The 65,496-nt window shown below is 37.2% G+C and overlaps 5 protein-coding genes across 6 annotated transcripts in view; 1 reads left to right on the top strand and 4 right to left on the bottom strand.

The window, feature by feature from the left end:
* Positions 1 to 7,085: 7,085 nt before the first annotated feature.
* LOC131643748 (ABC transporter G family member 28-like) lies at positions 7,086 to 12,884 on the top strand. Of its 2 annotated transcripts, XM_058914051.1 has the most exons (14): positions 7,086 to 7,373; positions 7,787 to 7,863; positions 8,144 to 8,416; positions 8,563 to 8,626; positions 8,714 to 8,860; positions 9,185 to 9,219; positions 9,337 to 9,410; positions 9,628 to 10,544; positions 10,646 to 10,942; positions 11,025 to 11,516; positions 11,626 to 11,774; positions 11,874 to 12,163; positions 12,238 to 12,371; positions 12,467 to 12,884. In XM_058914051.1, exons 1-14 carry the CDS (start codon positions 7,159 to 7,161, stop codon positions 12,621 to 12,623), a joined length of 3,321 nt encoding a protein of 1,106 aa, XP_058770034.1. In that variant the 5' UTR covers positions 7,086 to 7,158; the 3' UTR covers positions 12,624 to 12,884. The 2 variants fall into 2 exon arrangements, with proteins under 2 accessions (XP_058770034.1, XP_058770035.1); XM_058914052.1 differs by lacking the exon at positions 7,086 to 7,373 and having other exon boundaries at positions 7,829 to 7,932.
* Positions 12,885 to 15,010: 2,126 nt separating this feature from the next.
* Positions 15,011 to 17,809, bottom strand: LOC131613647 (ATPase GET3B-like). The gene is made up of 11 exons (XM_058885298.1): positions 17,478 to 17,809; positions 17,000 to 17,211; positions 16,859 to 16,921; positions 16,624 to 16,737; positions 16,357 to 16,431; positions 16,182 to 16,250; positions 16,030 to 16,095; positions 15,847 to 15,921; positions 15,667 to 15,765; positions 15,439 to 15,573; positions 15,011 to 15,319 (listed from the first exon to the last, which is right to left on the bottom strand). The coding sequence occupies exons 1-11, from the start codon at positions 17,650 to 17,652 to the stop codon at positions 15,182 to 15,184; spliced, it is 1,221 nt and encodes a 406-aa protein (XP_058741281.1). The 5' UTR covers positions 17,653 to 17,809; the 3' UTR covers positions 15,011 to 15,181.
* Positions 17,810 to 20,925: 3,116 nt separating this feature from the next.
* On the bottom strand, positions 20,926 to 22,982 carry LOC131613641 (uncharacterized). The gene is made up of 2 exons (XM_058885293.1): positions 22,823 to 22,982; positions 20,926 to 21,742 (listed from the first exon to the last, which is right to left on the bottom strand). Exons 1-2 carry the CDS (start codon positions 22,908 to 22,910, stop codon positions 21,246 to 21,248), a joined length of 585 nt encoding a protein of 194 aa, XP_058741276.1. The 5' UTR covers positions 22,911 to 22,982; the 3' UTR covers positions 20,926 to 21,245.
* Positions 22,983 to 54,532: 31,550 nt separating this feature from the next.
* LOC131643747 (lysM domain receptor-like kinase 3) lies at positions 54,533 to 56,146 on the bottom strand. Its single transcript, XM_058914050.1, has one exon. The coding sequence runs from the start codon at positions 55,886 to 55,888 to the stop codon at positions 54,650 to 54,652; it is 1,239 nt and encodes a 412-aa protein (XP_058770033.1). The 5' UTR covers positions 55,889 to 56,146; the 3' UTR covers positions 54,533 to 54,649.
* A 135-nt stretch (positions 56,147 to 56,281) lies between these two features.
* LOC131643746 (lysine-specific demethylase ELF6) overlaps positions 56,282 to 65,496 on the bottom strand; it is a 9,500-nt gene continuing 285 nt past the window's right edge. Inside the window, exons 1-7 of the mRNA XM_058914049.1 lie at positions 64,269 to 65,496; positions 62,581 to 62,659; positions 62,346 to 62,413; positions 60,759 to 60,909; positions 59,675 to 60,222; positions 58,899 to 59,090; positions 56,282 to 58,733 (exon numbers count right to left, since the gene is read on the bottom strand). The exon at positions 64,269 to 65,496 is cut by the window's right edge and continues 285 nt beyond it. Of these exons, the coding sequence (XP_058770032.1) occupies positions 56,449 to 58,733; positions 58,899 to 59,090; positions 59,675 to 60,222; positions 60,759 to 60,909; positions 62,346 to 62,413; positions 62,581 to 62,659; positions 64,269 to 65,421 (4,476 nt within the window). The 5' untranslated portion in view covers positions 65,422 to 65,496 and the 3' untranslated portion in view covers positions 56,282 to 56,448. The remainder of the gene's footprint in view (positions 58,734 to 58,898; positions 59,091 to 59,674; positions 60,223 to 60,758; positions 60,910 to 62,345; positions 62,414 to 62,580; positions 62,660 to 64,268) is intronic.

The raw sequence follows: 65,496 nt of genomic DNA, 5'->3' as shown, positions 1-65,496 counted from the left end.
AGTTGTTACCAATTCTTTCCATTGCTGCATTTCCAACACCTTGCTTCTTTGTTTGAAAATACTTTTTAGAATCCAAGAGCAGTTATCCCCAATCTGCATAGTCATAATATCTCCATTTTTCAAATAATATGCATGGACCCATCTTATCCAAAGGCTATCCTTTTTAGTACACAGATTCCAAAGTAATTTCACAAGACACGCTTTGTTCCACTCTATGATGTTAATCACATTTAGACCTCCTTGTTTCTTTGAGGCACATACTCTGCTCCACACAACTAGAATTTTTCTCGTAATGGTACCTTTTACTGTCCAAATAAAGGACCTACACATTGCCTCTAGCTTTTTAGTTACACCTTTAGGTAGTGGTATGCACAGCAGTCAGTAACTTGCAGTTCCAAAGATTACACGTTTTATCAATTGAATCCTGCCAGCATAACTCAAAATATGTGCACTTCAATGTTTAATTCTTGATACAGATATTATTGAGAATACAAATAATATGTTCCACTTGTCTATTGGAATCCATTTCTTATCCTTCTTTAATGCTCCATCAGGTATCATCTCTAGACTAGAATCATTATTTAAAATTTTTCTTTGGAGAGGTAACGAGGATGCGAGAAAGATAAATTGGATTAAATGGGATAAAGTATGTAAACTAGATGAGGGAGGGGTTGGTTTAAAGGACTTGCACGTGTTTAACAAGTCCTTACTAGGTAAGTGGATTTGGAAAATAAGAAAAGAGAGATCTGACTTTTGGTTTTAAATGGTGTTTGATAGATACGGTAGTCCCGAGGGAATTAACAGAACTTGGGATAGGAACAGTTCATTGTGGTGGAGATACATTTGCCATATAGATATAGGAGACTTATAAAATGCAGACTCATATTCAGTTAAGGAGAGCTATAATCAGTTTAGTGCGAACAGTAGGTTAGAGTGCAGTAAATCTTGGGTTGCAGTGTGGTCCATTGAGGTTCCCTTAAAAATTTGTGTCTAGCATGGAGGTTATTACACAAGAGAATTCCTACCAAAGATAATCTAGTTAGAAGAGGGGCTATATCGCAGGACAATACTCACTGCGTCAGAGGGTGTGGAGCAGTTGAATCGATATCTTATCTCTTTTTTGAGTGTCCATATTTTGCAGGTATCTGGGACGTTATTAATAGGTGGCTAGGTGTGTCAGGTGTCCTTATAAATGATAGATGGGCGCATTTAGAGCAATTTGAAGGTCTTACCCAGAGCTGTAAAATCTACGCTAGCAGAGCTCGAGTGATTTGGATGACGACCATTGGGAACATATAGAAAGCAAGAAATAACAGTATCTTTAAAAACAAGATCACTTCCACGGATCAATTGATTGAAAACGTTCAGAAACAATCTTGGAACTGGTTGAGTACCAAACACAAATCGATGAAGTGTAACGTATCACAATGGTTTCAGAATCCAAGGATGATGCTCAAGTAGGTGCAGTGCAGGTGCTGATTGTATCTGGTGTTCGTATGCAGATTAGAAGGCTGTAAATTTCTGCTGTCAAGTTGTGGTTTGCTTAGGTATGCATAATAGAGTGGATCGCCCCGCAAGCTGTTCAGCAAGATCCGACAGCGGTTGGGTCTATCACTGTGATACATCGTCAAAGGTGGAGCTGTGACATATTTTCTTTGAATAACCAGAGCGTTGCAATATTATATTTATGATTGCAGTATTGTGTCTGCTAATTTTTTAGTCATTCCGCGTCTGATCAATTCTATTACAAGTCAGTTTGCTATGCTAGATTATTTTCTATTACAGATTGTTTCAGTCTGGTATTGGTAGCTATTAAGGTTTTTATTCTGCAGAATTTAGTAATTGACAATGGTGTAGTTTTAGTATTAAGAATTTGATTGTAATTGGCAGGCCCGGCCCCAACCAGGTGCAGGCAGTGCTACTGCACTGGGCCTCACAATCCTGGGGGCCCCAATTTTCAATATTACTATTGAACAAATATATATATAAAAAAATATGAATCATTAAAAGAAATAGAAACTAAACCGGCACAACTCTCTCACCTCTTTCTATTATCTCTCTTCTTCTCAATAGTATAACAACACAACACAACAGCAACAAAAAAAAAACAGACACTAACCGCTATCAACACCATTGGTCCATCGCCGTTCGTTGAAACACCACACTATAATGAAACTCCGCACCGTAGTAAAACACCGCACTGAAATAAAACGCTCCACTATAACAGAATGCTGCACCGTAACGAAACGTGAACGCAACTCCACCGTCTTATAGGATTTTTTTTCTTTTCTTTATTTCTTTCAAAATCTGGTATGGTATTGTAAAACTAAATGACTATATAGTCATAGGATTTTGAATGTTTTGTAATTTGTTTCATAGGGTTTTAGACAAACCTTAATATGAGGTAGTTATACTGAGAAGAAGAGAAAGATTATTTTTTAGTAATTGATTTTGTTGGGTGTTTTTGTTGTTATTTTTATACTCTGTTGAGACTTGAGTGTTGTTTTAAGATTTGTTCTAATTTTCTAATAGATTTATGATTAAACTTAAGCTATTAATTCTTAATTTCCTCTATAATCTTATTAATGTAATTTATTTTTTTTACTATAATAATTTAATTTATTTTAGGAGCTCAATTTCACAACATGACTGTCAATAGACGTTTGTCGGTAAATATTACAGTTTACTGATTTAATATTTAGGCTCATTTTTAAATTTAGAACAGGGCCTCCGACTTGATTGGACCGGCCCTGATAATTGAAAATGTATATTACTGCCTATTTGTATTAGTTTTGGTGGGAGTACAAGGGGAATGTCTGGTGGTACGTTTTTGTTTTGGATTGTAACGTTATGACACTGCTTGTGCATGGTTATTTCTTTAATATACTTTTGCTTCTTTTTAAAGAAAAGGTTCCACTTGTTATCAAAGACAAAAAGATCAAAATTAAAATTGTTTCAACCATATCCTAAATCAACAATGTTACAAGATAGATCCAACCATTAACCATTCTATCTATTTAAAGTAAAATGTTAGAATTTTTAATTATAAAACTTATAAATGATTTTACAATAAAAAAGTATGATTTTACAATAAAAAAGTCAAAAGATTAATATAATTATTTTAAAGGTAATGTTAACAAAATAATTCTAATGTTAATGATACTATAATTAAAATATTTTAAGTATAATAAAAGAAAATTTCTTTGCCAACCTCCCAACCTTTTAGTTAACCTCTGGTGAAAAACCCAAACTACCCCTGACTTCGGAAATGAACTTCCGAACTGCATGAAAAAGGTGTTTTCGGAAGTTCATCTCCGAAAGCGCCTTTTTTTTTAAAAAAATTGTCTTATTCCAGAAGTTCATTTCCGAAAACACCATTTCGGAAATGAACTTCCGAAACAATGCGCGTTCTGCAGATTAAGCAGAACACTCCCCCTCCCCCATTCATTTACCCTAATCCAACATCAAACAACACCAAAGGCGAAATTTTGTTAAAAGACTTCCAAGGCAACATCAAAGGCTCCAACAAGCTTCCTATACTACATTAAAAAGCACTCCAACCTCTTCAATCGGTAAGCATTATGAGTTTTAGATCTATGCTTAAAATTGATATTAGGGTGTTTACAAATAGGAAAATATGTATTAGGTTAGGTTGGTACTGGTATTTAGGATGTTTAGAATGTGTAGACATAGGTTTAAAGTTTGATTTTGGGGTCTGCCATTGTAGGTTGCAGAAAAGCTCTGCGTAGGGGTGTTTCGGAAGTTCATTTCCGAAAACACCTCCATCCCAGTTTCGGAAATGAACTTCCGAACTGTATCAGAAGTGCATTTTTTTTTGTTTTTTCATTTGTCTCACATATTAATCGATTTCGATTGTTTACAGGAACATGTCAGGCAACCAGCCAGCACGCATCAGACAGGGCAGGGAGTCCCAGACTGCGTCGGCTAGACGCGAGCGGGCGGCGGCGCAGCTGGCGTCGACACGCGGGCGGGGCCGGGGACGCCGTGTGCACGTTCCACAGGACTTGGTGGAGAGTTCATCTGCTTCAGGCTCTAGGAGTAGGCTGGCTCGGGTATCTTCTTCCCGCCAGCGAGAGGAGGAGGATGAGGATGAGGAGGAGGAGGAGGTCATACCGGATGTTGACCCTCCAGTCGGGGAGGAGGAGGAGCAGGAGGAGCAGGAGGTGGATAGCTATCCGGGAGAGCCTTTTGACACTTCCCTGCTGATTCACTACCAGGATCACGTCGCTCGGCGGATCTAGGAGGGAGAGGTATTTTTTTTAACTTAGCCGTTTATTTGTCACCATTTTTTATAATTTTACCGTTTATTTCTCGCTTATTTGTTTTTTTTTGTAACAGGAGAGAGAGCCATTGAAAATGGTGAACCACTCCAGGAAGATTTTCGGTCTGTTTAAACCAGCAGCTCAGTGGTTTAACGACCATGTGCGAGGTTCAGGGCTTAGCGGGCTCTACATGACCGGGTACACCACCATCAGCACCGGCATGCAGGGGGCATTTGTGGAGCGCTGACACAAGGAGACGTCTTCTTTCCACTTGCCGGTGGGGGAGTTGACGATCACCTTGCATGACGTCCAGTGTCTTCTCCACCTGCCTATTAGGGGGCCGCTGTTGGACCACTCCAGGATCCAGAGGGTCGAGGCCATTGAGTGGATGATGCACTATTTGGGCCTGCCGCACGAGGTTGCTCACTTTGAGTGCGTCACGACTTGTGGGCCTCATGTCCGGTTCACTACACTGAGCATCTATTTTGAGTTCCACCTGGACGCGGCGGCCGAGGCCGAGCAGGAGGATAACGGCCTATTCAGGGAGTACCACCGCGGTTGCGCTCTCCGGTGCTGGTACATGCATGTGGTAGGCGCTGCATGCTTTGTGGACAAGAGTGCCAGGTACGTCGACGTGGCCTACCTCCGCTATTTCATGGACCTGGATACTGTTCACCAGTGGAACTGGGGGTCAGCTACTCTGGCATATCTCTACCAGAAGCTGAATGAGGCCTCCAACTGGAGGACGAGGCAGTTGGTCGGATCCTGCACACTGCTTACGGTACGTTTTATTTTAATACATTATCATATTTATTTATTTATATATGTTTCGTATTTAATTTTAATACGTTATCTTGTTTCTGTTTCAGAGCTGGATCATCTCCTACTTCTCCCGCATCCACGGCTTTCACATCGATCCTGCTTACGTGGACGCCATGCCCAGGGCCGCCAGATACGCTCTCCAGAGGGGGAACGATGCGGTGGGACCATACCGTCTGTACTTGGACCGCACGATGCACGACGACGTCACCTGGAGGCCGTTCGTCGACTACGCTCAGATTGTCCCCTTTGACGACATTGCTCTATATTCAAGCTGGTTGGCATGTGGGACCGGCATCATGGTTCGATATCTCCCTGAGCGGTGCATGCGTCAGTTCGGATTCGTGCAACGGATACCCAGGTCACCCTTTGAGGCTGCTCCCGACACTGTGACCCGAGTGCAGCTCACTGCCATATGGGAGCATTGGGAGGATCATGTGGTACCGCTGGAGTACCGTCTCACTCGGGTCACCCAGGACTGGCACAGTGAGGAGGGATACGTCACATGGTTCTACCGGGTGTCACATCCTCTTCTGAGACCCGACATTCCCGGCGCTCCTAGGCCAGCACACGAGGAGATCCTGGAGAACCAGCAGGCCGAGGATGATCACGCCATTGATCTCATGCCGATCTGCCAGCGGATATCGATGCTTGGGCGGGACGCGTTGGGTCGAGGTATCGTGGAGCGGGGCGGTCCAGAGGCAGTCGCCGTGATGGAGATGATCGTCACTGATGCGGACCGTGCGGCGACATACAGGCGGCAGAGGAGGTCTCAGGGGGAGAGGTTTAGGCACACCCAGTAGTGGTCGGGTTTATATATTTTTTGTTATCGGATTGTATCTTTAGCACACTATTTTTATTTTTTTCGGTTTGTATATATTATTTTCATCGGATTAGTATTTTTTTTTGGTTTATTTATCATATTAGTATTTTCAGTTTATCTATTGCTTATTTTATTTGGCGTTTGCGTTTAATTAAAATGCGAGACTGTTATGAAAAACATAAAAAAAAAACACAGTTTCTGCATAATTCGGAAGTTCATTTCCGAAGACACCCCCCATGAGGTGTTTTCGGAAGTTCATCTCCGAAGACACCCCCCATGGGGTGTTTTCGGAGATGCACTTCCGAATTAAGGAATTTTTTTAAAATAAAAAAGCGCTTCGGAAGTTCATTTCCGAAGCAGGGGTATTTTGGGATTTTCGCTGGGGGTGACCCCCATAGGGAGGTGGCCAAAGAAAAAACCTAATAAAATCATGTTTAAAGTTTTAAAAAATTGAATGCACGCATTCTATTAGGAAGATCCTAAAATCTCATATTGATTGGAGATAGAGCATTGAAAAAGTATATATATTGGGACACTCTTCACTTTATCAACCGGTTTTATAAGGTTGAGTTAGGTCAAACTCTAATATGGTATCAGAGCAAAAAGAAAAGAATGCTGAGCGTGAGGGGGTGTATTTGGAAGATCCTAAAGTCCCACATTAGTTGGAGATAGAGCATTGAAAGAGTATATATAGAAGAACACTCCTCACCTTACTAACCGGTTTTATAAGAATGAATTAGGTCAAACTCCAATACATTTTAAGAAAATAATTCTAATTATAGTGTTATTAAATGTGCCATAAGAAACATATTTTAGCATTTCCTTATTTTAATAATCTATATTAAATCTCAATAAAATGTTAAGGTCCCACAATCTCATTACACAACCCCTTGAAAGACGGCAACTTAAAATCAAACCAAACTAAAACACAACCATTTGTCAAAAAATTAAATTTCTTCATTTTCCAACTAATTGTCGTTGACTAATAACAACATTACCAATAACTACATAGGCAAAACTAACGAATCTCTATCCTTTTCTAACAACAAAATAACATAGTTGTCAATTAATTTATTACAAACGTGGTGTCACGATACTCTTCTAGGTGGGTCCCACTAACCCTTACTGTACTTCCCTTCTCATGGTCCCTTAAAACTTCTAACTTCAAACCCTTTTGTTCTCTAACACCCTCAAACACAACACAAGAAGCTTTTTTTTCCTTTTCTTTCAAAAATGTGTAGTTGGAGGTTGCTTCTATGGTTGATTTTCACATTGAGTTTCTTGTTTGAGAAGAAGATGCATTGTCAAGAAATGAATGATTATGACCAACTTGATAACCCTGCTGTTCTTCCCCTTATTACTCAGCTTGTTTATAGCAGGATTTCCAATTTGACTTCAATTCTCAGTCACCAGATTAGTGCAGACTCTAATTTCTGTGTCAAAGATCCGTAAGTCCATTTTTGTTTTTCTGTTTGGCTAATTAGGTAGAGTTCTGAGCTCATTTGGTATGAGCTGTTTCTATAATTGAAAATGAAAAATTAAGTCAAACTGTTTTTTTGATAAGCTGTTCTGGAACATTTTTGTTGGCATGTCATAAGCTGTTTTGTTAATGCTTGGAATGGAAAACTCATGGCTTGAATAATTAGATTCATTAAATTTGTATGTGATTAATGAACAATGCTATTGAATATGAGGTGACTTTTGTGGAATTATTCTTGTGATTTTTATGCTTATAGTGTTTCAAGATTGTGTGTTTTACTTAGGAGGCAATTGAATGTGATATGACAGTGCTTATATCTAGCAAAAGCCGTTCGGTATCGATTTTGTAATACTGATATAGATAATGATTTTATTGTTTCAGGGATTCTGATTGGAATCAAGCCTTTAATTTTTCGTCGGATTTGGGCTTTTTGTCTTCTTGCATTAAAAAGACTAAAGGTATGAAGTACGAACAATGACATGCAGAAACAAACATTACATCCTTTTGCTATTTGCTTCTTGGAAAATGTAGGAACAGATGAGACACTTTCTCTTGCTTTAGATTTTTTTTTTCCTTCTTTTTTCTAAGAAGTCCAGTAGACTTAACTTGTTCATTTTTCGATTAGAAATCTTCAGGAGCTCATATTCAATTTTACGCGCACTTCGTTTTCCATTTGATGTTATAAACGTGTCACCTGCACAACTCTTCTTATGCTTTTTTTTCTGATGAATTTGGCAGGAGATATTACAAACCGCTTGTGTACAGCTGCGGAAGTGAAGTTTTACTTAAATAGTTTAATGGATAGATCTACAAGTGCCAATTATTTAAAGCCTAATAAGAACTGCAATTTAACCTCATGGGTTCCTGGTTGCGAGCCCGGATGGGCATGTAGTGTTCCCCCAAGCGAGAAGATTGACCTTAGAGATTCAAAGGATGTGCCCGCTAGAACTTCAAATTGTCGAGCATGTTGCGAAGGCTTCTTTTGTCCTCACGGTATCACATGCATGATACGTAAGTATAACGAGAATGTGTGAAAATTGTGAATTCTCTCTTCTTTATTGGTGAAGCATAATAACACTAATTATTATAGATATGTATGCCGGAATCTGTGTCTGATGCTTTTATCTCTTTTGGTTTTGGAAATATTGTTCTTGAAGCTTGCCCTCTAGGTTCCTATTGCCCCCTTGCTACACTCAATAAAACAACTGGCGTATGTGAACCGTGAGTTATAATTCTGAACTGTTTTTTTTCCGCAAGGTATTGCGTGTATGCCATGTACTGAACTGATCTATGGATATATTCCTGCAGATATCTTTATCAACTACCTCCAATGCAGCCAAACCATAGCTGTGGAGGAGCAAATATTTGGGCTGATTTTAGTAGCAGTAGCGAAACATTTTGTTCAGCAGGATCCTTTTGTCCAACAACCACCACAAAATTTCCTTGCAGTAGTGGGTATTATTTTGTTCCAACACTTGATTTCCATTTAAACAATCAAAATTGGATCTTAGACGTAAATTATTTGCTATTTCTTCTCCGAACATCTTTATAATACAAAATAGAAGCATTCAATATCTTGGGAACATGAAAACTTTCTAAACTTCATTCAATAATTATCAAAATCATTAAGCAGAATCATAAACATTCAAGAAGCAATGTAAAATGTTTGTTTTGCTTACCTTCTTTCGAGAGTTATAAAATAATTTTTTCTATGTTTATGATACTAATTAATAGGAACTACAAAATAAATTTCTTAACATTTTCTTATCAAAATTTCAGGCATTACTGCAGGACGGGTTCCACATCTGAGAAAAGTAAGATATCATGAATGATGTATGCTTGCAGCAGTATATCTGTGTTAGATTTACTATTCAATCTTTGACTGTTTATATTCAGAGTACATATGACTATTTACTGATTGTTTCTTGTAGGATGTTTCAAGCTAAGTTCATGCAATTCAAATACAGCAACCCAAAACATGCATGCGTATGGAGTTATGCTCATTGTAAGTTGTTATAGGGAGTTATTTGCGCTTTTAGTTAGGTTTTCTTTGTAAAGAAGTTTGATTTTCCTATTTAATAAGAAATATCTTAGTTCTGATTTTAGAGACTTAAATACTTGAACTGAGAGTTGGAAATGCGTGTGCGACGCGTGCATGCACAAGCGTGCAAGGAGGGAGACCAAATTGGTAGAAAGTTAACACTCTTTAACTGCTTATGCAGGCAGCTTTGAGTACATTGCTACTCATTATTTACAACTGTTCTGACCAAGTTCTCACTACTAGGGAAAGGAGAGTAGCAAAATCAAGAGAAGCAGCAGCTAGAAGTGCAAGGAAAACTGCAAATGCAAACCAAAGATGGAAACTTGCAAAAGATGCTGCTAAGAAAGGTGCATCTGGGCTGCAAGCTCAATTATCACGGAAATTCTCTCGTAAGAAGGACGAAGAAACTCTTGAAAAGGTTAAAATTTTAAACCAAGAGACTTCTGAAACAGATGTTGAATTGTTTCCACATTCACAACCTTCTAGCATGATTGGAAGTTCTTCTTCCGTGCCAACTGAAAAGGGGGAACATCCAAGTGGGCTAATGCATATAGTACATGAAATTGAAAATGACCCGCATGTTAACCACAATCCCGATACAAGAAAAGAAACTAGATATAAAAGCGCTATAAAGGAAAAACAACCACATACTCATACACAAATTTTCAAGTATGCATATGCTCAACTTGAAAAAGAGAAGGCTCAGCAACAAGAAAATAAGAACCTTACTTTCTCAGGAGTACTAAAAATGGCTACAAATACTGAGAAAATTAAGAGGCCTTTTATTGAGATTTCTTTCCGAGATCTGACTCTCACACTGAAATCTCGAAACAAACATATATTGAGAAATGTTACTGGGAAAATCAAACCTGGCCGTATCACCGCTGTCATGGGTCCATCAGGGGCTGGCAAGACAACATTTCTTTCAGCTCTAGCTGGAAAGGCATTTGGATGCTTGGTTACTGGTTCAATTCTTATAAATGGAAGGAACGATTCAGTTCACTCGTTTAAGAAAATTATTGGCTTTGTTCCACAAGATGATGTAGTTCATGGAAACTTAACAGTGGAAGAAAATCTCTGGTTCAGTGCACAGTGCAGGTATATTATGTTTTACATTTTAACTGATGTATTTTCTAAAACTCTTGCATATAATATATGTTATCAGCTATGGTGTTAATTCAAATGAAGTTTTGTTAAAGGCTATCAGCTGATTTGTCAAAACCAGAAAAAGTTCTGGTTGTTGAAAGAGTTATTGAATTCTTGGGGCTTCAATCTGTGCGGAATTCCGTAGTTGGAACTGTGGAAAAGCGAGGGATCTCTGGAGGACAAAGGAAGCGTGTAAATGTTGGATTGGAAATGGTTATGGAACCTTCACTTTTGATGTTAGATGAGCCAACATCTGGCCTGGATAGTGCATCATCTCAGCTTCTTCTAAGAGCATTAAGACGTGAAGCTCTTGAGGGAGTGAACATTTGCATGGTGGTTCACCAACCCAGGTAAATTTTAATTCTGTGTTTGCATCATAGGGATGTTTATTGCATCATAGGGACTTATTAATGATTGAATTTTCTGCTTCAGCTATGCTTTGTTCAAGATGTTTGATGACTTGATACTTTTGGGCAAAGGTGGTCTCATGGTCTATCATGGATCTGCCAAGAGAGTTGAAGAATACTTTTCAGGTCTCGGGATCAATGTTCCGGAGCGGATTAACCCTCCGGATTACTATATTGACATTCTGGAGGGCATAGCGGCACCTGGTGAAAGTTCAGGACTCAGTTACGAGGATCTGCCAGTTAAATGGATGCTTCATAATGGATATCCAATACCTCTTGATATGAGGCAGCATGCAGCACAGTTTGATATGCCTCAAAGTGTAAATCCAGCTAATGACATAGACTCCAATGGCTCAGGTGATATTGGAAAGACGTTTGCTGGAGAATTATGGAATGATGTGAGAAATAATGTGGAAGTGCGAGGGGAAAAGATAAAACTTAACTTTTCAAAATCCAAGGATTTATCTGACCGGAAAACTCCTGGTGTATTCAAGCAATATAAGTACTTTCTTATACGGTAAGCCACCTAATGACCTTAGATTTTTGTTAATTTGAAAGTTTCATTTTCCATATAATGTGCCTGCATTTTCTTTTGTTAGTCTCACTCCAAACCAATGTTATCTCAGGGTTGGGAAGCAGCGATTGCGAGAAGCTAGGATTCAGGCAGTAGATTATCTTATTTTATTACTTGCTGGAGCCTGCTTAGGATCAATTACCAAATCGAGCGACCAAACATTTGGAGCATCCGGTTACACCTATACGGTGATTGCTGTATGTAAGTTGCATAAATAATAATAAATCATCGCAAATAATCTCCTCTATTCAGAATTCGTGTGAGCAGTTTTTCATTCATCTGTTTTATTGTTAATTTCAGCTCTTCTATGCAAAATAGCGGCATTGAGATCATTTTCTCTGGATAAATTACACTACTGGAGGGAGAGTGATTCTGGCATGAGCAGCTTGGCTTATTTTCTCTCGAAAGACACAATGGATCATTTTAATACAGTGATCAAGCCTGTGGTCTATTTATCTATGTTCTATTTCTTAACCAATCCAAGATCTACTTTTGCAGCTAATTATATCGTGTTGCTTTGTCTTGTATACTGTGTCACCGGCATAGCATACGCATTGTCCATATTTTTTGAACCTGGTGCAGCTCAGCTGGTGAGTACTTCTACAACAAACATTTACTCAGTCATGTTTTCGCTTCTCGTCTAACTCGATTCTGTATCTTGCAGTGGTCAGTACTTCTTCCAGTTGTTTTGACTCTCATTGCAACACAACCAAAAGATAGTAAAATTTTAAAGGCTATAGCTAATTTATGTTACTCTAAGTGGGCTTTACAAGCATTGGTCATTGCAAATGCTGAAAGGTAAACTAGTATATGATTAAAGCATTTTTCACTACTTCAAGTAATAGCATATCATTTTTTTTACCTCATTTTTACCTTCATTATCTACACTATAGGTATCAAGGAGTGTGGCTCATAACTCGTTGCGGATCGCTTTTAAAAAGTGGGTATAATCTTCATGATTGGAGTCTCTGCTTATCCATGCTCATTCTTATGGGTGTAATCGGTCGTGCAATAGGGTTTTTCTGTATGGTTACCTTCAAAAAGAAGTAAGGCGAAACTTCGTGCTATTGAAGTTTTACGTTTCTAGAATGAGTTGTACAAATTGGGGAGAGTAGTGTGATCAAAATTTGATAGGATTTGTAGTAAAATTTGCAGGATCTCAAGAATGTTTGATTAATTTTTTGGGGGGTGATATTGGTTGTTGAGCAGAATATGTAAGTTGTAGTTGACATCATCATATTATCATGTTAGTAGTGAGATTTTATAAAAGTAAACATTTTCTCTACTAAATCATCTTTCAAGATTCAATTATGTTATGTTTGGGAGTTTGGAGGGGAAGGGAGGGGAGGGCTTTGAAAAATAGGAAGAATTGGGTGAAAAGGGTAAAAAGATTTTGGGTAGGAGGGTTTTGGAGGGTTTGAGTTTATTCATAACAACAAAAACCCCATAAAATGGGGGAACTAAAAAATTGTATTGTAGGAGGGTTTTGGAGGGTTTTGAAGGGTTTACATAAATTTTCCAAATATGATTTAGGTTGTTATAGTATTCTGAAAATTAAAAATTTATTAATGATAATGACTTTTTTATCATTCTAAACAAAATCATTTTTTCAAAAAATGTCAAATATTTTCCTATATTTTTTAAAATTTTTATTTTTGGAAGCCTTCCCCTCCCCTCCCCTCCAAACTCCCAAACATAGCCTTAGATAATCAACTTGAACTTGGTTTATAAATCAAATAACTTCAGTTTGAGTTTAAAATTAAGCTCGTAAAGTAAATTAGTTGGATTTGAATTATGTAATAAATCAAATAACTTTGGTTTGAGTTTAAAATTAAGTTCGTAAAGTAAATGAGTTGAATTTGAATTATGCATAGTGGGTGACTTGAATGAATCAATAGGCTCTTGATATCATAATAGAATTAGAGTTTGACCTATCTTGTACAAAGTGTTATTCTATACAAACTCTTTTCGAACTCATACTTACAAAATTGACTCTAGGGATGATGAAAAATTCTTCCAAAAGTTAAGGAAACCTTTATATATAGGATTAAAATCAACGAGCCAAATCAAAAGGGAAACAGAAAGGTAGAAATCAACAGTCAGATTTTGCATTGAAAATACAAATGAACTCAAGTACACTCAAATGTCCTAGAAAAACGTGTCATGTCCTAACCTACGAGACTAAAGCCACATGTCATAGAAAAATGTGTCATGCCCTAACCTACGAGACTAAAGCCGCCTGAAAAATCTGCGAAACCTCTCAATGATAGGAAAAACATTATTGTCTTTTTTCCCCTACTCTTATAACTACTTCGCGGTCTTCTCACTTTCCTTTACGATCGAATTTGACAACGAGATACCGACCGTGACTTTGAAAAACTTTTCGGCTAAAACATCAGTTCAACTTTCCGACTAAGACAATGAGGTGCCTTTCACAACTATTCTGGGAGGCCATAGGCCCAATATGGAGGAATCCACAGGACCAGTCCAACTATACAAAGCCTAATGAAAATCACGCAAAGTCCAATGAAAACATCTAACGTATGCAAAAACACGTGAGATCCAATGTACTTCAATGTACTTTTTCGATCTCTATTTTTCATTTCACTCATTTTGAACCCCGTGACTAATTTGAGACCACCCGAAGCTACTTTATATAAGGACACGTGAGATCCAATGTACTTTTTCTGATCTATATTTTTCACTTCACTCATTTTGAACCCCGTAACTGATTTGAGTTCACCCAACTCTACCGCATCAAAGATCAATACCACTGCTTCAAGAATTCAACACCGTCTTATAATTTGGTATATATGTTATTTAATTGTTATTATCGAGAGAAATTTTCTACGTTGAAAATTTTGTATGTATGTTATTTAATTTAGTTATTATTGTACATGGAATTAGATTTCACCATCTCCTTATTTAATTACACGCGTGGAAAAAAAATCCCCTATAAAGAAACAAATTTATTTGAGTTTTTTTTTCCAACAGTCACTTCGCCTCTCCTCTCCTTAAGGTATGTTTGGATTGATGGAATACAATGAAATGGAGCAGAGTAGAATGAAATAAGATTATGTTCCATCGTTTGAATTGATTAAAAACGGATGAAATTAAGCGGTATCAATTGGACTGCATTCCATCTCATTCCATCATTTTTTGTACCCTTCGATTTAAGCGAAATGAAAAAATTGCTCTATTCCATCATAAAGTACCCAGACAATGGAATAGCGTATTTATTCCATTCCGCTCCATTCCTTCCGCTCCGCTCTTTTAATTTTTATTGTATCCAAACATAAACATAAACATAAACGTCAAGATGTCATCTACCATGTCATACTAAATGGATGATGGTGTTGTATCAGTTCAGCTTCAAAGAAGTATAACACAGATATACAGTAACAACTTACATTTCATATAAATGTAGGAATGAGAAATAAAAAAATAGTTTCAAATACATGCTATGAGTCAGTGAATATACAATAACTAGTTTCTTTTCTTTTTGAACTGTATATAGAAAATTAAAAAAATCAAAAAACTTTCTAGTTCCTTCAGCAGCTACCACTTCACTGTATATCTAATCATTTCTTGAATTGCTGTCTGATTAGTCATTTCCAGATAATGTCACCCAGAAATTTGAGAGCAGGAACACCTCTTATCTCAACATCAACAAGTGGTGCTTGGATCATCGATAAGGTCGAGAGCTCTGGATCACTCTGAATCATATCAAGAGCACGCGTTTGATCCTGAAAAGTTTGTATGCGGTAAGATTTTGCCCTTCATTTTTGGTTACATTGTTTTATTAATTGAATTATCATTCAGCTTAAAACCAGTGGAAAATTAGAATAGCAAACAGTTAAAGTACCTTTCTTTTCACGGCACAAAACTTGCAATCGGATGCGGATGGTGGAAGAATCTGATTGACAATGAGTCTCTTCACAGGAACACTTTCCTTCTTCAAGGAGGCACTCAATCTAGATGACTCACTAACTGCCATCACCTTAAGGATTAAAGACAGATTTAAGTAATTACTTAGCCAGCTCTGTCTTTCCAATACAATGAATATGAGGTTTAAGTAATTTCTAGGTCATACCGTGGGGATTGTAACAATAACAAATTCTGTTGCATCAGTGTCACGGAAAAGCTCGCGCACTTTTATCATCCTCTCTCTAAGCTTCTCCAATTTGTCAGCCTGTATCATCAAGATATGGAAAATGGTAAGCATGTTATGATGAAACTAAACGGAACAGTAACCCAATAATATGAATCTTACAGCATCTTGACGAGTATTTTCTTGCCCAAACACGGATTTAATTGCAGAAGTAGCAGAAGCTATCTTTTGTCTTAGCTGCAGCAGCATAAAGGCATTAACACAATTTGATAAAAACATATTCATAATGAATATAGATATGTGAATGTGGTTTTCATTTATTATTATTAAAATTAGCAGTGATACCTTTAGTATTTTTCCGATGGATGCATCCAAGAAATCAGGTAACGACAATAAACGTAATGTATGACCCTATTCAGGAAAATGTGTAAATGCTATTAGATAATGTCCAAAAACAAAGCAGATATGAAATATATAACTATTAGCATTTTGCTCACTGTAGGTGCCGTATCAAATACAATGCGAGTGAACATGTTATATTCCGGCGATTCAAGAAATTGCATAACCTGGCAAGAAGATTTTATTTGTTAGTAGAGCAAAAAAGGATTCATTGCACGAATAATTAGATTAGTAAATAAACAAGTCACCAGAGAGCATAAGAAAAATGCATGCCTTTGAAATCGCAATAGCTTCATCCAGTCCAGGAGGAGGTGTATCCAGTAATTCTCCCAGTTTTAGCTCTCCTAACTTTTGCAACCAAAGAATGAAACAACGCGTTTTAAGGAAGGAAGCTTATAATGAAGCAAAACGAGTTATATTCAAGTATTTCCTAATCTTGTTTTACGAGATTTCTTAAAATTTAAATACGTTAAGGTGTGCTACAGATTAGAAAAACGTTAATGTATTCTATAAGCATTCTATACATAAATAAGTTTTTACCTGGTCTACTATCATTCCAAGACCCATGCCATCCATGAAATCTTTGACTCCAGTACTTCCACCATTTTGTTTAGCTGCATCTCTGAAATCTTCCCTAGCCTTATCAGGGTTTATCTGCAAATCAAGTAAGGAACTACAAAAGTTAGAAAACACATAACAAACTGCAACATAACAATAAACGGCGCACATAATATTAAGTATAATATTGATCTATTTTACAGAAACTCGAGCTTACTTCAAGCGCAAAAAGTGGAGAATCAGGTCCATCCACTTGTACCAATGCTCCCCCTGCCAAATCCTACCAAGCACACACACAATCAGAACTTGAAGCAGGTAACAGTTAAGCAACATAAAAACTAGAAAGCATGTGATTAACCTGAGCAAAAGAATCACTCAAAGAATGTGCTGGATCGGTGGAAACTACGAGCGTAGGATGTCCATTATTTGCAAACTTAACAGCAAGTGAAGCAGCACAGCTTGTCTTCCCTACCCCTCCTTTCCCACCTAGCATGTAATACTTCCTCTCAGTACTAGCAACCATGTCATCAAACCCCGCTATTGATTCTGTAGGGGTAGCCACTGATCTCACTGACAACAAAGCAAAGTAAAAACCATAAAAATACATTGTCAAATTCTCAACAAGTACAAAAATAGCCCAAATTACTAAAGCAATGTACTCTCTGATTGAAGGTGTGTCCGACACTAACACGGCCTCGAGTACATTAAATTATTTCAATTAAGTTAGTAATGTATAAAATCAGAATAAGCATACTCATTAACATAACATAAGATAACCCCTCTTTATCGGGAAGTGAAAATTGAAGCAATATAAAGAAATAGGAAAAAGATTGAACCTTGAAGAGACTTGGTGGGTGATTTAGTGGAAGAACGCAAGGAAAGAAAGGTGAGGGATTTGTGGAAAGGGAGGACATGAAATGAGGTGGGAGGGAAAGAGAGAAGAGATTTTGTGGGTAATGGATTTGTTATGCGAAGAGAAGATGAAATAGCAGAAGCAGAGTGGCATGCCATTTTCTTCTTCAACTTCAATTCAATTCGGTTCTTGTAATCCCTTTTTTCTTTGTTTTTGTTATGGCTATTTGCTTTTCGTTTACTCTATTTTCTGAGACGGTCACCAAGTTTGCTAATTACACTGATTTCTTGGACTGGGTTGGGATGCGGCCACGGCAAAAAGAAAAAAACCCGGAAATAGATAGAGTTAAAAAATAGACCAAAAATATAATTTGCTTAAATGTATTTAAAAATTAATATAATATAATAATAATAAAGTAATATTATGCAAATGAAGTACGTAATTGGATTTAATAATTTTGTATTGTGATTACATATAATTTTTTTTAAAATTTTTAGGGTTAACATCTTGTTGAAGACTTATGACTTGAGTTCCGTTTCGAATTCTATTAGATGTTAATTATTATTTATTGAGTCGATTCATATAGAAATTTGTTCTAACTTTAAATAACCTCCACTAGTGGATTGTGACATTTGGTCTCATATATAGACACAACTTGGATGATAAGATTTATCCTTATACAAAGTTTTGTTATGGATTTAAATTGAGCCTCCAATATAGAGTTATTTTTCTGTCTTTAAATGGAGCTCCACTAGTGGATAGTGGAATCAGTCACTTATAGAGAGCTTTAAATGGATTTAATTAGTGGATAGTGAAATTGATTTACTTTAAATAGACCTCATGTTAATTGATAGTGAGATAGATTGACTTTAAAAGGACCTCGACTAATAGAAGGAGGGATTGGTCTCCTGCACATAATTTTTCTATGTTTGTTATGGTTATAAATGGACCACCGCTAGTTATTGGTGAGATTAATCCCCTATACAAAGCTATGTTAATTGTTCTGGATGTTCTGGCTTTAAATGGATCCTTGTTAGTGGACTGTGACATTCCAATACAGAGCTTTGTTATAGTTCCTTTGGATTTAAATGGTCCCCTGCTACTAAACAATGGGATTGATCCCTTGTATAGAGAGCATTGTTTTGCCTTTAAATAAACTATCAGCTAATGGAATATGTAATTAGTCCTCTTAAATTAAGTGATTAAGTTAAGTTCTAAATTCATGTATTGAACTGATCTATATAAAGCTCTAATCTAGTTTTAAATAGACCCTCCATTAATAGACGGTGGAACCGGTCGTCTCTTAAATTAGTCAATTTCATTAGGTATTAATAATTTATGTGTTAGGACAATTCTTACATAATTCTATTCTTTATTTAAATGAATAACATATACTTGTTTTAAACATGTAAAAGGGTAATAAAAAAATTAAAAATAGCTCCATTAAAAAAGAGAGAATCCCTAAAATACTAACATTTGCTTATAGTTTATCTTTGTTTTGGTTTTAATACCATTGATTTAGTTTGAATATAATTTTTTATTAATTCTCTTATATGTTTAGAAATGACCATCACTTATTCTTTTTTCTCTATTCTTCTTTTTCTTCTCTATTATCTCTATTAATTCCACTATCTCTTTTTATTATAAAATTATTTTAGTTTAAAGAGAGAAAGTAAAACTAAAAGAGAGATAGAGAGCTAGAAGATGGATGAAGAAAAGAAAGAGAAGTTGTGAAAGACAATGTGTGTCCATCGTTTTGGTGAAACACACTGACACACTGACACAAGATCGGTGAAATAATGTTCATTCAAGTTGTGTGGATATTTCTTATATACACATAAATAAATCTTATAACAAAGTGGAGCAAAATAGAATGGAGCAAATTGGAGATTTCATTCCATTGTTTGTAAAAAATTTATAATTTGACGAAACGAAACAAAAAAATGTGTTCATTCCATAGCATTCCTTCCAATTGTGCGGAGTAAAAATTGTAGAAATGGATGAAATAAAATAGAATGAATTTCATCATATTTCGTTTCGCTTCATCCATTATTCTCATATTCAAACAATAAAATCTGATTAAATATCATTTCATTTTATTATATTAGATTCCACCGATCCAAAACACCTTAGATGACTAAAGTTAGAGGTTTATCTTGTTGTCGATCGTTTAAGCACAAAAGACAAAAAATATTGTTACAACAAACATGATCATTCTAAACAGTTTCATTTCCATTATTATTCATGAGAATGATATATATATATATATATATATATATATATATATATATATATATATATATATATATATATATATATATATATATATATAATTGGTTGAAAATTAATACGGTCGCCAATCATACGGCCTTTTATTTTTAATTTGTTGTTGGATGATTTGGAAATCTCGTAACGAAGAATCCTTCAAAGACTAGTCGCTCTCTCTAAAATATTTTTAGTCAAATAACTACTCTTTTACACTCTACCAAGCAAGCTTTTGATGGTTCTAATAAGATATTAACTACTAAACTCGTGTCTTGGCACCCTTCCCCAGAAAATGTGATAAAGGTCAATGTAGATGGTAGTTCCATTGGTAATCTAAGGTCATCCAACTTTAGTGATCTTTTGAGAAACTCTTCTAAAGGTTGGGTCATAGATTTTGCATGAAGCTGTGGTTTCACCTCTAATATTAAGGTCGAAGTCTCATGGTCTTGTTATCACTTGGAATCATGGTTTCCAAAATGTAATTTGCGAGCCTGTCAAACGACCGTGAAGTTTATTCAAGAGAGTGTCTTCTCCTCTTCCTTATGTAATTTGCGAGCCTGTCAAACGACCCTGAAGTTTATTCGAGAGAGTGTGTCTTCTCCTCTTCCTTATAAATCTCTGATAAATTATATTCAATCTCTTATCTATAATTAGTGATAATTTGTCCTTATTTACACTTATTTACACGTCACATGAAGGGAGTGCTAGTGCTAATTGACTTGCTAAATTAAGAGTCTTGCTTGTTATGCGAAGAGAGTGTATTGTTTATGGAGAACATATTCAATCAACTATTTTCCTTTGAGTTTGTTCGTTTCACTTCTACAGACATAACATATTCAATTTGTATTTGCTAATATGATGAGGAAGAAGAAAATATTACTTAAACTTTAGAGATATATCATATATCACAATTTATTGAAGGATTATGATAATATGTCATAGTTATTACGGATCGTGATACCACATTAAAAATAATTGAATTTTATATGGTTAGGTTATAAGATGGGAATTTTATATAGAAAGCTCAATACACTACACCTCCATGACTGTAGGATCTGATCAGGGATCAGTATTCTCGCTTGTGCTAAACACCATCTACACAATAGAAATATTATATAGTGATTCATGCAAATCCCATAACATGAATGCAGATATGATACACGATATAAGATCCATCAAAAGCATTCCTTCCACTCTATATATTTGAATGTGACAAATATTTCAGTATGTACCAAAAATAAATAAAGATAAGATGACATTGAATGAGACATTTTAAATCTCAGAATAATCACAAGACTTAATGCATCCTTCCAATATCTCAGTGCTACAAAACACCAACAATTGTTACTTTCCCAACACTTTTAATCTCATACATGACATTGTATGAGTTTACAAAACACCAACAAATGTTACTTTCCCTCACCCTTCCAATATCTCAGTGCTACACTAATGCAGCCTATATATATATTTGGTCAAATTGTACCTTTCAAGATTGTTTTCCAGCTATATCTTCCAATGTAAGATTTAGTGTATCAACTGACCCTCTTCTAACTTCTTCTCCCCGAGTAGCCAGGAAGTCCTCAATGCTTCCTGGTTCGCCAAACCATCCAAGGTGATCTGCAATCAAGTGAAGATTATTACATCCACCGCATCTTGCTACCACTACACCTTTCTCATATGATTCACGACAAACTGTCTTAATGGACCTCGTTTCACAGACCTTGCAGGTGAAAATCATAGCAAGATCGTGCCTTGAGGATGTTTTCAAATTGGAATTAGCCGAAAACTTTATGGCAGAGTTCTCGGTAATGCTCATGGATGTAGGGACATTATCTGAGTTCACATTAGACTTCAAGGTATCGGCTTCATTGTTTTCTACATCTTCAGAAACGGGTTTATTTGGATTTGTCAGTGTCGAGGCCTCCCTTTTAAGAAATCCATATCTGTTTAATATTGTATTGATAGAAGAATGCCAAGAGGAAGCTGCCAATAAACATAACAAAGAAATATTAATAAGAAAGACTTGCACATGGGAAGTGTAGGGAGAGAGAGCTAGTACAAAATCCTCCATTTGTAATGCATAAGCTCAACTTATTACAATTGTCACAATATGGATAAAGAGGAAAATATCAGATTGTTTAAAGCAGGTTCAACTTAAGTTAACAATACCTAACTGAATATTTCAATAGATGCAGGTAGTAAAATCTAACTGAAGTTATCTAGAATAGGCCTGCATTGCTTCTGACCAGTGTTTTGAACCCGGCCAGTTAATGAACAAGAAAGTTAATTCAAGGTTTAGTATCAAATTACGTTGACCCATTTTTGTGCAGTGTCACATAGTTGCATAAAAATATAACAAACAATTAAATAACTTCTTACAAAACCATCCTTGCACGGTGTTCCGGGTCGGCTAGAGGCCTAATAATCCAAAGGTCCAATAACCAATCCAAAGTGATAAAGTATTGGAAGAATAGTGAACACACTACTCCAAGACTCGTATTCGATCCACACCACGGACGGTTATTCCCCGTTGGATATCATACCACTTGGGAAAGTGAAGGGATCTCTAGCCGCTCATCAATACATAAGGGATCTCACACAAGACCTATGCTCTAACCATAATTTACTCCCACAGTACTTTTCACTCAGTAACTAACTTGGACGCTGGAGTGCTAATCATGCAAATCCACCTCCTCTCCGCCGTACTGGAAGCTTCTCCACTACACTGTTATCTGTTTGATTAATTCTAACATGCTTGCTTTGAACTAAAATTCACGCCCTAATTTAAATCACTTCAATAATTTGCTTTAACAAAAGAAATAAAATTATAGACAGAGCAAACGCAAGTAAATGCACCCAAAAATGTGAAATTATGACAAAGAAATCAATAATAATCAGAGTAGCAATTCAAAGGTTTTATAAATGAGGAATCCCTAAAAAAACATCATCTTGGATAAGCTCAGCAATTTCCAGTGGCAATTATGAGAAATTCCAGAAATAAGAGAAACACGGAGAGAAATTAGCAAAGAAGAAAAGAATAGCTAGTTATGATGAATTTGATACCTTGAACGATGGGGAAGCGATCAGATTGGAATGGTTGTGTTGGAACGAATCGCCTCTGCAACCGCAAAATCCTCGCCAGCGCCGCCATACTATGCTGTGCTCCTCAACTTTTCTAAGAATTTGGACTTCTCATATTTTCAAGTCATCCCTAAAATTGAACCTCACACCCCCGTATTTTGATAATACCAAAAATATTATTGATTAAAAAAAACAAAATATTTGAATGAATTTTTTTACAGATTGCTACAAATGGAAGGGTGAAATACAACTTTATTGAGTTGAAGACCGATTAAGATTTGATAGTCATGTGGAGATCATTACGCCGTAGGTTAACTAAGGGGTTGATCGAGTTTGATGCGCAAATTTCAAGATCTGTCGACGACATAATCAAGATGCTAAAATGATCATCTAATAGTGTCTAGGTTTTCATGTTTCGTTATTTTTAATTTATGTTCGTTGTAATGTTTTAAGTTATGTTCAACTTCAAATCGAAACATGTAATCAATAAAATACTATGTAATAAAAAGTATTGTGCTAAGTAGTTTGAGTCACAAAATATACAAATAATACAATTGTCAAATCAAATAACTAAATAGGCCTTCACTGGCTATGTGTGTTGCCCAAGATAATCTAGTAAAAACCTCACCATCTGGGTTTATCAAACTCATGAGGTTACCCATAATAACAACGATCATCTGCAGGCGCTCTTGGTCATCTGTGCCTGGTGGAGGTGGTGGCACGTCGCCAACCTGTAATGTGTATCGTGCTGAACCCTCACTCCATTATCTCTAATGGCACGAGAAAAGCTGATGATGTGACTTTGAAACCACCTGTCAATGCCACTAGCTGGAACTTCCAAAATCGGGCGTGGGATGCACTGGACATACCATATTGTCGCAGACACATCTCAAGCAAGTGTCTCGCCACTAAGGTCTCCCACCTCATATGAACTAATATAAAGAAGACTCATCAAACTCACGGTGGGCCCTGTGAGCTGTGTATGGTGTCTAGATGAAATCATCTATTCTCAGAGGATTAAGCTTCCTCTTGTACTATGCAACACCACCTGGATGTGATTGCGTGGCCTTCCATCTTCTAGCCTTCCATCTCCCATATATAGAACTGATAAAAAAGACATACACAATAAATAATAATTAAGAACTAAACACCAAATAACAATTAAATAAGAACTGAACACCAAATAACTTGTGGTATACTTCGAATAGAACTGAATAACTAGCAAGTTTTTTGGTCTCAAAGACAATCGCAACTCTAAGTGTCATATACAACATGGTCAATTCAGCGCATCCCCAAGCTCAGTTGCTAGTCTCAAGGCTACTGAACAACCATAGGTATTGAGCTTCAATATAAACATGACGCTCCTTGTGTTGTTGCTCGACAAAAGCATACCGAAGTGAAACGTCAAGCATGGTCAGTGAGCAGTCGACGAACTCCAAGAGACCAAAACCAACAACAATACGCTCGACCTGCTCAAGCATCAGACTGAGTGGGATGTTCTTCATCTGTCACCTTCAGCGGTTGACAGTCCTATAACAAAACACCAAATAACAATTAAATAAGAACTGAACACCAAATAACTTGTGGTATACTTCGAATAGAACTGAATAACTAGCAAGTTTTTTGGTCTCAAAGACAATGGCAACTCCAAGTGTCATATACAACATGGTCAATTCAGCGCGTCCTCAAGCTCAGCTGCTAGTCTCAAGGCTACTGAACAACCATAGGTATCGAGCTTCAATATAAACATGATGCTCCTTCAACGGTTGACGGTCCTGTAACAAACAAGGTTAAAATTTATTAATAAACTTTCAACACATCGTAGAACAATAATAAATTACGTGTAGTTAAACATAAAACATATATACCCCTCCCTGTCATAATTTGTATGTGACATGGTCAACATACTCCGTGAGCACTGATCGATCATTGGGTCCTCCCAAGAATGCTCCACCAGTGTGAACATATGCCTCAGTAGAAGCACGAGATGTAGCGTCTATATCACTAGGAGTATCATCATCGTCAATATGAGGTATGAGAGCCACCTCTACATCAGTAGCCGGCGCAGAAACCTCCTCATCAGCAACCGGCACAAGAACATCCTCATCAGCAACCTCAGCAACATGAACCTCCTTAGCACAAGGTACCTCCTTAGCAACAACTCTAGCTGCTCAGCGTCGGGGTACGTGGAACTGACCCGACACCTGCTCATCCATCTGTTTTCGATGAGAGTCGTTCGAAGCAACTCGTCCAGCCCGTAGCTGGGAAGCCTCTGCCTCAACACCCCTAGCCCCGCCTGCCGCTCTATTACCTGCCTCCAATGGACCCGTCCTCCCCCTGGTCCTCACTGAAAAAATGGCCAAAATTAGTGAAAGAAACATGTACCAGAAATTTTTCAAAAAATTTGGCCTACCGAAAATTTTAAAATTTTCGGTACTGTTTACGGTGATTTCCGGTAAACAACCGCTAGTCTTCCAAACTATAATAAATATGATTTGGTTACTCGCAGGATCGACTAGATTGATCCTAGGACACATAGTCAAGAAGATTGTCATCAACGTTCATTCGAACCATATTCATTATTTGTCTTCTTCAATAAGCGTTGTTCGATTAAAGAACAAATAGTCTTGACAATCACTTTGCTATATATAAATGTGACTTCAGCGAAAAGATAAGTAACATAACATAGAAAATTAAAAGGACTATTGAAACGTAAAGAATCTTAAACTGCAGAAATGTTAAAGACTTTGAAAGTAAATGAAAGTAATTCGAAAGTAAATGACATTAAAGTAAAGATACAGAAATGTAAATGGCAAGAAGTAAACGAAATGCAGTAATTCTGGAAGATATTAAAAAAAACAAAAGATAATACACATGTATTAAAATGGTGGTGTCATACGTACATTTTCTCAGCGAACTCTTTCTCTTAACGCTTGATACTTGAGTAAATATGTGAGTGATTTGTACAAAATGAACACACTGAATCCTAACATTAAGACTCCTATTTATACTAGTTTCGACCTTAACGGTCCTATACTAATCTGCTGCCACGTTTCTCATAAGAACTTCTAGCGATGCCATCTGTTACTTGGACAGTTACGAAACCGTCTTCGAATTTCAAATCTTCCCGCCTGAGTCTGTCTTCGACGCGTGGCAGTGTATTAAACAAACACTACGAAAAAACACGCTAAGTAGTAATACTTGAATATATTTATAAATTTGTCTAAGTCCCCGAAGACACATACTTTTCACCAGCTTTCAGTATTCATTATCTTCATAGCGAACTTAGAAATCTTTACTCTCGAAGCATGACCATCAGTAGCCATTTTAAGGGATGGCCATCAGTAACCATCTTTCCTTCGATTTTTACTTCTTCGAAGGATAAATACTACAAAACGAAATCTTCAGCTAACAAATTGCCCCCAATAAATGCCTGTTTCGAGAGTCAACAGAAATAGGCGTTTCTTGTCATTATAAGATTTCGTTCTTTATTGATCTTTGAGAGTTCCAAGACTGCTGACTAACGTCATAATCATTGATGACCCTGTTTCCGAAACGTCTTGTCATTTTCAAAGATGTCTTCTCATAACTTACATTCCCACGTTTTAACCTTACTTCTTGATCATTACTCCTACATACTAGGAGTGAAGCTAACTTTATTCGACCGCCGTTGGATTAAATCACCAGCCGCCACGTGTTCTTTGGATTTTACCCAAAAAATTTAAAAAGGGTTTCCGTTAAAACCTTTAAATACTTGGTCTTGCACTTCTACACAACCTTTCATTCCTATTTCTTCATCTTCTTCAAAAAACCAAACATCTTCAATTTCTTCAAAATCTCGTTCTCTTAATCAGAAATTTCTCTATGGCTTCATCTTCAAATGTTCTTCAACCTGCTCTGAAGCTCCAATCAACAACACGGTCTGGGGAACAAGAGCACGTTCAAAACCCTAACACCGAAGAAATACGCGCTATTTACGCTTCCCAGGTAATCATTCCCTTTGAACTTTCTGGAAAATCTCTCGCTTTTATGGGTCCATTACCAGGTGAAAATATCCCATCTCTGAATAAATTCTTCCCTGCTTATTACAAGACTGGACCATTAGTTAGCAAAATTAGGACAGATGAAGATGGCTGTTCTCCCTCAGGAAAATCCGCTAACATGGAAGAAACCCCAACTGTAACTCCTTTAGCTTTAGCGAAAATTAGGTTAAACTATATGACCAACTCTGTAAAAGTGTTTAGGTCAATTCCTTTGGCCAAAGATCCTGACTTGTACTATGCCTGGTTAGAAAAAGTAGAGAAACAGAAAGAATCCTTCTGGAAATCGTTAGGAATATACGATTTGATTCAACTGTCAAAGACAGGTTTAGAATACAACCAACCCATGTTAGTAGCAGCGGTTCACTTTTGGGATGCTTCTCACAACACTTTCCATCTCCCCTGTGGAATAGTTACCCCTACTCTTTTTGATGTGGCTGCGATTACAGGACTTCGACCAACTGGCGAAACCTTCGATCCTAACGAAATGGATAATGATACTATTGGTTTTAATGACTCACAAGTCACTTATACTGCATTCATCCAGAAGCATCATATTACCACCGAAACGGCAGTATCCGATGAAGAACATATTGCTTTTCTAGCGCTATGGCTTTCACGATGTGCCTTCTGTTCAAGATCTATTCAAGTTGCAAAGAGATACCTTTGCATGGCTAATCAGTTGCATGCTGGAAAGAAGCTCAACCTCAGCCAACTGCTTTTAGGGTCTCTTTATGAAAACCTCAGCGAAGCTGCAACCCTCACCAAGAATTTCAAATCCGGTAGTTTACTTTATGCTGGCCCTTTCTGGCTATTACAACTGTGGCTTAATGCTACATTCGAAACTCATCTTCCCTTTCGAGGAAACGTCAATGAGGAGGATAGCAAAATCAAGAATCGAACTATAGAAGGGACCAGGTTAGCTTACCTAACTCCAAAAGAAGAAATTGGAAAGCTTCGTGAACACTTCTTGGCGTATTCAATGATGTTTGCCCGGCGTAACCAGTTCGATCCTTCTATGGCCCCCTTTGTGCACAGAACAATAGGTCCTGAATGGTTTACTCGAAAATTTCCATCAACATCTCAGGATCAACAAACTGAGTCTATGGAAATTTGGGAAGCCTTTCTGACTCCAAGGTTATTTTCCCATCGCCTTCGACCATCAAAAGGCCAATGTATTCTCGTGTGCTACCAACCAAATTTGGTCTCGAGACAGTTTGGGTTGGTTCAAATAAAACCCAAGTGTTTATATGAGAAAAGAAACCATATGTGTTTCCATACCTTGTACTTGACTGAAGAAGAATGTAAAAGAAAAATCAACAAATACGTTGGCACCAGCAATCTTCCTCCTGTCTCTTTCGAACCTGCTTTTTATTCTACACCAGACTTTCATCAATGGTGGATGGATTATTATAGCTCCCAAATCTTTGATGCTGATAGCCTTGCTCAAGAACTAACTGCAGCTTTTACTGATGTGCAGGAGAATTTTCAAAAAGGTACTTCAACTCATATTAAAGAAATCCAAGCTTTTCAAAAATTCTTTGAAACTATCTACAGGCCTGATGATCTTAGTCGGACCGTTCGTGAGGCTGCAGTCATTTTGCGCGAAAAGTTTTCCGCCAAACTGGATAAGTTGAAGTTGCCCTCGTATGTTCGACCAGAACTACGTTATGAAGTGGCTTTCAAACTTAATCCTCCAAAATTCCCTCCACTACCAAGTGCTGATTTTGGTGTGGCTCTAAGTCCTCCTTTCCCAGACTGGTTCGTGTGTGGGAATGCTCTCAAAATTCTTCGAGAGAGTACCAAAAAACGCGCTGAACGAGTGGTTCCGACTAAGCATACCTTGGATACTTTCAAAGGACATCTTCATATAGATCTTAAACATGTTCGTGTCCTGACCCCAATACCTGAAGGTTTGGATTAAGACAATCTTTTCGACTGACTTTTCTTTTCTTTGCTGATATACTGATTTCAGTTTCAACTACAGCTGTTGCACGAAGGAGGAAGATCAAGGAAGCTTCTGCCCAAAAAGATTCTGGGACATCTAAGAGCAACAAACCAAGTGAAAGTGATTCCATCGTTACTGGCAAGAAGCCCACGGTACATACTCATCTCATATTCTTGCTTTTGTACAATCTGTGAGTAGTATCCATCTTACTTATCGTCTATTTGCCAGAGCTCGAAACCCCCAACAGGTTCGAAGCGGAAAGCTTCCTCGACAGCTGCCTCAGATGGCGAAGATAAATCCCCTCCCCAAACTAGACAAGGACACAAGAAGAGACAAAAAGCTGTTACCCCTTCAAGAAAAGGGAAAAGGATAAGCCCCTCTAAAACTGTTTCTCCTGGTGATAAGGCGTCCTCTGAAGAGTCTCCTTTGAAAACTGCTAGTAATGCTTTCGTTGTGGAAAGTCATAATTCAAGTCCAGACAATATCCCAACCAAGGTATTTGGGTTCCACCCCACATATTATCTTGTGATCTTAACCAAATAATTAAACTGACATTTACCTTGTTATTGCAGGAAGACGCTGGCACTGCCACTTCAGGTTTCAAGGACCATGGCTTTACCATTAATGTTGACAAACTTTACGGTAATTGTCAAACTTTAACTTTCGTCAACTAAACCCCTCAAAGGCTTATCTTTATGACTAACTTTGCTCTGTTTAACATAGGTACCTCTCAAAATCAAACTCATGTTCTCTCGCCAGTCTTTGAAGACGTTAGGCCAATTGCTACCATATTGCCTAATGAACCAGTCGAAGAAAGTCACTCCACTGACGAATCCCCACCTACTCATCAAGACAAAAATTTGGAAGAAGATCACCCATTCTCAGGCAGCGACAATGTGAACCCCCAAACACATGACAGTGAAGATACTGCGTCGGAGCAAGATGCTATGGAAGAAATTTCTCAACCAGAAAAACAAGATCCTCAAGGGACTTCGACTCTTGATACGAAAACCATTCCTGAGACAACTTCGACGCTTGCCCCCGTGAAGCCTACTCCTTTGGAGCTGGAACAACTTAAGCAAACTGATCCTCTTAGTTTCTTAAAGGCCATCATGGATGCGAATACTTCTTCGCCTTCGGAACTTAATGTCTCTCCAGCTGCAACTGTAGAATATAGTGATAAAGAAGATATTCCTAGCCTCCTCCGACAAATAAAAGAGAGATTTTTTGGGGTCAATCTTGTAGACGTCCTCAACCGGGAACCTATTAAGAGTCACAACTTAAATCAACTTCTAAAGAAGGTAGATTTGTTTCAAGTTTCCACAGAAGTTTCAGAGGTAATTGTTCTGTTAGGCTCTCTACTCGAGCAACTCCAGGCCAACATTCTTCGAAAGCAAAATGTCGAAAAAGAGCTATCTGAGACAATGGCCTCTCATGACTCTTCATGGAACTCTGCTGTGGACGCAACGAAACAAGGTGAGGCCCTCAAGCTTAAACATTCAGAAAATCAGAAGGCCTTTGATGATTATGAGAAAAGCATCAACTCCTGGAAACAAGAGATAAAGGCACTCGAGGACAAGATAAAAGAAGCTGAACGTTGTCAGGCAGCCATACAAAAATCTAACCAACAAGATTTGCTCGAAGTGGTGCAGTCGGGAATTAGATATTTCGAGACTGCACAGAAATTAGTGCCAGAAATCGAAAGATTGAAGAAACAACGGGCACTAATTGAGCTTCGTATGTCTTCGTGGGAGACTCAATACTTGAAGATCAAAACGGATCTCCCTAAGGATTTTAACTAGATGTTTTCAGTCCTGTTACTTGTTGCACCTTTGTTTTGTAATCGAAACTACTGTAGACTCATAATATTTGTATGCTTGACTCCCATTTATATCTATAATGTTTGCCAGCATTACCTTTAGCGAATCTAAACACTTCTGCCAAAATATATCTTTAGATTCTCTACAGTGCTTTTTATTTAATGCAACGTGTAGAACCTGAACATCTTTCGCAACATCCTTGCCTCTAGACTTGACGTTTCCCCTTCTCTAGCCATAATCATTATTAAACAGTGACGTCACTTTCTCCAAAACGTCGGTTTAAGACGTGTGTGCATCAGTTTCATGATTACTTCTCAACTTCCAAGGGCGGGAAACGGCGGAAGCCATAACTTCTTTCTTTGGAAAATCAACCGCAGTCCAATCACTCATTAACAATTAAAAACCACCCTTCAGTATTCCCAGTCTATATAAAGGGTCAAATATTGTCTTCATTTCTTCATTCATGCGCTTTCTCTCCAAACCAAACACAGAAAAAGAAAACACACAACTTTTCTCTCAGAACACCTTTCTTATCTTGCAATGGATGAAACACTCTTCTTTAACGACATCAAAGCCCTCATCAAAGGCGAGTTCAGACTCTCTGAGGATGAACTTGTTCGTCATTTTATCAACATCAAAAACCTCTTTGTCAACCAAGAACTGGACTTCTATTTTGAAGAAGTCTTGGAGGGTGCTATTTACCCCAACATGGTGGCAGAATTCTGGATGAATGCGTCTTTACGCATATATCCTGAAGGTAGGACCACCATTGATTCTGAAATTCGACACGCTCGTTTCAGCATCACTCCCACCACTATTGCCAACCTAATAAGATGCAATAACTCTGGTGAAACTTTTGATGACAACAGTTTCAGCATGACTACTCATCTCATGTTGAGAACTCTTATGGACAATGATCGCTTCAGTGCCAAAGTCATCAGGATCTGGCACCAGATGCTCGTGGGGAACTTCCAACCTCGGCGGATCGATGAAAACAACATCATGGTTGAAGACTTGGAGTTCATCCTCTGTGGTCTTCGAGGGAGGAAAATTAACATTCCTTTAATGATCTTTAAAGGACTTGTTAAAGCTGTCTCTATCGGTGTTGACCGTCGAGGGAGTGTGACTTGTCTTCCCTACGGGAGACTCCTCAGTTACATTTTCCTGAAGAAAGGTGTAGTGAGGCGGGTGCGTGGCTCTGGAGCCAGGGATTTGTTCGAAGCTGAACCTTCGCCTGTGCTGTCCTTGGAAGGCTTGGACCAAAGGATCAACTAGCTAGTTTTTTCCTTAGGGTTTTGTAATACGGTGAACTGACTTTTTAATAATGTCGCGGTAAGCAAGAGTCGCCACCGACTTTTATTTTATCCAATTTAAAGAAAGGCTAAAAGAACAGGAAAGACCTTTTGAAAGATTTTGAGTTCGGGGGGTAAGTTATACAAAGGGAAGGTGTAAGGCACCCTTTGCATCCATGGTTATCCATGGGCTCTTAATTGCTTAGCTCACTTTGTTTGTTTGATTTGTTTGAAAAGCGGTGTGCGAATAGTAAAAGGTTTCGTTAAGGACTTTAGCTTATAAATAAGCGTAGCCTTGTTTGAAATTATTTTGAAATAGGAGGTGTGAAAAGTAAACTTTGAAGAAGAACTTTAGCTTGTAAATAAGCGTAGTCTTTTTGAAAAGTATTTGAAAATTAATGGGAAAATAGTTTGATTTTGAATTTTGAATTTGAATGGAGCAAGCAATTACTAGCAACTTACCCTAAGTTTAAAAATTTGTTCTTTTAGCTTTTCGAGGCGAAAGGATCTATCCATGCCATAAGAGGGCAGGAAGCCTTTCAATTGGATGTTTAAGGGTCATCGAGTAATCGTTCGCCATAAGACTGTCCCATGCCATAAAGAGGGCAGGTAGTCTAAGGGAAGGATATAATAGTCATTAATCTTTTTAGGCATCATGCGAGGATACCTTAGCAATTGGGACAATCATCATATAAGGCAACATCGAGGGACAAACTTGATGATGATAATGAACTTAGGGCAACATTTGTTTTGCTTTAGGTATCCTCGGAATCGAGGGACTTGACTATTTAGTACACTTAGAGGCAGCAAGGCAACAGGCAACAGAAGAGGTTACCCTAAAGGTGAGTGTGTGCAGCAATCACGTGGTTAACTTCGATTACATTTATCTTGTAATTAGGTGATCTATGTTCAGTTCATGGTTTGCACTCCCTAAATTACTAACCACGCAGTAAATATAATATAACAGTTTTAAGTGCCTTCAAGGCCAAACAATACAACCAGGGAACAGTTACATAATAATACGGGGAAGGGAACAATGAAACCAGCGGATCCCTTAATAGGGTTTGACATAAGTAATAATAAAGACAGAGTTTAGGGTTACCAACGTAGCTTTGGCAGTCTGACAAACTTTTATCTTTGATGGATGAAGGTTGATGGGCAGAGGCTAGCCTTGAGGCATGAAGCATTGACACTGACCAGATTGTGATGAATCCTAAAAGATGGGCATAAAGAAAAAGGATGCAGTGAGTGTATGGCTGACTCATTGATATTTAAAAGTAAATCATAATTTATTTTATAGGACAAAAATAATATTTAAAATAATAATCAAATTAGGGACTTAGCTTTTGATCTGGCGTGGCGCGTAGGCGGACGAACCCTGATGGTAACCCTGAAAAGAATTGACATGAAGAAGAGAAATGTTAGTGCATTAACTGATTTAAACGTTAATTGATTATAAACCCTAAAAAGTTTACGAACCCTAAAGGGTTATTTAAGAAAACTTATTGTGACCCAAAAGGTTTATAAGGCCTAACAATGCGTTAGTGGAGAACACCTGCCTGAAGATTTTAAGGTTTATAAATGAATCAAGGTTAACAAAAACTTTAATTATTAATTTTCAATTAATTAATTAATTAAAAATATATACAAAAATAAAATTTTTTATTGTTTTAAAAATAATTATTGATAAAATTAAAAAACGAGTTTTCGATTAAAATAAATAACTATGAAATTATTATATATAAAAACTAATTTGGTTAAATAAATAAAAATAAATAAAAGAAAAAAAATTATACTAATAATAAAAAAAGAAAGGAATATATATAAAAATTTTCATGCAATTAAAATAAAAACAAAAAAAGAAACTTAGCTCAGATTGGGTGTTGTGCGCTCTTGAGAGTACATGGTGAGAAAGTGGCCAGCAAAATTGTTTGGCCAAAACAAGGTTAATGGCCAAAGGAAGTACCTGCAAACAAGGATAGTAATAATGTTAATAATAATGATAATAATAATAAGAATAATAATAATAATAATAATAATAATAATAATAATAATAATAATAAGGGTTAGTAATGATAATAGTTACAATAATAAAATAAAAAATATTATAAAATAGGTTTGACCTCATATAATCTAAATTTTCCCAAAAAATAAAGAAAGGTTCAGAAAGTTAGATTATGGCTAAAAGGGCAAAAATTCTCAAAAGTAAAAAAAAAAAAATTATGATTGTAAAAACATAAATTTAAACTAAAATGTAGCAACAATGACCAAAACAATGATTAAAAAAAAAAAAACAAGCCTCATGTATCATCATTGGCCAAAAAAATTGTAATTCTAGATAAAGTATTTGAAAAAGGTTTTTTTTAAAAAAAAGAGTTGAAAGAAAATGTTTCGAAACATAAAGAGGATGTCAAAAACATAAGAATTTTGATAAAAGGTGGCCTCAAGTATTATCATTAGCCAAAAACTAAAGTTAGTATAAAAACATACATCAAGGGCCTCATATGATAATCATTGGCCAAAAGGTTTTGAAAACAAAAGGTTTATTTTTAGTTTTGATAAAAAGATTTAGAAAAAGATTTTTTCTTTAAAAAAGAAGAAGATGAGGCCTCATACGAAATCATTGGCCAAGAACTAAGCAAAAGAAGAACAAAAGATATTGAAGAAACTTGGTGAATTGTTTTGTAGGTAGGAATTAGGAATGAAGAATAAGGTTGAAGGTGTTAAAAAAAATAAGGGTTTAGTTGTGAGAGAGTAAATTGAGAAATTTGTAATTGTTAGTTTTATTTATATATCATGAATTAGGTTAGAAAAAATAATTATAGTAAAACTATGGACCAAATCAAAGCCCAAAAATCAATTTGTTTTAATTTTAATAAAAAATTAAATCAAACTAATTTAATAAGATTGACTTGTTCTCTAAGTTATAAAAAGTGCTAAAAATAGGACAAATAAGATTAAAAACTTTTTTTTTGGATTTTTTTGAATATTTTATGATTTTTGATGATTTTTGACTAGAAAATACATAAAAGTGAAAATTTGACTATTTTAAAAAATGCATATTTAAATAGTGCGAAAATTAAAAATAAAATGATAAAAAAAATGATTTTTTGTGATTTTTTTAATAAAAATAAAATTAAAACTATAGTTAGAAAGAAAAGAAAAAAAAGTGTTAGAAGTGGGATTTGAACCCGAGACTTTGTACTTGCAAGCCTTACCTCCTTACCAACTATGTTATATTATTTGTTTGAAATAAAAGTCAATTGGAAGTGTATGAAGCATGAGAAAGCATTTTGCTATTTATTAAAATATAAATAATTTAAGAGTAAATTATTATATTTTAAAATAGACTTTAAATTGAATATTTATAAAATTCAAGACGTCAATGTGAATGACCTCAAAATTTTATAAAAAAAAATCCAATTTTAAAATAATTTGAATATTTGAATATTGTGGGCAAATTTTGGGGTATGACAGCTGCCCCTGTTCAATCTTCTTAAACCTGAAGATATAGAGTGGTTTGTGTGCCAGTCGGTATCTGAAGGTGGAAGATGATTGAACACTAGAATACCAAGAAATTTGCCCTAGCTGAAGTAGGGACTTTTGTCGGAGATGGGCTTGAAGATGCCATCCAGGTGTTTGAAGTGTTTGAGAAGTGTTGTTTGTGTTTTGATCGTGTCATTACCGTTCGTAGTAGATGAATTAGATCTTTGAAAGTTTGATCGTGTCAGCACCGTTCGTAGTAACTGAATTAGACTTAGGAAATATTTGATCGTGTCCACATCTTTCGTGATGATGGAATTAGATCTCTTTAAAGGTTGATCGTGTCGGTACTGTTCGTAGTAACCGAATTAGATATTTTGTCGTGTCAGTACCGTTCGTAGTAGCTGAATTAGACTGGGAAAGTCAGTGATCGTGTCTACACCGTTCGTGATGATAGAATTAGATCTCTGAGAGTTGATCGTGTCAGTACCGTTCGTAGTAACCGAATTAGATCTTAGAAGCAGTTGATCGTGTCAGTACCGTTCGTAGTAACCGAATTAGATCTTAGAAGCAGTTGATCGTGTCCACACCGTTTGTGATGATGGAATTAGATCTTGAGGAGATAATCGCGTCTACATCGTTCGTGATGGTAGAATTAGATTCTCTTGTCGTGTCAGCACCGTTCGTAGTAACTGAATTAGACTTAGTTGGTCATTGATCCTGTCTACACCGTTCGTGATGATAGAATTAGATCTCTGAGCGTTGACCGTGTCAGTACCGTTCGTAGTAACCGAATTAGATCTTTTGTCGTGTCAGTACTGTTCGTAGTAGCTGAATTAGACTTTGAAAGTGATCGTGTCATTACCGTTCGTGGTAAATGAATTAGATCTTCGAGCGTTGATCGTGTCAGTACCATTCGTAGTAGCTGAATTAGATCTTGGAAAGTTGGAGATTTCGTTCATTTGTCGGTACCTGTATTCTGAAAAAGGTAAGGTTAATCTTTATGCAATGTCATGATGCATGAGTTATGTAATGAATCCCTCAAAATAAATGAGAGCTTTTGCATGTTATGTATGAGGTAATGTATGCAGTGTATGAATATGTTTATGACATATGATATGTGAATATGATTTATGTTGTCTTTGATTAAGAAAGTAGATCTTTATGTCCTTGTAATTGTACTGTCTGATCTTGTCTTGAAGATGCTCAGCTGGGAATTTATGATTGGAGATGATCAGTGACTTGATGTTCCCTGATTGGTGATAAAGATATTGATAAATCATGTTGGAGGAGAGCGACAGTGTTGAAGATGTAAACTCTGTTGGGCAGCCATGTCTTTATCGGGAGCGTTTGAAGATATCTTCTTAATGATTACTCTGTGGGGATATGATCTTGTGAACCCGGCTTTGTGGGGAGACATGGGTGAAAGTTGCCCCTAGCATTATAGTACCTGCTATTCCTGGATTTAGGACATGTCACTGAATGTTGATCAAGATGTCAAACTGGACTTGCATAGGTTTGCCCCCGCTAGTAAGAGCTTTGGAAAGATTCGCCTCACGAGGACTTTATGAGATGTGCGCTATGGGCGACATGCCCTTAGTAATCGTAAACTCAGGATGATGCCCCTGATTATTTTGGCATCCTGAGAGATTCTCAGAATCTTGACTTGATTGCCTCAGTTTGATCAAGAACATAGCTTGAAACCCACTTGAGGTGTATGCCTTTGATTGTTTGGCTTTTGAGATATTCTTGGAATCTTGACTTGATTGCCCCAGATTGATTGGAAAAAACGTATCATGCCCCTTGTATACGTAAGAGACATTGCTTCTTGGAGTAATATTGTCTGTCGGGATAACTTTCAGTCATTAGTTGTACCCTGTGCAAGTTCTTTCTGATGCTAACATTTGAAATTATATAGCAGAATATGCTTAATAATGAATTCATGAGATGCAATGCATATGTCTGTCTTGAGTTTGTTGAAAAACATTAAAACTGGATATGTAAAAGCATGATGTTTATAAAAACATGATGTTTGTAAAAAACGAAGTGTCAACTCAGCATTTGTGGTAAACCTTAAGGAGTCAGGATACCTTTTTTGTGACAGTATGCTTTCGAACTAACCATGCTTCAGTTAGGACTTTTAAGGGTTGTAACGTGGCTTGGTTCACGGTTTAAGAAACGAAGGATAAAGGCTCAAAATTTGATTGTACCCACCCCTCTTCGTGATGATCTTCGATCCTAAGCTCAGTTAATTCAACTTATGCATTCAGGTTCCAAGAGACTTTTGGATTTGCACCTTTGATAATGATGATGGTTCACAAGCAAGGAAAGCTTTTGAGATGGCAGTCGCTTCTTCCTTTGGTAGTCACAACATTGTGTTGTATATTGACTTCTCTTTTTTCATCTTTTTGATATCCCTAACTTTTGCCTGAACTGTTTATTTCGGAGCTTACAGTCAGCGGGATGCCTTGATTTTACCTAAGTCGTCTTTTGATTTTTGACTTAGCAGGCTTTTCTTTGTATATATATTTTTCATTTTTTCTTTTGAAGATATTGACTGTCTTGTTTGATGATTGACGAACCATCATTGTCTTTTGATTGACATCTCCAACACTTCTTTGATGTGTGCGGATGACCGTTTGTGATTGAAGCCTTTGTTGAAAGGTTCTCTTAAAATAGAATGCACAGCCGAATTAACTGAGAACTACCCTGCCCCAGGTTATGATCAAGGTTTTAATTAGTACAAGAAAGAAACTTCTACTTCTTAGGCTCAAAGGGGTTGACGAGGGATTAACATCCTTATATCTCCACTGTTTAGGAATTGAAACAATGCCTGTACATCGTCAGCATAGTCCGCTCAAAAGCATACTGTATGAGGTTGCGGCATCGTTTTCGTCATCCTCCCTCAAAAGGTATACAGCTTTAGCCAGAGTTGAGTATCATAAAACATATGCAAAGTAAAGACGTAATTTAAAATGAGCGATAACGAAATAATTTATTCAAGACAAATATATGCAATGCACTGATGATGATTATTAAAACAGATAATGTCTATCATAATTCGAATGTTTAAACAAACAGAGAAGAAACATGCAAATGAAAGTAGATCTAATGATCCAAAAGTTCGTTCGTCGAGATGTCAATCAATCTTGTCATGACTAGGCATAGGAGCGGTGATCACCACAGGGGTTTCAAGAGGGTTGGATTTGATTTCTCCGTCATTGATCAGATCTTGTATCTTATTCTTTAATGTCCAGCAATCGTTTATGTAATGTCCAAGACTGTTGGAATGGCACGCGCACCTCGCATTGGGTTTATAGTAGGTGTTAGAATTCTTAGGAGCATCCCTCAGAATAATCAATCTGATTTTCAACAGATGTTGTAATGCTTGAGCCAACGATATATTGATCTTGGTGAATTGACGCTTAGGTGCATCTGGCTTGCGTTGTTGTTGTGGAACTGGTGTAGGACATCAGAACGAGTTATTCATGAAACCATATCTGAAGAGGAATGCCAGAACGGGTCGTACATTAGACCATATCTAGAAGTAGGAAATCAGAACGAGTTATTCATTAAACCATATTTGAAGAGAACATCAGAACGAGCCATACACTAGACCATATCTGATGGAGGGTGTCAGAACGAATCGTACATTAGACCATATCTGATAGAGAATACCGGAACGGGTCGTACATTAGACCATATCTGGAAGTTGGAAATCAGAACGAGTTATTCATTAAACCATATCTGAAGAGAACATCAGAACGAGCCATACATTAGACCATGTCTGATGAAGGGTGTCAGAACGAGTCGAACATTAGACCATATCTGATAGAGAATACCGGAACGGGTCGTACATTAGACCATATCTGATAGAGAATGCTTGCTTGTTAGAGTCGATGAGTTATTCGACGAAGTTTTGGAATGTAAAAGGGCTTGTCAGAATGAATCTCCAGCTCGATTATATTTGAGACGAATGATTGTCGAGGCGGAACCTGAAAACAAAGTTAGAAATATGCAATGTCATGAATGCAAATGAAATGTTTTCAAGGATCTTTAAGGAATTTAGTTAGCAGCATTGGAGAGTGATTCGGTCGCATATTTGTTTGAAGAATTACGACTTTTGTCTTTGAACATCCTTCTTTGAGAATCAAGCTCACCATATCGAGTGGGTCATCGCCTCTGATTCAGGATACATGGCTAGAGGAAAATAAATCCTCTTGCCCCTTTGATGGGTACGGTGTCTTTGAATTGGAAGGTACGTGGCCAAAGGAAAGTAAATCTTCTTGCCCCTAGTTAGGAATTCCGTCCTTGATAAGAGATTGTGCACTTTGAATCCCTAAGATCCTTGAAAGGGTTAGTTTACAGGTGATGTTATGATGTTATGATGTCATGCAGATGCAATGCATTAAGTAAGGCATAAGGTCATAAGGACGAGACGTCCTACAGGAAAACCCTGCGAGGAAATAAAAGGTTAGAGCATAAGGTAACGAGGACGAGATGTCCTACAAGCAAATCTTGCAAGGAAATAGAAAGGTAGAGCATATGGTAATAAGGACGAAATGTCCTACAAGCAAATCCTGCAAGGAAACCAAAAGGTTAGATAACAAGCAAGTCACACAAGAGTCCTTAAGTTTAAAGGCTTGCATGAAGTATGACCAGGTGACTACCCTTCCCCCAAAGGTACTTCTAGGGATAAGGATGATATCAGCAACGGGTTCTACCAGGTGACCCAGAATTGTCAGCCCTTCTAAAGCACCCTCGAACATGGTACATGCATACCACGCAATGATACTTTGAGAAAGAACCTATCTGAGTTGTAGTATCGGGTAGCGACTATGCCCTTAACATGCATCAAGAGTAGTCCTCCCACTACGTTCCTAAAGGCCAAGATGGGTTGAAGGTGACTAAAGGTCCCTGAGCTCCGACGCACCCAAAGATACATGCGTAAACCTCTCTCATGCAAAAGAGGTACACAATAACCAATGGAGGCCTAACTCAAGCGCGAACTTCATTTTGACCAATCCCAAGCATGCACAAGGGAGGTCTCCATGACTATGCCGCTCCTATCTTAAGGTGCACTCGAATCCGGGTATAGGATTTATCTTCCATTCAATACCCAAAACAATCTTGGAAAATAAAGCAAACAAACAAACAATAAAGTGATCCTAAACTCTAAGGTAACCCCTCTTTTATTCGAAAGCATCCCCAGCAGAGTCGCCAGTTCTGTAATACGGTGAACTGACTTTTTAATAATGTCGCGGTAAGCAAGAGTCGCCACCGACTTTTATTTTATCCAATTTAAAGAAAGGCTAAAAGAACAGGAAAGACCTTTTGAAAGATTTTGAGTTCGGGGGGTAAGTTATACAAAGGGAAGGTGTAAGGCACCCTTTGCATCCATGGTTATCCATGGGCTCTTAATTGCTTAGCTCACTTTGTTTGTTTGATTTGTTTGAAAAGCGGTGTGCGAATAGTAAAAGGTTTCGTTAAGGAATTTAGCTTATAAATAAGCGTAGCCTTGTTTGAAATTATTTTGAAATAGGAGGTGTGAAAAGTAAACTTTGAAGAAGAACTTTAGCTTGTAAATAAGCGTAGTCTTTTTGAAAAGTATTTGAAAATTAATGGGAAAATAGTTTGATTTTGAATTTTGAATTTGAATGGAGCAAGCAATTACTAGCAACTTACCCTAAGTTTAAAAATTTGTTCTTTTAGCTTTTCGAGGCGAAAGGATCTATCCATGCCATAAGAGGGCAGGAAGCCTTTCAATTGGATGTTTAAGGGTCATCGAGTAATCGTTCGCCATAAGACTGTCCCATGCCATAAAGAGGGCAGGTAGTCTAAGGGAAGGATATAATAGTCATTAATCTTTTTAGGCATCATGCGAGGATACCTTAGCAATTGGGACAATCATCATATAAGGCAACATCGAGGGACAAACTTGATGATGATAATGAACTTAGGGCAACATTTGTTTTGCTTTAGGTATCCTCGGAATCGAGGGACTTGACTATTTAGTACACTTAGAGGCAGCAAGGCAACAGGCAACAGAAGAGGTTACCCTAAAGGTGAGTGTGTGCAGCAATCACGTGGTTAACTTCGATTACATTTATCTTGTAATTAGGTGATCTATGTTCAGTTCATGGTTTGCACTCCCTAAATTACTAACCACGCAGTAAATATAATATAACAGTTTTAAGTGCCTTCAAGGCCAAACAATACAACCAGGGAACAGTTACATAATAATACGGGGAAGGGAACAATGAAACCAGCGGATCCCTTAATAGGGTTTGACATAAGTAATAATAAAGACAGAGTTTAGGGTTACCAACGTAGCTTTGGCAGTCTGACAAACTTTTATCTTTGATGGATGAAGGTTGATGGGCAGAGGCTAGCCTTGAGGCATGAAGCATTGACACTGACCAGATTGTGATGAATCCTAAAAGATGGGCATAAAGAAAAAGGATGCAGTGAGTGTATGGCTGACTCATTGATATTTAAAAGTAAATCATAATTTATTTTATAGGACAAAAATAATATTTAAAATAATAATCAAATTAGGGACTTAGCTTTTGATCTGGCGTGGCGCGTAGGCGGACGAACCCTGATGGTAACCCTGAAAAGAATTGACATGAAGAAGAGAAATGTTAGTGCATTAACTGATTTAAACGTTAATTGATTATAAACCCTAAAAAGTTTACGAACCCTAAAGGGTTATTTAAGAAAACTTATTGTGACCCAAAAGGTTTATAAGGCCTAACAATGCGTTAGTGGAGAACACCTGCCTGAAGATTTTAAGGTTTATAAATGAATCAAGGTTAACAAAAACTTTAATTATTAATTTTCAATTAATTAATTAATTAAAAATATATACAAAAATAAAATTTTTTATTGTTTTAAAAATAATTATTGATAAAATTAAAAAACGAGTTTTCGATTAAAATAAATAACTATGAAATTATTATATATAAAAACTAATTTGGTTAAATAAATAAAAATAAATAAAAGAAAAAAAATTATACTAATAATAAAAAAAGAAAGGAATATATATAAAAATTTTCATGCAATTAAAATAAAAACAAAAAAAGAAACTTAGCTCAGATTGGGTGTTGTGCGCTCTTGAGAGTACATGGTGAGAAAGTGGCCAGCAAAATTGTTTGGCCAAAACAAGGTTAATGGCCAAAGGAAGTACCTGCAAACAAGGATAGTAATAATGTTAATAATAATGATAATAATAATAAGAATAATAATAATAATAATAATAATAATAATAATAATAATAATAATAATAATAATAAGGGTTAGTAATGATAATAGTTACAATAATAAAATAAAAAATATTATAAAATAGGTTTGACCTCATATAATCTAAATTTTCCCAAAAAATAAAGAAAGGTTCAGAAAGTTAGATTATGGCTAAAAGGGCAAAAATTCTCAAAAGTAAAAAAAAAATAATTATGATTGTAAAAACATAAATTTAAACTAAAATGTAGCAACAATGACCAAAACAATGATTAAAAAAAAAAAAACAAGCCTCATGTATCATCATTGGCCAAAAAAATTGTAATTCTAGATAAAGTATTTGAAAAAGGTTTTTTTAAAAAAAAAGAGTTGAAAGAAAATGTTTCGAAACATAAAGAGGATGTCAAAAACATAAGAATTTTGATAAAAGGTGGCCTCAAGTATCATCATTAGCCAAAAACTAAAGTTAGTATAAAAACATACATCAAGGGCCTCATATGATAATCATTGGCCAAAAGGTTTTGAAAACAAAAGGTTTATTTTTAGTTTTGATAAAAAGATTTAGAAAAAGATTTTTTCTTTAAAAAAGAAGAAGATGAGGCCTCATACGAAATCATTGGCCAAGAACTAAGCAAAAGAAGAACAAAAGATATTGAAGAAACTTGGTGAATTGTTTTGTAGGTAGGAATTAGGAATGAAGAATAAGGTTGAAGGTGTTAAAAAAAATAAGGGTTTAGTTGTGAGAGAGTAAATTGAGAAATTTGTAATTGTTAGTTTTATTTATATATCATGAATTAGGTTAGAAAAAATAATTATAGTAAAACTATGGACCAAATCAAAGCCCAAAAATCAATTTGTTTTAATTTTAATAAAAAATTAAATCAAACTAATTTAATAAGATTGACTTGTTCTCTAAGTTATAAAAAGTGCTAAAAATAGGACAAATAAGATTAAAAACTTTTTTTTTGGATTTTTTTGAATATTTTATGATTTTTGATGATTTTTGACTAGAAAATACATAAAAGTGAAAATTTGACTATTTTAAAAAATGCATATTTAAATAGTGCGAAAATTAAAAATAAAATGATAAAAAAAATGATTTTTTGTGATTTTTTTAATAAAAATAAAATTAAAACTATAGTTAGAAAGAAAAGAAAAAAAAGTGTTAGAAGTGGGATTTGAACCCGAGACTTTGTACTTGCAAGCCTTACCTCCTTACCAACTATGTTATATTATTTGTTTGAAATAAAAGTCAATTGGAAGTGTATGAAGCATGAGAAAGCATTTTGCTATTTATTAAAATATAAATAATTTAAGAGTAAATTATTATATTTTAAAATAGACTTTAAATTGAATATTTATAAAATTCAAGACGTCAATGTGAATGACCTCAAAATTTTATAAAAAAAAATCCAATTTTAAAATAATTTGAATATTTGAATATTGTGGGCAAATTTTGGGGTATGACAGGTTTTTTTTTCTTTTTTTTTTGTAATCTTGGATCCTGTTCTTTGGATCCCTTGTAATGCATGTACTTCCATGCTTTTAAATGAAAAACACTTTTGGTGTCTCCTTAGACTCTTTTCCTTCCATTTAAAATTTATTATGATCGCAAAGCCATTTTGATCAACGTAGCGTATATGTTTTGACACATGCCTGACCATTTTGGCTTTTCGTAGTACCCTGAGTATCTACGTTTTTGCAATCCTTACTTCGTACATACTTGGTTTATATCTCTTCAAATATTTCCCGTTTACTCTTAAGATCCTACGATCTTCTGCTAATTCTTCAATTTCGTAAGCATTGTTCGAGAATACTTTCAAGATTCGAAAGGGTCCTTCCCAATGTGGGGACCATTTACCAAGTGCCTGATTCTTTCGATCTATAGGTAAAATAACTTTCCAAACTAAGTCATTATTAACAAAAGTTTTACCTTTCACCTTTTTATTATATGCTCTGGACACTCTTTCCTTTTGCCTTTTTATCATTTCCAGTGCCCGAAGTCTGTCTTCGTCCAAATCTACTAACTCATTCATCATTAACTCCCAGTATACGTTGGGAGGAATGTCTGCTTGTCTTTGTATTCTTACCGATTGCAAACATATCTCAATTGGGAGTACTACATCATGTCCAAACGTCAACTGGAAAGGAGTTGTATTTGTAGCTTCTTTTGGAGATGTCCGACAAGCCCAGAGCGCTTGATCCAAAGTCTTATGCCAATTCTTAGGTTTCTTTCCCACATGTTTCTTAATAAGGCCGATTATTATTTTGTTTGCTGCTTCAACCTGTCCATTTGCTTGGGCGTAATAAGGTGTAGAAGTAAATAACTTTAAACCTATTTTTCTGGCAAAGTCTTGCATTTCTCGTCCAGTAAAGACTGATCCCTGATCAGTTGTTATACTTTCTGGGATTCCAAACCTATATATAATGTGTTTCTGAATAAACTCAATCACAGCCTCTTGATCCACATTTGCCAATGGTATTGCTTCGACCCATTTTGTGAAATAGTCTATTCCTACCAAAATGTACCTTTGACCTTTAGATGACTTGGGGTGAATTTCTCCAATCAAATCTAATGCCCATCCCCTGAAAGGCCATGGTTTTACTATCGTATTTAATTCGTTTGCTGGAGCGTGTTGGATACCTGCATGTTCTTGGCACTCTTGGCACCCTTTCGCAAACTCTATGCAATCCTTTAACATCGAAGGCCAGTACATCCCATAACGAAACAAGAGCCATTTCATTTTGTGCCCTGCTTGATGTGCACCACATGCCCCACTATGTACGTTCGACAGAGCCAAATATGCTTCTGCTTCACCCAAGCATTTCAACAATACCCCTTCAGGAGTTTTCTTGAATAATTCATTTCCCATCAAAAAATATGACAATGCTCTATACTTGATTCTCCTGTCTGTATCCGTCGAAGGGTTTTTTAGGTAGCTAATAATTGGACTCCTCCAATCCGTGTCTGCCAACGAGTCTATATTTAGTACTTCGAATTGTTCTTTGTTGGCATAACCCAATTGTGAGTTCTCTAGATCACTTGGCGAAAGTTTAGTAAACATTGCTCTTCCTCTTACTTCAATCAATTCCTCCAACTTTTCTTTTGATACTTTATATCCTGAAGCTAATTGTGCCAAGTCGTTTGCTTCCTGGTTATTCACCCTTGATACGTGTTTTAATTCCACATATTCGAATTTCTTGAGTAGCCTATTTGCGATGACAAAATACATGATCAAATTCTCTTTGATACACTTGTACTCCTTTGTCAATTGTTTGATGACCAATTCGGAGTCTCCTTTAATTTCGACTCTGGTTGCCCCCAATTCTAACAAAGCCTCAAGTCCAGCAATTAATGCTTCGTATTCAGCTTCATTTTTGGAGCATAATGGACCTTCGATTTTAAACTTGAGCTTTGTTGGAATTCCATCAGGAGAAATTATCAATATTCCAACCCCAGTACCCTCTCTATGCGTTGAACCGTCGAAGTATAACTTCCAAGGTTTTAAGTCCACATAATGCTGATGATTCTCAACCACCGCATGGTCGACAATGAAGTCTGACACAATCTGACCTTTCATTGCCTTGAGAGGCTGAAATATTAATGAATATTCAGTAAGGGCTAAAGCCCATTTGCCAATCCGACTATGTAGTATTGGCTTAGATAACATATGTTTAATAACATCACAATGAGATGAAACGTAAACATCAACTGGCTTTATATAATACTTAAGTTTGATACAGGAGAAATACAAACAAAGGCAGAGTTTTTCTATATCAGTATATCTAGTCTCTGCATCATTGAGTACTCTACTTAAGTAATAAATGGCTCTCTCGATGCCATTCTCATCCTCCTGGGCAAGCATGCTGCCTATTGTTTTATCTGATGCTGAAATGTATAGGCGCATGTGCTTCTTCCCATTTGGGGGAGACAAAATTGGTGGACAAGTCAAGTACTGCTTTATCTGATCGAAAGCTTCTTGATGTTCAGCACGCCATTCGAATTTTCCTTGCTTAAGCCGAAGTAGAGGTGAGAAAGCTTGCGTGCGCCCACTCAAGTTGGAGATAAATCTCCTTAAGAAATTTATCTTGCCCAATAATGATTGTAATTCTTTCTTCGTGGATGGGGACTTGGTTTTCCTAATGGCTTTCGTCTTATTCTGGTTAATTTCTATGCCTTTTTTGTGGACTACGAACCCCAAGAAATCACCTGCCTGCACAAAGAAAGCACATTTAAGGGGGTTCATCTTCAAGCCATATTTCCTCATTCTTTCGAATGATTGGCTCAGATGATCGAGATGACTCATACCCGAGGTAGATTTTACCACAATGTCATCTATATACACTTGCATGAATGTTTCTATAAAGTCATGAAATATAGAATTCATTGCTCTTTGATAAGTTGCCCCAGCGTTTTTCAAACCAAAAGGCATCACAACCCATTCGTAAGTGCCTATTGCCCCTGGGCAACGAAATGCTGTCTTGGATACATCATCTTCTGCTATAAAAATTTGATTGTATCCCGAATATCCATCCAACATGCTCAAATACTCAAAACCTGCGGCTGAGTCTACTAGCATTTGTGCTATAGGCATGGGATACTCGTCTTTAGGAGTAGTTGCATTAAGGTCACGAAAGTCTATGCATACTCTTAATGAGCCATTCTTTTTAATTACAGGTACTATATTAGCAATCCACTCAACATACCTTGTAGTTTGGATAAATTTGCACCGTAAGAGTCTTTCGACCTCTGCTTTAATCTTCGAGTGAATCTCTGGCGCGAATCTTCTGGGAGTTTGCTTTATGGGCTTCTTCCCTTCTTTTATTGGTAATTTTAGTTCAACTAAATCCCTTCCTAGACCAGGCATCTCATCATAGTCCCAAGCAAAACAATCTCTGTTTTCTTTCAGCATTTTGATGACCGTTGCTTTCAATTCTGGTTCTAGTTTCGCGCTGATATATGTTATCCTTTTTTGATCATTGTCTCCAAGATTTACTTCTTCAAGTGGATCTTGGGCCAACATCTTTATATTCGGCGCCATTGGGTCTTTTTCGAACCCCAAAGGTTCCTCGTCGTATATTGCATCCAACCTTTGGTTTGGTTCTTCTCTTATGATCTCTTCGTCTGGAGCCGTGTGTTCAGGGAGTTCGAAACTCGCACGTATCTCCAATTCTGTTATTCCTTCTTTGGTTAAAACTGCATCTATCTTTGTATCTGATAGTTCGGCTTCGAGAGCCGCCTTCCTTTTGTTCTCGGACACATAGGCCGAAATCTTTTCGAAGAACGAAGACTCAGACATGATTAATGTCATCGTCCCAGCCTGTTGGCCGTACTGTCGGATAATTCTCCAATGGTGCTGTATCTGGTGGACCATCCATGATTTCTCTATCCCATTGGAATCCATTTGGGTGTAGAGTTAAATAGTACAATGCATTTTTATTTGGTGTATACATTTCTTCTGCAGCATGACAAGGGCCTATGTTTGCCAGGTTCCTGTCGAAGTTGGTTTTGTTCACCTGGTTGACCTCAGCCATGTAGTAACTCTGATCACCTTCGATATTCTCCACTATACCATCTTCTCTCCAAATTGTCACCCTCTGATGCATTGTTGAGGGCACAACTGCTACCCCATGAATCCATTCCCTACCAAGCAAAAGATTGTAGTTTGCCTTTGCTGGTATAACCATGAACATGGTTGGCCTGGTAACTGAGCCTACTGTCAAATTGACTTGAACAACTCCCAGTGTTTGCACTATTTTGCCTTCGTAGTTAGATAAAACCATGTTATGTGGCCTTATATCCGTATCGAACATACCAATTCTTTTTAGCATGTATTGAGGCATTAGGTTCACTGCTGCTCCCCCATCAACTAGGACTTTATTAATGCCAACGTTCTCAATCTTAGCGCTGATATAGAGTGGCTTTAAATGATTTCGCATACCCTCATCAGGCCTTTCGAAGAAAGCATTCTGTTCTTCTACTGCACCATTATTCAGCACATAGTAACACACAGGTTTGTGTTTTGTCATTTCTTCGATATCAGCCTCTTCACAATCTTCTACTTCAGTTTCCTGATTAAACTCGTGAGGGAGTACGGAAACAACATTGCAATTCAAGTTTATAGATGACACTCCATCAGAATCAAAATCATTTGTCATTCTATCCTCTTCTTTCCAAGAATTTGAACGCATCTTTTCTTCTTCATCCAAGAGTTTTTCAGCTTCGAATAATCTGCGTTCCACCGGAGGTTTGTTTGACTTTGCCCCCTGGTATGGGACTTGGTTGCTACTAGATTCTCCAGCTTCTCTTGGCCTGTATTCCTTCTGAGCCTTTTTTATTCTCTGATGCCTTCTCCACTGGGACCGAGACATAGGATTTTTTCCTTTATAATTCTCCAATCGATACGCCTCTCGATTTGGTCTTTGAAATTGTTTCCTATATGCCATTGCAGTTCTACCACCTTGGTCCCAACTTCGCCATTTGTTGGTTCTTGCATCAGCTTGCACCCACCTATCCCTTGGCGCATCTGCAGGGATTCTGAAAGTTACCCTTCGAGTTCTGGGGTGTGGGCTATCAGGCCTCTTTGTTGGAGTCCATATGTCGAAACCGTACAGATTAGGACGCAACCCCTGAGTTTCTTGACTCATGTAGCAATACACACATTCGAATGATCGTGCTAGTATTTCGTCATAGACTGCCCCACATCTTGGGCAGAGAGCAACTTCAGTGTTTTCTTTGTGGCATTTGACCAAAAATCCTACCAAGCTTTCCTCCATCTTTGGGTACAGTTGTAGTAGGGGATTTGGCTCTCTTCCTGGGTGTTCCCACCTTTCGCGTCGAACCCTTTCGAAGTTGGCTTCGACCCTTCGATTCAGCATGATCGAACACCTTGGACACATCCATTGCTTACCACCATTTCTCTCGTGGCAATTCCAGAGATATTCTTTGAGGCTTTCGGTTCTTGGAGGAACTTCGATGCCCCCATTTTGCCTCGTCAGCCATGTCTATAGTTCGCCAAATTCAGACACTGGTCGTCTGGCGCTGACCATGTTAACCGCTGCTGGAGGAACTTCAGAGATCTGGATTTTCTGGAGTTTCATCCTGAGGTCTTCAGTGGCCTCACTGTTCTCTTCCTTCGATGCTTCAGTTATTTCTGTCTTGGAAGATTCTTCAACAACAGTGTTGAAGACTATTTCACCTTTTAGGCTTTCAGTAGCCTGCTTTCCATTGAACATTGCTTTAGTCTCCACAACTTCAACTTCAGAGGCCTCCACCATGTTGATATCTTCTACCTCGCAGAGGCTAGCGTCAGCAATGTTCAGGGGATTGGTATCGACCCTCATATGACTCTTGGTCTTGTCAGCAAATTTCAACCTTCCATCATTGAGAGCATTTTGAATTAGATCCCTGAAAAGAAAACATTGAGAAGTTTTATGGCCTAAAAACCCATGATATTTACAAAAACCTCTTTTCTTCCGTTGTTCCAACGGAGGAACTTTTGAATTTGGAGGTAGTATCATTTGGCCATCTTTTACCAATAAATCAAATATTTCATCACCCTTGGTAATGTCGAATGTATAAGTTTTCTTAGGGAACCTATCATTCTTATCGTTTTCTACTGGGTTTATTCCATTGGCAGGATTTAGCAATTTGCAGGCGTAAGTTGGCGCTTCTTTCAATTCAGCTAAGTCTATTTCGACTTCTTCAGGGCTATACGAGTCATTGAAAGACTCATCATCAGCGTCCTCGGCTTCGACGTACGCTACTCTCTCTTTCTTATAACTTTTATTCGCCCTAACTTTTTCTGCCTTCAGTCGTTCGACTTGTCGAACCCTGTCTACTAATTGGGCCATGTCCCTAAGGTATTGGGTATCTAGTTTCTTTCTTATTGAATAATCTAGACCACCTGCAGCCATTTCAACAAGTTCATGCTCTGGGACTGTTGTAAAACACCTTGATTTCAACAAACAGAACCTATTTAAATAATCATCAATTGTTTCTGTGAATTTTCTTTTAACACTGGCCAATTCTTTCAAACTTATCTTAGTTTGACCCATGTAGAATTGCTCATGGAAAAGCCTTTCCAAGTATGCCCATGCATCTATCGAATTTGGTGGCAAAGTAGTAAACCAAATGAAGGCATTTTTTGTCAGCGAACTAGGGAAATATTTGATCCTTAAATCCTCGTTTCCCGCTAAGTCTTCTGCTTCTGTCAAATATCTAGCAATATGTTCCACCGTTGACTCATTAGTTTCGCCTGAAAATTTTGTAAATTTGGGTACCTTAGTGCCCCTAGGCAATTCTGTCTGCATGATATAATCTGATATAGGGGATGTATAGTTTGGACGTCTAAGTCCAGTACTAAGGCCATTATTGGCCATAACCCTTTCTATCATGGCAGTTAAGTTATTTTCTGTAGCCAGATTTTCTCTTCTAACTCTTTGAACAACCTCATCTGGGTGTTCGTTCCTACCCACAATCCTTAATCTGGATCGCTCCTCCTCCGTTTCTTGTCGAACGGGGACGGTTCTTTGATTTGAAGCTTCTAAGTTAATTATTGGAGTTCCTTCGAACATCTCTGTTCTTCGTGAGGGGCCTATATCCCTAGTGGCTGTCCTAGATGACAGAACTATGTCTTGTACACGTTCTAAAATGGGCCTCTCTTCTTGATTCGAAGGCTGTTTGTCTTTCCTTTTAGGTGGTGTTATTCCCATGAATTCTGCCATTCGATTCATCTGAGATGATATCTTTTGGAAAGTCTCCATGTTTTCTCTATTTGTAGTAGTAACATTTGCCATTAGTGGGCTTAAAACTGAAGTCAATTCTCTGGCCAAAACCCCTACCATATCATGGTTGCTTGCATCCATTTCTTGTCGAAATGCTGCTTGGTTATTTGTGGTAAAATGAGGCACCTGGGTAGAAAAACCAGTGTTATGTGCACTTCGACCCACTGAACTAACATTCGGTGAAAATGTCGCATTGTTAGTTGGGGCATATATAGATCCTGCCCCTCGTACGCCTGTTTCATATGGGTATGGCATTCCATATGAACTATTTGGTCTCCATTCGAAAGCAGAATTCGTGCCTTGACCAGGCAAATTATTTGCAGCATTTGTCGAGGCAAACAATACGTCCTCTGCGCTTGTGGATGAGGGTGCGGTTGTCGACACTGAAACTGGAATAGTCCCTGAAAGCCCTGTATTATTTTCAGGCAAAGCCTGGGAATTATCTGCAGGTCTCGATCCATTTGGACCCGTTGCATCTCGTGTTCCTTGAACAGAAGTCGAATTTTCCGCTCCTGATCCTGAACCTTGTGGGGGATCTCGATCACCCCCTGCACTGGCTGAACGACCATTTTCCTGTTGTACCTTCGTTTGGGAATCGGTTGTGCACTGTTCTTTAATTTACCGTTCCTAAGGTTCATACAAGATCTTGATATTGTCTAGACAAAAATAAAGCAATTGATTAAAACAATCTGCTTGACACTGTCCCACTGGGCGTGCCAATTTGTTTACGGTGATTTCTGGTAAACAACCGCTAGTCTTCCAAACTATAATAAATATGATTTGGTTACTCGCAGGATCGACTAGATTGATCCTAGGACACATAGTCAAGAAGATTGTCATCAACGTTCATTCGAACCATATTCATTATTTGTCTTCTTCAATAAGCGTTGTTCGATTAAAGAACAAATAGTCTTGACAATCACTTTGCTATATATAAATGTGACTTCAACGAAAAGATAAGTAACATAACATAGAAAATTAAAAGGACTATTGAAACGTAAAGAATCTTAAACTGCAGAAATGTTAAAGACTTTGAAAGTAAATGAAAGTAATTCGAAAGTAAATGACATTAAAGTAAAGATACAGAAATGTAAATGGCAAGAAGTAAACGAAATGCAGTAATTCTGGAAGATATTAAAAAAAACAAAAGATAATACACATGTATTAAAATGGTGGTGTCATACGTACATTTTCTCAGCGAACTCTTTCTCTTAACGCTTGATACTTGAGTAAATATGTGAGTGATTTGTACAAAATGAACACACTGAATCCTAACATTAAGACTCCTATTTATACTAGTTTCGACCTTAACGGTCCTATACTAATCTGCTGCCACGTTTCTCATAAGAACTTCTAGCGATGCCATCTGTTACTTGGACAGTTACGAAACCGTCTTCGAATTTCAAATCTTCCCGCCTGAGTCTGTCTTCGACGCGTGGCAGTGTATTAAACAAACACTACGAAAAAACACGCTAAGTAGTAATACTTGAATATATTTATAAATTTGTCTAAGTCCCCGAAGACACATACTTTTCACCAGCTTTCAGTATTCATTATCTTCATAGCGAACTTAGAAATCTTTACTCTCGAAGCATGACCATCAGTAGCCATTTTAAGGGATGGCCATCAGTAACCATCTTTCCTTCGATTTTTACTTCTTCGAAGGATAAATACTACAAAACGAAATTTTCAGCTAACAGGTACATGTTGAAGTTGTATAGGGGCAAGCCAGAAAAGATTTGAAAATATTTATCCGGGAATTATCGTGTCCACAGAGATGGCCGTTAGAATGTCATTCAACGTCTTATATGATTTCGAACTTGGTTTTGAATGAACAAAAGTATAAAAACAGAAAAGTAAATATCAACACAAAAGAATTCATTCTTCGGAAAGATAAGATTTATCAAACTTTGTATATAATCTATTTATCACAAGCTTAAACTTATCAACCAGTTATGCTCAACTTACGATACCCATCTATGTCATCACGTATCTCTCACATCAGTATCCATCTCTGAAGCACCTACGAGATCAATTCACAACAAAGGTTATCTCTAATTTGCCGGATTTTTTTCTGGTGGCCTAGCGCGTTTGATTTCTTTATTAAATCCGCTTATTACATGTTCTCTTTGATTGCTCAAGACTTCAATCCGGGTTCAGACTTAAAGGTAGCATTGAAAGTAGTTTAGAAATCCAATGTTCCAAGCAACATCCAGATTTTTTGTTGGAGACTTATGTTGGCTTGACTTCAAACTAGGGATGGGTTGGCTAAGCGCGAAGTCATTTATGGTGTTCATAGCTTGGTGTGCCTCCTCTGTTTAGGGGCCATCTGAATCTCATCATCATCATCGTCTTCTATTCTTCTCTTGCAAGGTTGCGATTGATGTTTAGGAGTGGCTCTTTAATTGGTTGAGAATCTACTGGTTTGGCAGTTCTCTCTCTTCCATTGATGACTTGTTATTCTTTGACTTGGTTCTACTGGTTTGGCAGTTCTCTCTCTTCCATTGATGACTTGTTATTCTTTGACTTGGTTCTCCGTGGCATAGTTAAGAGGAATCACATGATTCTTTTTTGGATGGCGGTGGTTAGAGCTATTTGATTGATTAGAAACGACACTTTATTCAATGGTGGAATGAAAGACGCTTCCGATATTGTGACCTTAGAGAAAACCTTAGCAGGGAGGAATTACATTTATTTTTAATCAAAATTTAATGGCCACACTAACATAATTTAACAATGAACGGAAACCACAAAATTGGTTAGCAAAATTGTTTTTGAAGACTTTAAATATTTATTTTTCTCAATGTCAGAGGTACAAAGATTGACAATCATATTCTACTTTACCCATTGGTGTTGAAGGGGATTTTATCATTTCATCCAAAATCTCTAATTAAACAGAAAGAAATATATGTCATCTTATCCAAATGTCCTCATATGGTTCGATAAATTTTTTGATGCAATTTACATCATGAAAGTTTAAAAATAATTCTCAAAATATATATTTTTCCTCCTGTATATTTGGATTTGACAAAACGAACAAAAACAAGTATATGTATATTATATGTACCCTAAAAAGAAAAAAATACCATTGATCAATCTCTCACTTTTAAAAATCTTAACATTTTAAGTGGAGACTAAAAACTAAAAGGAGAATAGATTACCTAACAAAAGAGCAGAATAAACAAAGTAAAACACGTGCGTCACCGTGGGGCTAATGAAACCGAAAAATCAAAGTTAGTTCCTAATTTTTCCTCCCACTCCTTCGACTCCAAATACAACTTGGATACTTCCATGGATACCCGACCCATATCCGGTCTTTCTTTCGGATCCTCCCCGACACAATCCAATCCGACCCGAATCATTTTCTCTGCCACATCCATCGGAAACGAATCCCTCAGCCTCCGATCAACCCATTTTCTCACTCCGCCGTGCTCCTTCCAGGCCTCCATCGCCGTATCCACCACACTCACCCTCCTGTACCCGCCGTCATTACCTTCCAATTCAAATCTCACCGCTTCTTCCCCGCTCAGAAGCTCCAGAACCACCACGCCGAAAGCGTACACGTCCGTCATCTGCGTTGCCGCGCCGGTTATAAGAAATTCCGGCGCCATGTACCCCCTCGTCCCCTCAAACCTCACCCCACGGCTACCGGACTTCTTCAAATTCCTGCCGGAGACCGTTTCAGAAGACTCACCAACGGACTCGCCGCAGAGCTCCGACGTACCGAAGTGACAAATCTTAGCGCCAAAGTTCTCTTCTGAAACAATTATGCTAGAACTTTTGATGTGGTTGTGAACGAAACCAGAACCCGAACCGGAGGAATTGTGGACATAATCAAGACCGTGAGCAAGATCGGAGGCGACTCGCATCCGTGAGGTCCACGTGGAGAGACTGGTGAAGCTAGGGTTCCGGCGATTTCGAAGGCAATCAGAAAGGTTAGCACCGGGAACAAATTCATAAACGAGGTAAATGCAGTTACCAGAAACAGAAGCTCCGAGGAGTTTAACAAGACTACTATGATGGCTCCGGCAGATAATCGCGAGACGGTCACGAAGCTCCGGAAGGTCTAACTGACGGCGGAATTTCCGCTGGAAAACAACAACCTCCCGATCACGTAGCGAACAGCGGAAGGAGTTGGATGAGAGACGGTTGGCGGAGAAGTTAGCGGTGGCGGTTGAGATCTCAGAGAAAGGGTATATGTGAGGGTTTTCTGGAAGATTGTGTTTGAGGCTTGCAAGCGAAGCGTGGCTAGAAACGGAAGAAGAAGAGGTTTTGGACCATTCTTTATCTTTTCCACCGTATACGTAGCTTCTTGATTCTGTGATTGGAACTTCACTGTTGGAAGATAGAAAATTCGAAGACGAAGGAGAAGATGAAGTTCGTCTAGGGTTTCTGTTTGTGGGTTGCACCACGGTGGTGCTCTTTTTAGATTTGCACATCGAAGTAAGAATTTGTGACTCATTAGTTTATTTTTCAATAATCTTCATAGGATCATGGAAAGAACAAGTAAAAGTAGGTTGGTCTTTTCTTCTGTGTCTTCAGTTACGTCTTGGTCGGGTAATAAATAAATAATTGCGTCAATGACGGTGGGTCACACGTGGCGTCCGTTTATTTCAGCTAACTGTCTCCATCTAAAATTTTCAGTAAAAATTGAAGAAAATTAAATATCGATTTTTGGTTATAAAAAAATACACCCAAGAGGAATTCATAGAAACTACATTGAGAGCAAACATGTCTTGTTTCTTACTCTCATTTTTCTTGTCCCTCTTTTATAACAAAATAACAAATTAAATAAATATTATACAGCAACAATTAACATCTGTGATGCTAAATGATCAAAACTCCTTCACAAGTTATTACCAAATTGATTGGATATTGAGCAATTACAACCATTCTATATCCTAACTTTACAGCTAGCTAACCAGAATGCTTATGGTCAGACAGACATCTATTGCCTCACATCTAATCACATATATGCACATGTTACAGAATGAATGTTTCAGGCGGGAGATTTCACATAGTGTCCTGTTTTTCGTCTGTGCCTGCTAAAATCTGATATAAACCTGAAAGAAAGGCCGCAACCCTCGACTTTACATTGATAAGGTTTCTCCCCAGTATGAACCCTTAGATGCTCGGTTCTTGCCCATGCCCACTTGAATGACATGGAACAGCCTTTCCATGGACATTTCAGGGGCCTATCGTCCTCGTGAATGCGCTGGTGAATAAGTGCGTATTTGTGGGAACTGAATTTCTTACCACACCCTTCATGTGGGCAAAGGTTACGTTTGTGCATCTGTAACTCAGCCTTGGTTGTGAAACGCATACGGCAATTATCAAGGTCGCACTTGTGCGGCCTTTTAACATTGACTTTTTTATCCTTGCGAGGAACTGAAGCTTCTCTATCTTTGCGAGGAACTGAAGATGCTTCGGGAGGTTTCCGTGTCCTTTTAGCAACCGGATTTTCCTCGTCGTTTTGGCTGATGACTCTTCCACTATTGCTTGTGGTGGCAATCTTCCCAGTTCTTGGCCTCAACCTCTCACATGGACTTCTTATAAAGTCATAGCAATCAAGTTGGTTCTTAGCAGGGTCTTCCATTTTCCTCTTTTTGTTCTTTGCGGGATTGGATCTGGGAGCTGCTGTAGTCAAGTCACAGCTTTCCAGCTCCCCATTATCTTGTGACAAATCTACTTCGCTTCCATTTATGTTTTCTTTACCACAAGTCTTTTTCTCGGTCTGAGAACATTCCTGAGTTGATACAGAAAGTTCCTCATTAATTCTATTAACGGGCTGGATTTCCATTTCTGTTTCTGTACTCGGAAGAAATTGAATACATGAGTCTTCTTCGGGATAGGTTTCTACTGAAACTTCAGAACATCCTATTTCTGATACAGATACACTTCTACTATTGCCTTTTGCAACAAAACTAGAAACGGGTTCCTCATTAGTTCTACTCTTAATTTGGATCGGAGACTGCTTTGCAGACTCTAAAACCGCTTCATCTTGCAACCCCTCAACATATTCCCCACTTGTAGATTCGCAAATTTGTTTTGCTGAAATATGAGTGGACTGAATTATTTCTTCTTTACCACTTTTTCCAACCTGTCCTTCATGCTGCATTTCACCATCCAACCTTACTGTATCATAGAAGTCTGCAGAAGCATAAACCTCTCTTGGAACTTCACAAACGTCTGCAATAGGACTATGTTCGCTTATTGTTTTATCATCATTTAGAGGTTCCTTGTTCATTTCATTCAAAGACTTACTTTCTCCCTCAGTTGTCACTTTTAATGACATTGAATTGTTTACTCTTTCTTCAGCATAAGTATAATTTGGACTTTCAAAACTTCCATCAACAGTGGCAAGAGCAGGTTGGTTTTTAATTGATGTCGATAAAACAGCTTCACTGTTGCTTTTGCATGCAGACTGATATTCTAGATACCCTTCACCATCCAAATCTATGTCATTACACTTGCTATCATTGACAAATGCTTCAGTAATTTGGTTGTTTCCTAACACATCAATATTTCCATCTATTCCACTTGTAAGAGAATGAGAATATTTCTTGTCCTGACAATCCTCACTCTCTTTGCCACATATTTCTGAGACACCGGTATTCAAGCTCATACTAGTGGGAGCTTCGGCATTCTGGATTTCATGATGCATTGGAGATATTGCAGCAGAAGCAGAGCCATGCGACAAAGCACAATCACTCCTGAAACTGTTTGTGTCAAGCTCAACTTTAGAAACACATTTATAATGATCCCCACTCAAAACAGCTGGTGCATTTTTGGACTTTTCATGGGATTCACGAACCGTGCTTGCTGCAGAGAAACTGCTTTGCTTTGACTTGAACTTCTTTCTTGAATATTGAATTAGCTTCTTTTCAGCAATGGAGCCATCTATTTGCAAAGGATCGTCTTTCTTTATCTGAATTTTGTCAGGTTTAAACTGAGCTAAACAATTCGACCTTTTAGACCGAGTTTTTTGTGAATGCCAATTTATAGATAAACCAGGATGTTTAGGATAAAGCTGCATCCCTAATGCTAGTGTCAAAGGAACTTGTTTACATGGAGATTTGTTCATACTGTTGACACAAAACCGCAGGTTAAGGCCTAGTTTAGATGTCCAGTCTTCACATTCATCAAGTTCTTCACCATCAATTGCCAGATCTATCAGAGCCAAATTTTCTGGGGATGCAATATCTATTGGAACCTCATTATAATCAAAATCACTTTTTATCTCTTCTGCAACTGCACTGGCATGTGCCTTTATTTTCGGATAGTCTATAAAAAAGAAGATTAGTAAAAGTAAGAAAACACAGCTTATAATAAATATTTCAACTTATGATAAATTGAAGTTAAATTCAAAACAGAGAAACTTGTATATCTACATAATTTGATATTTGAGTTTATAATGATAACACGGAAGTTTCTAATCTTCAAACGGACCTGAATGACAAGTTATAAGCACATTGGCTCCACCTTTGCTCTGCAACATCTCTACTATCTGAACAGCATGCTCCAAGCAGAAAATCCGCGGCTTCATAAATTTACTGGAGGTGTTCCAACACTTATTGCACTTGATCAGTGACTGATTTTGTGAATCCTCTGCCAAAGCAAGTTCAGAAACAGAAAGATCCCCTGAAGAACAGGTTAAATAACAACTAATGTCAGCATTTCCAATAAACATTTTTATCAAATGTTTCTTTTCGGAAAAACATGACCACTAGATTAGCTTCCATAGTATCATAAATATACAAGGGAAGGTGCAAATCAGAAATTGTATATTTGGCAAAATTATTTTCCACTAACTTTTACCCAATCATGAGATAAGAGATCTCATATTTCACAATGAATAGAGTAGTAGCTGCATAGACCAATGCAATATATCAACTATAGCTGCTTTACAACTCAAATATGCTAAAAAAATCACTGCAGGAAGGGCAGTTATAACTTATAAGGTGCTGAAGAAGTTGCAAGAGATGCACAAGATAATTGATTTCCTTTATAATATTAATATTCTATTGGTTGATTCCGGGAACTTAAAATTTTAGAATTTAGACAACAGCATCATAGAAACACTAGAAACCACAACTTATCTAACTGATGTACCTGTAGTAGCTAACGAGTTCAATTTCACCACACCATGCAATATGCATAAATAAAAGCATACGTGTGAAATATGATCAAAAAAAGGATTATAGGACAAAGTATAAAGGCATTACTTGAGACTACACTGTGAAGGGAGGCAACAGAGTTCAGGGAAGAATCTTCAACTAGATGATGATTATCAGGAAGAAGTTCCATTATTGATTTTTCAGTTGGCTGTATCAATGTCATAAATGGAAAACCAAGTATTCCACATCCCACACAAGCCAATGCTCCTGAGTCAGTTTGGAAGTGACATGGAAGACTATCATCACAACCATCATATAAATCGGTCAGATTCTCCATGTACAAACTCATATCATCAAGAAGAGAATGGCTACTCTTATCTGCAGAACTAATATTATCATTTGACATGTCTGTTACATAGGTTCCAGAAGTAGAAGCTAAATCCGGCAGCTGACGATATTTGCCAGAATCTGGTAGTAAATCAGCATTCCATAAAACAACTTGTTTAGTAGCTTCTTTTCCAAGAAGAACGGATAGCAGTTTGTTTTCCTGCAGCATATCTTCTATAAAAGCCTGCTTTACTAGAATCTCTCTGTCTTCTTTCTGACGGTCTCTCAGACGAGAACTGCGCACACCAGGTAATAGTGTCCTTGGCACACTATCAAAACCAAAAGCAGAAGAAATAAAACATGATTTGTTACCCACTTGATACTTTAGATAAAAAAAAACAAAATGCATGTTACAATAATACTGTTGATTATAAGAATAATCTGGGGAAAAAAATCAGGGAAATGTAGATGGATCTAACAGCATCACATTTAACAAACATACATCACACTTATGATTTAAAATTTCTCAGACCTCTGACTTACATTAATGTTTAACATCAGCTGGAAAAGCCCAGAACAACTCTAATTTGAATGCAGTAAGGGTTATAGCAAAGGACATGTATAACTAATCCAACTTAAAAGACACCTTAAAAGGCTAAATTCATAACCCGTCGTTCTTACTTACCCAACTAGCCTGTCCATGTCATTAAACATAACCCATGGGTCACAAGAGTTAAAACTGACTAGCACCAAATAGTTAAAAGGAAAATAGAGGCAACCAACCATTCATATATCATGGAATGATTAATATAACATCCATAGAATAGTATCTATGTATAAAGACGATGTCAGAAAATTTTCTCACCTTGAAATAAAAGATATGGTAAGCAAGTAAAGCAGTTGCTGATGGGAGAGCATGGGAAGATGATTCATTGCAGCTCTACGCACAGCAGCTTCTTTAGCTATACCAAGCCATTGTGGAGTCCCAAAGTTAGCAGCTTCCCCACAGTTAAAACCTAATAATTTATCCATATTGAACACATAAGATAATAAGAAATATATTGAAGATAGAAGAGAGATAAGCCTCACAGGACAGAATAAATCAAAATCAAAATAGTGAGCTTCTTTCTACCAAAACAAACAGTGAGCTTCTAAGATACAAAGGGGGAATATGCGGCTTCACTATAATCAATATCTCATGATTAAAACTAAAAAAGTAAAAATACTACTAATAATTTGGTACATCAGAAACAGAACAGACAAAAACAAATCCACCAGAAAATTATAAGGATAAATGGAACGTGAAAACCAACTTATGCAGTGAATAAGCCACTGATTCTCCTAACATTCAACATCAAAGCACAAAGACTCCACCTTTTTTAATATCATCTACCATGATGACTAGAAGTAATGATCATATCATACTAGTGTGGGCTAGAGGAGTGGAATTTGAGAAGTTTGTACTTTGTAAGGCTTCAATTTGAGCCTCCATGCCAATTCCATCACCAAGATACTAACAGTGGCATCCAAGCCTTAACAGTAATTAGATTTGACTAAATTAATTAGGCAACACCATTTTGCTATGACAAGTCGAGTTTTCAGTAAAACCATTTAGATCAAGTTATGTCAAAAGTTAATCATGTAGCCGACCCCACTTAGTGGGATAAGGCTCGGTTGTTGTTGCTGTTTTTCTTCTAATGGTTCTGTATGTCATGTTGCACCCCTTTCAACTGAGCCATCATTCATTTTTCACACTAGAGCTTCTTTCAGTCTTCTCACATTACATCATCAGAGTATAAGACTCGTGACAAAATCACTTTTTTGAAATTCTATTATCTTCTCCAGTTCTCTAATATAGTTGCTACCCAAATTCCTTCCAAATATATTGTTCTTAGTCCTATCTTTTATTGTATATCCACTCAGCATTTTCATCTATGTCTTATTTTTTACTCTTGTTGGCATTTGACTGCCCTAAACTCATTAACATGGAGAATCATTGGCCTTGTAACCTATCAGATGAGAATTGTCCAAATATGATAGGCTGATTGGAACTTATGCCTAAAGAATTCTACCATTTCACCCACCTTGATGATATATTGACATTGTTATAACAAAAAATTGGGTCTGCAGCAGTTTTGATTAAATTTATAATCACTAACTGACTAGAGGATATATAAATGACTAGCACATTCTAATTTTAACTATATACTCACATTAAAAAAAAAATTCTCATAATTCTTGTCGCAAATCACTTAAGATTATAGATACTCTAAAATAACAACAAAAACATTCTACGAACCACAAACATTTCAAGCACCATATGTCAAACAGCTCTATATATCACACATTATATAAAGGCCTCTATTATCACTCCATCATTTACACAGCAAAAACCTACAACAGCAGTATTCTGCAAAATATCAGTAGTGTACATTAACTTCAAAGCAATTACCATGGCTGAATCCTACATGATAAGCTCTTGGAAAAGTCACGACAAATTCACCAGGGTTCTGTACTAACCTAGAAAGAAACATCAATATAGATATCAGTACTAATTCAACAAGAGAGTAAGAGATTGAGCAGAAAAAATACCAACTATAGATCTTAATCAATAATTTCTAAGCATATGTTTAACCCCATGAATCATTCATGACATAACAACAAATCAAATATGTCAAGCAACTGACCTGCAACAAGGAATCCCAGATCCAACAACTACCTCAGGTGTTAAGAGAGTTGTTTTCTCGCCCAATAGTTTCAAAGCAGCTGATAAGAAAAGAAATTGTACATGAGCTATAAATACCGTAGAAATTGGAGCACTCAACTACTTCAAGAATAAAATGAATCTCTAAAAAGAAAAAAACAAATGAATGGGCAGAATTTGAATTCAATCATATTATTCTTTTTTTTTAGCCTCAGAGGTCTTAGTTGGAACTTGGATGTACGGGAATTAAATAGGAAGTATCAATGAAAATTTTCTTCCGCCTTTAAAACAAATCTATGTCGTTGTTTGACACATGCCTTACAAATTACTTATGTGTGGAAATCTCTTAGAGTTTTGATTGTGCCTGACTCATCCCTACAAAACTGGTTTGTAAGGTGAGGATTGCGGCGATTATCCCCACTTATAAACACAACACAGGTCATATCTCTAAGCAATGTGAGACTAAATTCACCCCTTCAAACCCAACACAGTTAAGGTGTTGGAGGCTGCAATGAAGGCAAGACAATGCCGCAATTAAGGCAACTAGGGGCTGACCGCAATGAAGGCGGAAATTCCAACACACCCCCTCACGCTTGGGCCTCAATGAGGCCGGAGCATGGGCGATGCGGGAAGCCCAACAAGTGATCTAGGATAGGCTCTGACACCATCTTAGAATTTTGGTTGGGCCTAACTCATCCCTACAAAACCGGCTTGTAAGATGAGGATTGCCCCCACTTATAAACACAACAGCAATGTGGGACTAAATCCACCCTACAAACCCATCACAATTAAGGTGTTGGAGGCTGCAATGAAGGCAAGCCAAATGCCACAATTTAGGCGACTAGGGGCGGGCCGCAATTTAGACGACTAGGGACGGGCCGCAATGAAGGCGGAAATTCCAACAATATCTAATATTTAAGTGGCAATAGGACAAATATTAGAACAAGATAATGATATCAAATTCAAATGAATTATTATATTATAAAGATCTTATCCTCCCGACTCTAGTGTTTTTGAAAATTGGAAGGAAAAAAAAACTTATAAAACATTTACAGAACTGCGTTATTCCATCCATAGCATTCATTTCCAATAAGTCTAGAGCCAAAACCACCAAGAGAATTCACACATTTCTAGAGAACATAAATATGACAGGAAATTTAGCTACTCCGAGGAAGATCGGGAGAGACTGCATACCTAATTTGGCTACTTACTTTATCATCCTTGTAAGACATAAATATTCACAGTGAATCAGAAATGTATCTAAACAGAAGACTCATTTGCTAGCAAATATAAGAAAAAAATGCTCTAATTGTGAATCATGAAAAATAGTAGTTTATTCAATTCCTCTATGCAACAGAGCTATAGTGCCACTATAGCCGCTACTTCAGAATATCACAGAAAAATTGCGTTTTGTTCAAATTCCGTTGTGCTATAGCTAGCTAGCAGCTATTTAACAATACTGAGATATCTGACACTCTAGAACCACAACACACTTTTCTTGACATGCCAAATATACAGACCAAGTTTGTTATAATTTATTTCTTCCATATGCATGAAAGAACTTCCAGAAGCAATGTAAAAATATTTGATGAAATAAAATTATTTAATATATCTTCAACCTTATAGGAAAAAGAAATATGTCAACAGATAATAGTCACGGAATTCACATACCAAATTGATCAATATCACCACCATAACCCTCGGTGCGGATGACTTCCTCAAAGGCAAGAGCATAACTTCCAGGAACAGAATACCAAGTCTTTGATGAGCCAGTGTGAAGATAATTCAAGCTGTGAAGCTCATGGTCCTCTACATGCCAGGCAAACCAACTAAACAACATACCAATGTATATCATAGGAGAAGTAACACCAGGAATATCATCCGGCATGAAACGCGTTAGTGAGCCTGAAGCACGGGCAATAACTTGCAAATTCCAAGGACTATTTGAAAGCTTCCAACCTGAAGTGCCTTGCATATCATTGTTGGCATCTGAAGTCCTCTCCTTAGAAGACTGTGATGCCTCATTTTCTGTAGATGGTGACATAGTCATAGCTGATTTAGACATCTCTAAACATGAGTCAGCATGACTTGGAGTCGCAACGCCGGTAGGTTGGTCGTTTTTTGTGTCTTTTACACCATCCATTTCAGTTTGTTTACAAACAGAGCTATCTACTCTACTCTTATAATAAGTCCTTTTCCGTTGCCTTCTATGACTTCGATAAAACTGACCCTGTGATTCTCCAAAAGCAGACCCAGGCACGTCATTGGCATACTCCACATATATTGGCTTCTCTGAAGCCGCCTTCCAAAACATAGCCTCTATAACCAGTGGAGAAACATCCTTCGCCATACCAAGAACGCTTCTTGCAAAAGACTTCGATTTAGACTCAAACTGTTCCAATGTATAAACCTCTCCACTTTGCCATACTTGCTTATGAACACATGACAGTGGCTTCTGATCCGTCCCTTTGATTTTTTTCACATTCTGCCCCACTTCTTGTTGCCTTGTAGTAAACACAGCCCGCGATATCCCATCAGTACTACTATCCCAAGAACCTGATTTCAAAGAATTACCAACTCCTAAAGAACTGTTATCTGGACCCAATTCGGGACGCTTCAAAAGGGACTTGTTCAAATTCGAAAAAACATATTTTTTTGAAGGTTTGGGCAAGGGTGGGATAATCTTGCAAATCCCAAAGTTACTAGCTTCTTTCTCAATCTTTGAAATATAAGCAATAGGGTCAGAAAATTCAGTATCTGTAGGTCGAAATTCAGGTGCCAGTGGCAACTCCTCAAGCCAATTAGGGATTTCAACATTGCCCATGACATGAAAACGAATCAAGATGGCAAAATTGAAGATTCAAAACAACAATGCAAGTTGTACCAGGAGGCTAATGCA

Source organism: Vicia villosa, linkage group LG1 (genome assembly GCF_029867415.1).
Source record: "Vicia villosa cultivar HV-30 ecotype Madison, WI linkage group LG1, Vvil1.0, whole genome shotgun sequence".
Classification (NCBI taxonomy): Eukaryota; Viridiplantae; Streptophyta; class Magnoliopsida; order Fabales; family Fabaceae; genus Vicia; species Vicia villosa.
This window is presented reverse-complemented; position numbering and strand designations above follow the sequence as displayed.

What these genes read in the sequence shown, in the direction of transcription:
- LOC131643747 (XM_058914050.1), bottom strand. Translation starts at nt 55,888, where the DNA reads ATGTGCAAATCTAAAAAGAGCACCACCGTGGTGCAACCCACAAACAGA.
- LOC131643748 (XM_058914051.1), top strand. Translation starts at nt 7,159, where the DNA reads ATGTGTAGTTGGAGGTTGCTTCTATGGTTGATTTTCACATTGAGTTTC. An exon ending in CGGTATCACATGCATGATAC is followed by an intron (nt 8,417 to 8,562) that starts GTAAGTATAACG and finishes TTGTTCTTGAAG; the next exon opens with CTTGCCCTCTAGGTTCCTAT. An exon ending in AAATTTCCTTGCAGTAGTGG is followed by an intron (nt 8,861 to 9,184) that starts GTATTATTTTGT and finishes TCAAAATTTCAG; the next exon opens with GCATTACTGCAGGACGGGTT.
- LOC131613647 (XM_058885298.1), bottom strand. Translation starts at nt 17,652, where the DNA reads ATGGCATGCCACTCTGCTTCTGCTATTTCATCTTCTCTTCGCATAACA. An exon ending in TATTTGATACGGCACCTACA is followed by an intron (nt 16,096 to 16,181) that starts GTGAGCAAAATG and finishes TTTCCTGAATAG; the next exon opens with GGTCATACATTACGTTTATT. An exon ending in TTATTGTTACAATCCCCACG is followed by an intron (nt 15,574 to 15,666) that starts GTATGACCTAGA and finishes TTAATCCTTAAG; the next exon opens with GTGATGGCAGTTAGTGAGTC.
- LOC131613641 (XM_058885293.1), bottom strand. Translation starts at nt 22,910, where the DNA reads ATGGCGGCGCTGGCGAGGATTTTGCGGTTGCAGAGGCGATTCGTTCCA. An exon ending in TCGCTTCCCCATCGTTCAAG is followed by an intron (nt 21,743 to 22,822) that starts GTATCAAATTCA and finishes GTTTATTGGCAG; the next exon opens with CTTCCTCTTGGCATTCTTCT.